The sequence below is a fragment of the Protopterus annectens genome, chromosome 6.part0 (genome assembly GCF_019279795.1).
Source record: "Protopterus annectens isolate FY-2018-M chromosome 6.part0, PAN1.0, whole genome shotgun sequence".
Classification (NCBI taxonomy): Eukaryota; Metazoa; Chordata; order Ceratodontiformes; family Protopteridae; genus Protopterus; species Protopterus annectens.
The window spans coordinates 827,656,478-827,728,566 of NC_056737.1; positions in this window are offsets into that span (position 1 = coordinate 827,656,478).

A 72,089-nucleotide genomic window follows, 5' to 3' on the forward strand; every position below is an offset into this window, starting at 1 on the left:
TCTTCCAATGTCAGATCCAACCTTTTGTATAAAATGTTGATTTCATTTAAGGAAATTTCTCGGTAAGTGTCATCAATTAAGAGGGCTGACATACAATTTAAATAATCACTTTTGTCCATCACTACAACTCCATTGCCTTTATCTGGCTTCATTATATGTATTTTTTTATCTTTGGAGATATCTGATAGTAACATTTTTTCTTCTACTGTCAAATTATCCCATGGGACCTCACAGGTACATTTGCAAACTTCCCTTATATCTAATTCACAAACTTTTTCAAAGAAACCAACCAAGTTATACATAGGGGGGTTAAAAATACTCAGTTTACTTAATTTTGTGTTGATTTCATTGTTGTTACAATTATTATCTCCAAACTATGTTCATAAATTCAACTTCCATGTAAAAAGTTTCAAGTCTATTAAAGTATCAGCAATCCTACCTCTACTATTTGGGACATAAGTAAAGCCCTTTGCTAACAGGTTTGCATAGGCGGTCTGAATATCCTTATTCGAATAATTCTCAATCTTAAAATCCTCTGTTGTGTTAACAATAATTTTTGGCAAGTATTCTGTTTCCTCAAAAGCATGTAACATGCCCCCCAAATCAACACATTCATTTACAACTTCAACAAATGTGTGACTGTGATCTCTGTGTGCTCTTAAGGGAAGTTATACTTTACTGTGTGTGTACTTGTCATCCTCCCATTGTGTACATCCCTCACTGTTGCCAGTGGTGAGGATTGAGGCTCCTTGATTACTGGGCCAGTGCAGAGGTGTCACAGTTGGCATAATCGTTATGGCTTTTACTTTACAGTCAGAAGGTGCAGCATTTAATTCTCACGTGGAGTAATTAGCTAAACATAAAATGGCCCCTAAAGGCAGTTAGCCTAGTATAAACCTATAATCTCTCCTCACCACCTCTTCCTATTTTCTTCTATGTCCATCTGCTCTACTTCTTTTCTTCTTAAGATCAAGTTACGCTATTTTAATGTTGGATAAATTGCTACCACTATCAAAGATCTTTATATTAGTACCAAGTTTCCTTAGGATTCAATGTACTAGACCATTACTCTATTTTGTTTCTATTCTTAATGTAGTGTTTAATTAGAACTCTTTGTACTAGACCATTATTATATGTTTCCTCTGTTTTTAATACAACTAACATTTTATTGATAACATACAGTTTGCAAATCCAAATAATGCATGGTGAAAAACATTGAAGTTGGCAATAATAATGAATCTTACCAGTGAATGGGAAGCTCTTCCAAGCAGGTATTTGTTTAAAGAATGAACAAGACAAACGAGGTACTCCAAAAGGCCAGCTTCTCAGTGAAATCTTAATCCTGATCAACATTCCTAATATTTGTGAAATAATTGGACTATTTGCACCACTTAGATATAACATGGTGCTTAAAATTATCAAGAAGAGTTGCCAATTCTAGGGACATTGTTTCATTCAACAACTCAGTAACTTCCATAGTCCAAGAAGAATGGGGTTGACCTCCATTGCCTAGTGGATGCATTTCTGACATTCTATATAAGCAAACACAGGATCTGATGTTGTCAATTTTCGTTCTATCCTCAACTGGTGGATTTGAATCTGATCCTTGGATCCTACTCGGTCATTACTAAAGCTCGTGGTAACCAAAAGGCTCTCAAGCTTCTCCCTTACCCATAATGCACCAACCCTATGCTACCTCAAATCTCATTTGACACTTTTCTTGAAAAGACATGGTCAGCCGAGCTCTCGAGCTTTTACAGATAAGTGATAGTTTTTTTTCACTTAAAAATACTCTAAATTTTTATTTTTTCTTATGTTACATTATATTTTCTATATTTTTCATCCCTTACCATCCTCTTTCCTTTCCTTTTTCTAGCTTTTACTTGTAATTGTATCTTTTATCTTTCTACACTTTTGTGTAGTCCTTTCTTATCATCGTTGGTAAATGTTTCCTGTCTTTGCTCTGCTGTTATAAAGCAGAAAAAGGCCCATTAGGGTTTAAGAAGTGTGTCAATCATGGGCACAAGCTACTGCTGTCAGATGCCCACACACTAGGTGTTTGTTGCCTAGGGCCACAACATCTGCTAGAGGATTGTTCAGTCTGCCATAATTTCAATCCTAGGACTCTAGTAGCCAGAAAGAATAAGCTTATTTTAAAAGTATGAAAACTGACGATATTCACAAACCAATAAACCAAAGGGAGGTTGAGCAGCCAAGTTCACTCGGTGAAACACTACTTTATTAAAATAAAAACACAGTGTTTAAGTACTTTCATCCCTTTCTTAGGGACTTCTTCAGAACAATATCACCACATTTTCCCAGCATTCAAATACAGCCAACAATAAAGACCAATTGATTCCTATTAATTACACTATTAATGCATTATCCTATAAAACATTCTAAAAGAACATATGCATTTATTATAAGCATTTTAAGTTAACAATATAATTATTTAAAAATGGTTAAATATCACAATATAAATACAATATAATGCCTTAATAAATAATTTTAACCCAAAATACGCTTCATCTTTAAAATACAATTCAAATTCACCATTTCATTTATACCTGGAAACCTAGTGGCATCCAGGGACAGTTGCAATTTTAATTCACAAACATCTAAAAATTCACTCAATGATCCCCCTTGTTGATCTATTCTTATTTGTTGTATTATTAAGAACTTGAATGAATGGCCTATATACTCTATGAGATGCCTACTTAATGCATTCCTGTTCTTTAAGTGCCTTATGTCCAATAAATGTTCATAAATCCTGTTCCTGAACCGTCTACAAGTTTTCCCTATGTAGAATGCTGGACATAGGGAACATTTTGCAATGTACACTACATTCTTACTTTGGCAATTATAATGACCTTTTACGGAATGAGCCTACCATTTAAATTAAAACTAGCCCCAGTGACAAGTATATAAGAACACTGGGAGCACATCCCACACTTAAAATTGCCAATGTTTTTAACCACACCATGGCTCCTCAACCTGCTCCCCGTTCCAGTATTTCTTTGAAACATCTATCTCTCCTGAAAATAAATTTGTGTTTTTACTAAAATACTTAGACATGTTTTTGTCCACTGACAGTAATTCCCAATTCTTTTCTATTAGTTGACATACCCTATGTGCATCCTTGTAAGTAGTGATGAAACTAGAATTTGTATAAGCATTATTGTCATTATCAGAATTATTTACTACCACTGTAACTGTTGTGTCTGAGGATCCTAAAATAGGTAAATAAAATCCATTTTTTTATTTATTTATAACCTCTTCCATAATGGCAGTTAACATTTCGATTGGATAACTTCTTTTCTCAGACATGTCTAATATAAAATTAACCTTATCCACAAACTGACTCTCCGGCTGACACAGACATCCTCCAAAAGGGTCTCAGTGAGACAGATACCTTGTGTCAAAACCATGGCTTCAAGCTAAATGCCAAAAAGTGCATAGTCATCCCATTTGGAAAAACAAAGTACCCACAAACTACCACATAGATGGTAGCCCCCTAAATACGGAAGATGTAATAAGGGATCTGGTGATCCAAGTAGATACTACATTGTCAAAGTGGTTATAAAATCCTTCTATGTGGCCCACTTAATCACAAAAGGGTTTGCATCCAGATCGAAAGTGGTCATTGGGCCTCTCTACACATCACTCATCAGACCCATCATAAAGTAAAATGCCACATTTGGGATGTACCTTACAAGACACCTGCAACAACTGGAAAGACCACTGAAGTACCTCACCAAGAGGATCACTGGCCTCAAGCAGATGCCCTATGCAGCTCGAATGAAGAAACTCCAGCTGTACTCGGTTGCATACCGCCTACTCAGAGGTGATCTCTGCCTGACATACAAGGCCATGTCCAACCCAGAATTGATGGACATGCTCCACCTAAGGAAAACCATATCCCTCGAGTTGCATGCTCCAGGGATCTAAACCTCACCACAACAATAAATAGGACGTGCTGTTGGGATAGATTCCTGTCCCAGAGACTTCCCATGCTTTGGAACAAGATTCCAATATACATTAGGCAGAGCTCCTCGCTAACCCTCTTCAAAAGAAACCTTGATGAGTGGATGGGAAACAGAAAGTTTACCCCAGGGATCACTTCAATGTCTCTGCTGGACAGAGGCAAAGGGAAGTAATCTAAGCGGTGTGAAAGCCAACACATTCTGGCGAGGCTTATAAATGCCTTCAGTCAGATAGCCAAGTACCTACCTATGAACCTATGAACCTAAATTCGTTATCCAGGGAAGTCATTTTTGCAGCACGAACTAACTGCCCTTTTACTGTAGATTTATTTTGAAAATCAGGGTGCTAACTATTATATTCCAAGTATGAATTTGAAAACGTAGGTTTTCCATATATTTTTGAAACCAAAATCCTCCTTTCTTTATCTATTTTCAGTTCAACATCTAAATATTTTTGTTTGACTATATTCATTAGTAAACTTAAAACAACTCATTTATGTATTCCAGAAATTGCACTAAGGTGTAACTTGTTCCAATCCAAATCAAGAACACATCGTCCAAAAATCTAGTGTAATTTTTAACATACTTCATATAAACAGATTTAAAAATGAAGCAATCATCCCAGTATGACATAACATAATTTGTGAATATGGGGGCGCAAGCTGCCCCCATTGCCACACCAGTGGTCTGACAAAAATATTGACCCTCATCATCATCATCATCCCTTTTTTCCCATTTACATGGGGTCGGGGTATCGTATTAACTGTCGCCAACTCTCTCGATTCAGTGCCACTCTCCTGCCTTCTTCAACACTCATGCCTGACTGTCGCAGGTCTTCTTTCACACAATCCATCCACCTCTTTGCTGGATGCCTCGCCTCTTACCTTCTTCCTGTCTTTCCCAAATCTCCCTCACCTGATTGTATTCTGCTTTTCTACACATGTGCCCATACCATTGTAATCTGTTTTCTTTGATCTTTTCTGCAATTGGAGCTACTTTGGCTTCTGCTCTTATGTCCTCATTTCTTCGCCTGTCCCGCAGTGTGCATCCTACCACCTTTCTCAGGCACTTCATTTCCATCACCTCTAGCTTCTTCAACTGTTCTGCCTTTACTTCCCAGGTTTCTGTACCATCCAGTAGTACTGGTCGCACCACTGTCTTGTACACCTTACTTTTCAGCTTCTTTGGCATTCTTTTGTCATATACTACACCTGATACTCTATGTTTCAGCACCATCTCCATTAAGGTCACAAAAACATTAATTTCATCTTGATCATATGTGCCTGTTGTTTGTAGTTGGGTTTCAAACCATATTAAACCTTCTTCCTGTGGTATTACCGAAAATATGTTGAAAATATCGATGATCACTAAAAACATATTGTCTGTATACTGAAAATTATTCAAGTTAGCCAGAAACTGCCAAGAGTCTTTGCATATGTATTTAAAATAGTGCAAACCTCTTTTTAAATTAAAATCCAAATATTTACCTATAAAACATGTTTTGCTTCTTTTTGCATCCACAATAAGTCTAAACTTTGGATTTTCTAACCCTTTATGAATTTTAGGCAATCCAAAGATGTTTGCTACTACTGGATGTTCATTTTTCATAAAATTATAGGCACCTACGTCTATTTGTCCCTGCAATAACATATCTTCCAATGTCAGATCCAACCTTTTGTATAAAATGTTGATTTCATTTAAGGAAATTTCTCGGTAAGTGTCATCAATTAAGAGGGCTGACATACAATTTAAATAATCACTTTTGTCCATCACTACAACTCCATTGCCTTTATCTGGCTTCATTATATGTATTTTTTTATCTTTGGAGATATCTGATAGTAACATTTTTCTTCTACTGTCAAATTATCCCATGGGACCTCACAGGTACATTTGCAAACTTCCTTATATCTAATTCACAAACTTTTTCAAAGAAACCAACCAAGTTATACATAGGGGGGTTAAAAATACTCAGTTTACTTAATTTTGTGTTGATTTCATTGTTGTTACAATTATTATCTCCAAACTATGTTCATAAATTCAACTTCCATGTAAAAAGTTTCAAGTCTATTAAAGTATCAGCAATCCTACCTCTACTATTTGGGACATAAGTAAAGCCCTTTGCTAACAGGTTTGCATAGGCGGTCTGAATATCCTTATTCAATAATTCTCAATCTTAAAATCCTCTGTTGTGTTAACAATAATTTTTGGCAAGTATTCCGTTTCCTCAAAAGCATGTAACATGCCCCCCAAATCAACACATTCATTTACAACTTCAACAAATGTGTGACTGTGATCTCTGTGTGCTCTTAAGGGAAGTTATACTTTACTGTGTGTGTACTTGTCATCCTCCCATTGTGTACATCCCTCACTGTTGCCAGTGGTGAGGATTGAGGCTCCTTGATTACTGGGCCAGTGCAGAGGTGTCACAGTTGGCATAATCAAGTTATGGCTTTTACTTTACAGTCAGAAGGTGCAGCATTTAATTCTCACGTGGAGTAATTAGCTAAACATAAAATGGCCCCTAAAGGCAGTTAGCCTAGTATAAACCTATAATCTCTCCTCACCACCTCTTCCTATTTTCTTCTATGTCCATCTGCTCTACTTCTTTTCTTCTTAAGATCAAGTTACGCTTATTTTAATGTTGGATAAATTGCTACCACTATCAAAGATCTTTATATTAGTACCAAGTTTCCTTAGGATTCAATGTACTAGACCATTACTCTATTTTGTTTCTATTCTTAATGTAGTGTTTAATTAGAACTCTTTTGTACTAGACCATTATTATATGTTTCCTCTGTTTTTAATACAACTAACATTTTATTGATAACATACAGTTTGCAAATCCAAATAATGCATGGTGAAAAAACATTGAAGTTGGCAATAATAATGAATCTTACCAGTGAATGGGAAGCTCTTACAAGCAGGTATTTGTTTAAAGAATGAAGAAGACAAATGAGGTACTCCAAAAAGGCCAGCTTCTCATTGAAATCTTAATCATGATCAACATTCCTAATATTTGTGAAGTAATTGGACTATCTGCACCACTTAGATATAACATGGTGCTTAAAATTAGCAAGAAGAGATGCCAGTTCTAGGGACATTGTTTCATTCAACAACTCAGTAACTTCCATAACCCAAGAAGACTGGGGTTGACCTCCATTGCCTAGTGAATGCTTTTCTGACATTCTGTATAAGCAAACACAGGATCTGATGTTGTAAATTTTTGTTCTATCCTCAACTGGTGGGTTTGGATCTGATCCTTGGATCCAACTCCGTTATTACTAAAGCTCGTGGTAACCAAAAAGCTCTCGAGCTTCTCCCTTACCCATAATGCACCAACCTTATGCTACCTCAGATCTCATTTGGCACATTGACATGGTCAGCCTAGCTCTAGAGCTTTTACAGATAAGTGATAGTTTTTTTCACTTAAAAATACTCTAAATTTAAATTTTTTCTTATGTTATATTATATTTTCTTATATTTTTCATCCCTTACCATCCTCTTTCCCTTTTCCTTTTTCTAGTTTTTACTTGTTGTAATTGTATCTTTTTATCTTTCTACACTTTTGTGTAGTCCTTTCTTATCATCATTGGTAAATATTTCCTGTCTTTGCTTTGCTGTTATAATGCAGAAAAAGGCCCATCTGGGTTTAAGAAGTGTGTCAAGCATGAGCACAAGCTACAGCTGTCAGATGCCCACACACTATGTGTTTGTTGCCTAGGGCCACAACATCTGCTAGAGGATTGTTCAGTCTGTCATAATTTCAATGCTAGGGCTCTAGTAGCGAGAAAGAATAAGCTTATTTTAAAACTATTGTTACCATTGTCATTTGGAGAATTGGTATCTGGGACTCAGTCTCCAAATGTAAAACTAAAGAAGTTAGGCCTTCGTCTGTGAATCCTTCCACCTCAGCTACCTCAGTTTTGGAGCCATCTAGGAAAAGGCCTAATCTGGATCTGAAAAGATCCCAAACATCTTCTCCCTCAGATCTGTTACGAAAATAGAAATTGATCTGACGATCTTGGATCTGATAAAAAAGCAATGAGATCCAACTACCTTGAGTCCTACATATCTTCCTAGGACTAGATATTCACCACCTGTTGATCCTGTACCTTCTAGGGTGCCCTCACCCTTTTTGGAATGACACCGGTCCAAGTCCCCCTCTCTTGTCTTGACTCATTTGTTTAGAAATGTAACAGAAGAAGACATGGAAAGAATGATGCCGAAGTTCATCTTGGTACAGATATAGATGGGTGTCTTGCTGGCTCCTACCCCCTTAGGTCAGGAGGCCTGCCCATCAATTACACCCCCAGTTCAACCTCCTCTTCTGATCCTTTCAGTTGCTTCACAGTCCCTGGATGCAAACCTTCCAGGTTTGTTCAGCTCGGATCTGAAGTTAACATTATCTTCAGATCCAAAACTTACTCTGAGTGCTCCGGCTCAGATTTCTTCGGATCTGGATGACTCTTGGAGCTGATGCTTCCCTGTCAGATCTGAGGTGTTGGAGATGAGTGTGAAGTTGTCAGAGCCATCTCTTCCCCTCGGAGCCTCAGCACTGGATATTTTGGCTGTGGCTTCCTCCTCCTGGAGATTGCTTCCAGAGTGCAGGAGGGCAGCAGTCCAGAAGCTTGCCTTCTTGGTGCCGGGGTCTTCACTCTCTTTGGGACACTTGGCCTTTGTGAAGAGGGTGTTATTTTCTCTGACAGGACTGATAGATCTAATGCCCTTGGTTCCTCAACCTTCCACCCTGATGTATCTATGCTTAGGACCTCATCATTCTTTACCACAGGGGCAGCTAGCCCGTAATCTCCAGGCTTCCCAGCAGGGTATTACAGTTTCTTCTGACACCTCCCTGGAGCACCTGATTGATGAAGTCCTTAGGAAGAAAAAGTGCAAGAGGAAGCACTTGGACTCTCCACAAGAGTGGAGGATATGGATTTTGATGAAGGTGAAGGATCCCCACGATCACCTCCAGTGGACGTCTCATTTGGAGACATCATTAAAATCCTAAAACAAAGACATGGTTAAACCCCCAGCAGCCCTTCATCTGAGGCATCTATATTCCTGGAGGCTCTTGGTGCTGGCCCATCTACCTCCTAAGTTGCTCTGCCTGCTGATGAGCTCATTGATTTGATTTCTAGGCAGGTGTGGAAGGAACCTGACATAGATGAACCCATATCTAGAAGACCGGACAAGATTCTGGCACCACCTTCAAGGAAGGATTTTTGGGCTAAAGGGGTGCCCGTTGATGCCATGGTCATGGCAGTGGCCACCAAAAAGGAACTTGCTAAACAGAGTTCCACTGTTCCTCCCCCTAACAGGGAGTCTAGGGTGATGGACAGGTTTCAGAAGTGTGCCTATGCTTCAGCGATCTTTGCCTATGGTTGCTGAATTATTTGGCACATTTTACTAGGATGCAGAGGGATTTGATCAGGGAACTTTCAGATTTCCTCTCAGTGTCCATTTCTGCAGAGGTCCTATCATTTGTGACTTTTCAGTTGACTACCCTACAATCTATTTCAAATTCATCCACGAGGCTTATTTTGCCTGCAGCTGAAGGCTCCTCAAGGGGAGTGGGTTCAGGCATCTCCATCATGAGACAGTCCTGTATGCGCTTATGTGATTTTGGGGAGCCCTTCAAGTCTTTGTTCATCAATGCTCCCTTTGATGGCACTTCTTTGGTGCCACAGTGAAAAAAACTTTAGGTGTGAGAAGGATGGAAAGAACTTCTCAGCAGTGGCATACATTTTTTGACCCCTCAAAGATCACTTTCAAGAAATCAACAAGGTGGTCAAAAGATATGGTTCAGGAAATCCCAAGGTCCTTTCCAGGACACACATAGAGGAAGTTCCCCCAAGCGGCAGAGGGGGAACTTTAATAGTGATGCTGCCCTTGTAGCAGAGGAGGCCTGCAAAACCAGGGGTCCAGAAATTCTTTCTCTGACAGACCCTACCAACGGTCCTGAAAGAAGGCCCAATTGTCCAGTTAGACCCAAGAGGTTGCCTCTGACATTGAAAATCTTATGGCAGTACATTTTGGGTCAACCTAGCTGAGTAATCGGACTAGGTTTCCAATTTTCAGTGACTAGGGGAGAAATAATACATTAAAAAAATCTTAGCCTCAAGACTAATTCAGGTATATCCAACCCTCATAAAACAGTAGGAGAGTCAGAATGTCCTATGAAATCCTCAGTTTGGTATCAGTCCAGAAAATTTTAGTATTAACTGCTTCATCATTTATATACTTCTACTGGTGTGGACCAGGAGCCCTTACCCATAGACCAGTAGAGGCAATACAACTAATTTAATAGATTGGACCCTCATGGGATGTTGAGGAAAATTCCACTCCTGTTCTTAATTAGTTCTGATGTCTTGGCTAGAAATATCTCTAAATGAATGGAAACCTTTTTTAGGCAATACCCTGAAGACAAATTTAGCACCACCATAACAACTGCAAGTAAATGCAACCTGAGGGTTATGCTACTCAACGCTAGAAGCCTAAATCTCAAAATGCACTTGCTCGAGTCACTCCTTAAACTAGAGAACATCGAGTTCAGTGTAATAACAGAGACTTGGTTCAAGGCTCCAGAGAGCACCCCAGCGCTACCAGGCTACATTGCATATTACACCTTTCAGCCCCTAAACCTGGACTGAAGCCCTAAAGGAGGTGTGGACCGTAGCCCCAAAGGTGGTGGTGTATCCATCTTCATAAAGGATATGCACACCTCCCAACATAATGCATCAGAGATATTACAGGTACAACTAACACTGGATAAAACTGCAATCCAGGTTGTAGACTGCTATAGATCCCCCACAATGTCCCAAGACTCCCACTCCACATACCTGAGCACTCTGGAAAGCATTAAGCTTCAACCCAATATCCTTATACTGGAAGACTTTAACTGCCCCTCCATTAGTTGGGAAAATTACTCCTGTTCCAACTCATTTGCCCAACACTTTCTGTAATTCATTAATTTCAGTGCCCTGGACCAACTCTTTCTCACCCCTACCAGAGGTAAAAACATTCTAGACCTGGTCATTACAAACATGGAGGACCGCTGCTCTACAGCAGTAATCAACTCCTCCCTGGTTAGAGCTGACCACAAGTTAATCACAGTTGATATCCAAATCCCACCCTCACTCCCCATCAAGGAAACCACAGTGAAAAACTTCTCCAAAGCCAATTTTGAGCTTCTAAAGACAAAAGTGTCAAACTTCATATCACCCATGCAAACGGGGAAAGGATGTATGGCCACTGAATCATACACTAAGGCTCTGTATGAGTATTTTCACAAGTGCATGGATCAGGCCATACCAAACAGAACCAAGATCCTGTCCTCCAAAAAAGGAAGCCAGTCTAGTGGTCCCCTGCCATTAACAAACTCTACAACAGAAGGAAAAAACTGTTGCAGAAAAGGGTAAAGTGCCAAGACTGGAAAAATTCCCTTGTAAGTCTCAGCAAAAAAACTGAGATCTCTCATCAAATCCTCCAAAGCTAGTTATAAAAACAAAATTGCAACAGATGCTAAAGATAACCACAAGGCATTCTTTAGTTATGTCAAGAATCCGCATAACAATACGCAGAGGTGCTCTGAGCTACTGCAACAGCACCACATATACTGAACCAACAGATATTGCCAATATCTTGGCCGACAAGTTTAGTGCAAACTTTACCCCCCCACCCCCTAAAGGGCCCATCTCAATAGCCAATGAATGTCAGATCCCTACTATTACAGCTGCACAGGTAGAAACTGCACTATTCAAAGCCAAAAATACAGCTTCCATGGGACCTGATAATATACTTGGCTGTGTTCTACACGAATTACAAAGGGAACTGGCACCACACCTGAGTGCCTTGTTCAACCACAGCCTCACTTCAGGCTTTGTTCCCACCGAATGGCGCACCACTACAGTCATTTCACTCCACAAAGGGGGAGCTACTACTGACCCAGGAAACTACCGCCCCATCAGCCTGATGAGCCTGATCTGTAAGGCCATGGAGCACATCATTATGGACCTCATAAAAAGGGATATAGGGAACCTTCACTTCCTGGACCCCTCACAGTTTGGGTTTGTGAAGGGCAGATCATATCTGCTCATCCTGATAGACTTCATTGAATCTGTCACCAGAGCGGTTGATGAAGGCAAGGTAATCCATACAGCCTACCTCGATCTGGCCAAGGCCTTCGACACCATCCCCCACTCAGGGATCATTGACAGACTCACTAAACTTGGAATCAACCCCTACATCAGAAGATGGGTTGCCAAATGGCTCATGGACAGAACCCACATGGTGAAAGTAGTGGACTCCAAATCCAAATACCGGGTAGTCACAAGTGGAGTCCCACAGGGATCTGTACTGAGTTCTCTCCTGTTTGGTATCTACTTCTCTGAAGTTCAGGCTAACACCAAAGGAGTCTGGTTGACCAAATTCGCAGATGACTGAAAACTGGGAGATATTATTGATTCTCAAGCTGACGTGGATATCCTGCAAAAAAGGTCTCATAGACACCAACAACAGATGCCAGAACCATGGTCTTAAGCTCAATGCTAAAAAGTGCATTGTCATCCCCCTTGGAAAAAATATAGTGCCCATGAACTGCCACATCAATGGTAGCCCTCTCAACTCCCAAGGTGTGATAAGAGATCCAGGGACAGAAGTAGATAGCAACCTCTCCATCGACAACCATGTTGCCACTGTAGTTAGAAAGTCCTTCTATGTGGCACACCTCATTACAAAAGGTTTCTCAGCCAGGAAGAAAGAAGTCATAATCCCTCTCTACTCATCCCTCATTAGACCCATTATAGAGTACAGTGCCCCATTTGGCATGTACCTCACCAGACACCTGCAACAACTGGAGAAGCCACAAAAATTCCTCACAAAGAGGATCCTAGGACTCAAACACATGCCCTATACAGATAGACTCAAAAAACTCCAGCTATAACTCCATCTCATATCGCCTACTTAGAGGCGATCTCTGCCCAGCATATGAAGCCATGTCTGACACAGTGTTGCTAGACATGCTTCATCTGAAAAAGTCTCAATCCCTCCACACTACATGCTACAAAGACCTCAACCTCATTAACACATTAAACAGAACCTGCTGGAGGGACAGGTTCCTAACCCAGAGACTTTCCATACTCTGGAATAAACTCCCCATTCATGTCAAGCAGAGCACTTCACTAGCCCTCTTCAAGAAAAATCTTGACGAGTGGATGAGTTACAGGAAATTCACCCCGGGGATCACTTCAATAGTATTGCTCGATAAGGGCACAAGGAACTAATGTCTGGCAACAGGATGACTGGGAATAGGCTTGTGTTGGCTCGAGGGCCATTAGTCTAGTACTCGCCTATGAACCTAGGAACCTATGAACTAGATTGGGGGGGGGGGGGTCTTCCAAGATTTAATCCATCTGTGGGGTGTTTCTCAAGTACACCTTTTTGCCTCCTGGCTGAACAATCAGCTGGCAAAATTCTGCTTCAAGACTCCCTGCAAGAAGGCCTGGAAGACAGATGACTTTTCTTTTCCTTGAACAGGAATGTTCCTGTATGTTTCCACCCTTTCCACTGATATCCAAGATATTTATGAAGATTCAGAAGGAATCTCCCAAGATCATTGTGATGGCTCCCTTCTTGCCCAGGCAACAGTGGTTCTCTCTTCTTTTGGAATTGGCCAGGGGCAATTACCACAAGGTTCCTCAATGACTGAATCTACTCACACAAGAATAGGGGTGTTTGATACATCCCAACCCCGGATGACTTCAACTGACTGCCTGAATGATAGGGCCTTAGTACATTTTAGGCACCTGTTTACTGAGGACATGCAACAGATCCTTATGGAGGCAAGAAAGCATGCTACTAGAAAATCATATATTAGTAAATAGAAAATGTTATCTATTTGGTGCCAACAGCATAACCAGCATCCATTCAGGGCTAGTATTTGCCTGGTTTTGCAATATTTGCATGAGTTACTTTCCTATGGTCTGTCTTACTCCTCTGTCAAGGTTCAGTTGTCAGCCATTTCAGCACATCTGCCCATGTATCTCTCTCTCTTTCAAGGCATTCCCATGTCAAAATTTTTTTTAAGGAGTTTTGTATAACAGACCTCCAAAACGGATGGCTTCTGCTTGGGATTTTAATTTTGTGTTATAGATGCTAACACTTGCTCCATTTACACCAGCTCTTCTGGATGACTTCAGGTTTTCAACATTGAAAAAATTTTACTATTTTGCTCTGACCTCTTCAAGAGAATATTTGAGTTGCAAGCTCTTATGGTCAGTCAACCCTATCTCATTTTTCACAGAGACAGGGCTTCCTTTAGAACTAGTTCTTGTATGCCTAAAGGGGTGTCTGAGTTTACTTTAAGCCAAACTATACATCTCTCTGTGTTCTTTCCTGAACTCCAAAATGAGAGAGAAAGGATACTTCATACCTTGGTGTCCACAGACAATTCAGGTACTATTTTGACAGAATAAAATCTTTTCAGAACTCCTGATTAGTTGTTCATTTCTTGTGAATGTAAAAAAAAAAAAAAAAAAAAAAAAAAAAAGGGACAACCTGTGTCAAAGCAGACTATTTCCAAACAGTTGTTTCAAGCTATTACCTTTTGTTGTCTCCACTACAACAAATTATTCCAGATCACAGAATTATATCTGGTTCAACCTGCACCCTGTGCTGGTACCGCAAACTATGTTTAGGAGAAGAGAAAAAAAAAGTCAGCTCCTCCTACTGGCACATCAAGCAGGTGGCCCGATACAAAACATGCCTCCTACTCCAACCAATCAGGTTCTGATTCTGCACTCTGCCCTGACCATCCTTCCTCTAATTTTGCCAAAAAAAAGGAAAATGAAAAAAATGCTATAATGTAGACCCTGCAAGAAGCCCTACAGCACTCAGGTGTTCATTAAAAATAAATAAATATTTTTCTTTTAAATTGCAGCAAACTGCTTGCTACAAATTTAAGGAGCATTTGCTACAGTTTATAGAATGTACGAAGCACTACAAAGGTCAGGTTTTAATCTGAAATAAATATATATATATTTTTTGTTTTAAACTGTAGCAAACTGTTTGCTACAAATGTAGACACGGAGCACTACAGCAGTCATGTTCCAGTTAAAAAAAAATTTTTTTACTTATAAACTGTAGTAAAGTGCTTGGTACAATGCAGCAAGCAGTTGCTATAATTTAGACTGCACAACAAGCACTACAGTGCTAAGGTTTGACTGCAAAAACAATACCGGCTGTTAAAAGCCAGTACATATTAAAGAGCAATTGGGATCAGCCAATCACGGCTCCCCAATACTTTGCACCCAGGACTGTTGCCCCATTTGCCTTACCTTAGCTATGCTACTGTCAGGCAGGGTTAAGGCACATTCTGCAAGGGCCTTGGCATCATCTATGACTTTTATGAAGGGGCTGGATTCTAGTAAGTGTTCTAGAAGCAGCAACTTGGTCCTCTGCACATACTTTTACAAAGCACTACAAGTTATATTCCATCTGAAGTTGTAAATCTTTATTCATTCTTTACAGTTAGGACCTCGGTTCCGACCTCAGAACCGATACAGCCATTTCCCAGCTCATGCAAGCCAAAAACTCTCAGCTAAGAACCTACCCACAATGCCCCTCTCTTAGATACTCCAGATCTCGTTTTCCACATTCCTAGTCAGACATGTTAGCCATCTCTCTCAAGCTAAGTAGTAATTTGTTGTTTTTATGACGGTTTTTCTTCTGAATTTCAAAATTTTTAGTCAAGTTAGTCTTTTATCACTGTTGCCTATAACCTAGGCATATTTCCTACCCTTTTTCTTGGTAATTTAATTTTTTACCTCTTTTGACTGTCCCTCTCTCCTGTCTTTGACAGGTCCCTTTTACTAGTGGAATTCCTTAACATAACTCCACTGGCATTTCTTCCTTAATTTTTTCTACAGGATAGTATTGTTTCATTTACCATGTCAGACAAAGTTAAGTTGGGTTTTAAACAGTGTGACAAGTGTGGATGTAACATGCCTAACTCAGATACAAATGTGTCTACTGTTTGGGCATGGATCATTTGAAAGCTGATTGTGACATTTGTGCTGGTTTTTCTAATCAGACACTAGCAGAACATAAGAATAAACTTATTTTAAAAGGTTTACTCAAGACAACTTTCTCGGAGGCTCTATCTGGGTCAGAGGTCTCACCCCCTCCTAAGACCAAAAAATATAAGGAAAAACGGAGTCACTCAGTTCCTGCATCTCTGTCAGTTATGGAACTGAGTCGGCTCCGTGCTTCACTGGCGCCCTCAATGCAGACCTTTTCAGCACCAGGATCTGTGTCCTCTCCTTCGGTGCTGACCATGGTATTAACTCCTATCTCAGTTCCAAACACAGCACCACTGACTTCAGTGCCGTCTTTGGCTCCTACATTGGCTCTGATGACTGTTCATGCCTTGGCTCCATCCCTGTCGACGGTGTTGATAGTTTCCTTGGCTCCATGGGCTCCAATGACTGTACATGCCTTGGCACCATCCCCGTTCATGGTGCCGACAGCTTCTTCAGCTCCATGGGCTCCGATGACTGCACATGCCTTGGCACCATCCCCAGCCACGGTGCCAACAGTTTCTTCAGCTCCATCGGCTCCAAAATTTGATTACCTGCCAAGGACAAGATATTCTCCTACTTATGACGCTTTCTTGGGACAGAGGTTTAGTCCCTTTCTAGAAAGACCTGATTCCACTTCTGCAGCCTCTTTTAGATCCACTAGGGTTTTTCTGAGCTAGACCTAGTGTGGGTTGTGGACCAGCTTCTGGTAGCTAGGAGATTGCCCATTCCAGCTAGATCTTCCATCCCTCCTAGCTTGTAATCTTCTATCTCATCTTCCCCTGCTTATTCTCCCACAACACCCGCTTCGGTACATACTGTCTCAGCTCCGACAGCAGTGCCTCCCCTGTTGGCATGAACCACCCTTGCAGCATCGGCTATGATGGAGCTGATGCTTTCTCAGAGCAGTGCTTGGACTGTCCGTACCTTGGTTCCTAATCCAGCACCTATTTTCTCTCTAGCACTGTCTATGTCCATGGTTCCGATGGCTCCCAGTTCTGTCATACCCCTCAACTGGAAGTGGGCTTGGGTGCACCTGCTGTACAGGTGATGGATAGGGCCCTTCACTCCAAAGGCTCACAACCATCCCCTAGGACACCAGTATCAGAAACCCCTGTGAAGGGAACCCCTTCTCCGGAGTCCTCCTCAGAAGATCCCACTGGATAGCCACCCCGGAAGAAATAGTGCATGAGGAAGCACCTTGACTCCCCAGAAGAATCTATCACAGAAGATACTAATTGTGATGAAGGGGAAGGGTTCCCCCATTCTCCCCCAGATGACGTTTCATTTGGGGATATTCTCAAAATCCTCAAACAGCGGGGGGAATGGAAGTCCTCTAACCCTTTTTCTGAGGAATCGATGTTTCTTCAGGCCTTCCGTGCCAAGCCATCTACTTCCTGGGTGACCCCACCAGCAGATGATCTTGTTAAACTAATTCTGCAGCATGCTTGGAAGGCTCTGGACAATGTAGAACCTGTCCCCCGGAGGCCTGACAAAATTTTATCTACACCTGAAGACCAGCCCCACTGGTACAAGCAGCTGATAGCTGATTCTTTGGTCATGGTGGCGGCCACCAAGAGGGAACTGGCAGAAGATAGTTCCACTGTCCATCATCCAAACAGGGAGTCCTGGACCATGGACAGACTAGGGAAGTGGACCTATGCTTCAGTGACCTTCACAATGTGGTCACTGAATTATCTGGTGCACTTTACTCGCCTCCAAAGAGACCTAATTTCTGAAATGTCTTCCTCTTTGGTGGGGGTACTGCCTGATGAGGTGCGTGACATTGTCACCTCACAGCTAACTACCATTGAATCCATCTCGAACTCCTCGATGCGTTTGATATCTCACACCACCAAAGGGGCAGCTCGAGCTGCTGCATCTGGTGTTGTCATGAGACGTAATGCTTGGATGCGGTTGTGTGATTTTGCAGACCCCTTTAAATCTTTCTTTGTTAACGCACCTGTCGATGAATCTGCACTTTTTGGACCCAAGATGCTTGCACGTAGTGAAAAAGATGGAAAGACCTTGTCTGCTGTGAGCATATGCTTTTCCAACCCCTAGAGGCCCTACTCCAAGATCCAGAAGGGGGGAAGATATGGTTCAAGAAATCCCAAGGATCCTTTAGTGTCATTCGTGGTGAGCAATCCCCCTGGGGCAGAGGGGGCTACTCATATGGAAGACACCCCTTTCGGGGTAGAGGGGGTCCGCGTAATGAGGGAGCCAGAGATTCTTTCTCCAGCTGACCTTACCAGCGCTCCTGAGCAGCTGCCTGATTGCTTTCCACTGGAAGCAGTCGGGGGTCATTTCTCTCTGCATCTGCCAGCCTGGCATTTTATTACTACTGATGTTTGGGTGCAGAGAATAATATCCAGAGGCTACCAAATACCTTTCGACCTAACTCCCAGACCCATCAAATGAATCCCCAATGTACCACCCAATCAGAGGGAATTAGCAGCCTTAGAAATAGAAAAACTGCTAAGAAAAAGAGTCATCCAACCAGTCCCACCAGAACAGACAGGATCCGGGTTTTACTCGAGGTCCTTTTTAGTGGCAAAAAAGACAGGGGACTAGAGACCAGTCCTGGATCTCAGCCTACTGAACAAATTTATCAAACCTCAAAAATTCCAGATGGTCATAGTACAGTCCATTCTTCCCTTCCTAGGAAGGGACAATTGGGTGTGTTCTATAGACCTACAGGATGCGTACTACCACATAAAGATGGATCACCGCTCCCAGAGGTTTCTCTGCTTCTGGCTGAGAGCCAATAACTACCAGTTCAGGGCACTGCCATTCGGTCTCTCAACAGCCCCCCCGAGTGTTCACCAAATGTATGGCAGTTGTGGTAGCTCATCTTCGACTACAAGGATTCCAGGTGTTTCCCTATCTAGATGACTGGCTCCTTACCACACTGACCAGGAATCTCCTAGTCTGCAGCCTCTCTTACACTCAAAATCTCGCTCTTCGCTTAGGGATTACAATCAACAAAGACAAATCTCAGATGTCTCCAATGAAGACGCTGTCAAGCTTCTCTCCCCCCTCACAGGCATTTGAAAATAAGACAACAAATTCAAGACCTTCTTCCTCACACTTTTGTACCAGCACATCTTGTACTGCAACTCTTGGGCTCCATGGCAGCTGCCATTACTTTGGTATCACTGGCGAGACTGCACATGAGAATCCTGCAGTGGCTCCTCTCCACACAATGGTCATTGTTAACCCACCCACTCAACCACATGATGATTATGAACCGTTGCAAGAAGGAAATACTATGCCGAATGGAACCACAAAAGAATAGTTGGTGTCAACCATTCTGTCTTTCCCAATCCAAGGCCATGGTGACCACGGACAGTTCACTATTAGGGTGGGGGGAGGCATTTCCAGGGAAAGACTGTCCAAGGCACCTGGACCCCCCCTTGAGGAACTTGCACATAAATGTCCTGGAACTGAGGGCAGTTCTCTTAGCATTGCAAGCATTCTATGCATCCCTGCCTTCGGGGACCATTGCAATTCAGTCAGACAACATGTTAGTCGTCTGGTATATCAACGAGCAAGGTGGAACCAGATCTTATCCCCTCTGTCGGGAAGCCATGAGGATTTGGCACTGGGCGATAGCTTCCAATCACTTTCTTATAGCAACGCACATTCCCAGGAGTTCCAACCTTATTGCGAATAATGAGCAGGAACATCCTGATGCCTCACGAATGGTCCCTCAATCCTGTAATAGCAGCTCGGATCTTCCAACATTGGGGCAAGCCTTGCTGTGACTTGTTTGCTTCCCCCCTGAACTACAAATGCAGGAGCTATTTTGCCTTGATCCCCCCTCAGGGGGAGCCATTGAGGGACGCGCTAACGCACGATTGGCCCCTGGGTCTTCTGTATGTCTTTCCCCCATTTCCCCTCATTCCAAAATTTCTCCAGAAAGCTCAGAGGTTGAAAAGCAAAGTGATCCTCATTGCTCCCTACTGGCCACGTCAAGTCTAGTTCCCGTTTCTATCTCTTCATCTGATTCACACTTTTAGTCTTTGCTGTGTAGATTCACTCCTCACTTAATCCCTTCTTTCCCACAATCATTATGGAGATTTCCAGTTAGTCCTACAATGTAGCAAAGTCATCCTGGGATTACCTTTATTTCTCTGTATATTGCAGATGTCATGTCTACAAACATTTAGGACAACATTTAGTAGCCATCTCCTTTCTAAATGGAATTGTCAATGCAGCTGTGATGTTGCTTCACTCTTATCTTTTTAATCACTGCAGTAATAGTATAGTTTATTGATAACTCCATGCACATTAATTCATAAAATACAATTTCCCCATACAGTTAGCAAATTTCCTCCTGGTTGTTAATAGTTCCAGCTTATTATAATTAGCCTGTTATTGTAGACACCATGTTCATTTGTTATATTTTGCTCATATTTCCACTCATAACCTATCTTTGACCCCTCTTCATACATTATCTCAATTAGTAATGTTTTTTTGGGCATCTCACTGTCCATTACATCATGTTCCTGCATTAGTCACTGCATTTTAGGGTTCTGCTTTCTTTGATTATTACTAATTCTGCATATTGTGACTACATTATAGTATGTATATATGAATAATGTCTTGTCATGCTTCTCATTCTTCATATGCTGCAGCTCATCTGCCCTGCAGTTGCATTACAGTCTATGTTATACCTTAGTACCCCCTATGAATTACAGTGCCTTGTCATACACTACTGGCTTTATGACAAAGTCATAATTACCTGCACCGAGTATGCTACATATTGCTTCTGTGGTTCTACCATATATAGCCTTTTGCTGCCTTATGATGTATTGTAGCTCAAATATCTGCATCTTTTACGTGGAATATTCCCCTGGATCTTCTTCTTCTTTCAGCTGCTCCCGTTAGGGGTCGCCACAGCAGATCAACTGTTTCCATTTCTTCCTGTCCTCTGTATCTTGCTCTGTCACACCAACAACCTGCATGTCCTCTCTCACCACATCTATAAACCTTATCTTAGGCCTTTCCTGTTACCTGGCAGCTTCATGCTTAGCAACTTTTTTCCCAATATACTCAGCATCCCTCCTCAGCACATGTCCAAACCAATGTAATCTTGCTCTCTGGCTTTGTCTCCAAACCTTCCAACCTGGGCTGACCCTCTAATATACTTATTCCTAATCCTGTCCATCCTCATCACACCCAGTGCAAATCTTAACATCTTCAGCTCTGCCACATCAAGCTCTGACTCCTGCCTTTTTGTCAATGCCACTGTCTCCAACCCATATAACATAGCTGGTCTCACTACCCTCTTGTAGACCTTCCCTTTCACTCCTACTGGTACTCGTCTGTCACAAATCACTCTTGACAATCTTCTCCACCCCCTCCATCCTACCTGTACTCTCTTCTTCACCTCTCTTCCACACTCATCATTACTGTTGATCCCAAGTACTTAAACTCATCCACCTTCCCCACCTCTATTCCCTGCATCCTCACCATTCCTCTGTCCTCCCTCTCATTCACACACATATATTCTGTCTTAGCCCTGCTGACCTTCATTCCTCTTCTCTCTAGAGCATGTCTCCATCTCTCCAGGGTCTCCTCCACCTGTTCCCTACTCTCACTAAAGATCACAATGTCATCTGCAAACATCATAGTCCACGGGGACTCCTGTCTGATCTCGTCTGTCAACCTGTCCATCACCATTGCAAATAAGAAATGACTCAAAGCTGATCCTTGATGTAATCCCACCTCCACCTTAAAAGCATCCGTCACTCCCACCGCAGACCTCACCACTGTTACACTACTCTCGTACATATCCTGTACCACTCTTACATACTTCTCTGACACTCCCAACTTCCTCATACAATACCACAACTCCTCTCTAGGCACCCTGTCATATGCTTTCTCTAAATCCACAAAGACACAGTGCAACTCCTTCTGATCTTCTCTGTACTTCTCCATTAGCACTCTCAGAGCAAACATCGCATCTGTAGTGCTCTTTCCTGGCATGAAACTATACTGCTGATCACTAATAATCACCTCCCTTCTTAACATAGCTTCGACTACTCTTTCCCATAACTTCATGCTGTGACTGATCAGTTTAATCCCCCTGTAGTTACTACATCTCTGCACATCACCCTTATTCTTAAAAATCGGTACCAAAACTCTTTTTCTCCATTTCTCAGGCATCCTCTCACTTTCCAAGATTTCATTAAACAATCTAGTTAAAAACTCCACTGCCATTTCACCTAAACACCTCCATGCTTCCACAGGTATGTCATCTGGACCAACAACCTTTCCGTTCTTCATCCTCTTCATAGCTATCCTTACTTCCTCCTTGCTAATCCACTGCACATCATGATACACTATCCCCACATCATTCAACCTTCTCTCCCTCTCATTCTCTTCATTCATCAACCCCTCAAAGTACTCTTTCTATCTGCTCAACTCACTCTCCTCACTTGTGAGTACATTTCCCTCATTATCCTTTATTACCCTTACCTGCTGCACATCTTTACTAGCTCGGTCCCTCTGTCTAGCCACTCGGTACAGGTCCTTTTCTCCTTCCTTAGTGTCCAACCTTTTATACAACTCTTCATATGCCTTATCCTTAGCCTTTGCCACCTCTCTCTTTGCCATGCACCTCATCTCCTTATACTCTTGTCTACCTTCTTCATCTCTTTGACAATCCCACTTATTCTTCGCCAACCTCTTTCTCTGTATACTCTCCTGTACTTCTTCATTCCACCACTAGGTCTCCTTGTCCTCCTTCCTCTTTCCAGATGTCACACCAAGCACCTTTCTAGCCATCTCTCTTACTAGCTCTGCTGTAGTTACCCAACTATTCGGTAACTCTTCACTGCCACCCAGTGTCTGTCTTAACTCTTCCCTGAACATCACTTCACAATTACCCTTTTTCAATTTCCACCATTTATTCCCCTGGATAATCTGTAAAAATGGGTTCTGCTCAGTCAAAATTTCCCAGAAAACAAAAATAAATAAATAAATAATGCATTTACTGTAACTACCAGATAAATAAGTGCATACCAGTTGAAACTACTGCATTTACGCAAACACTTGAATGAGAATATGAACTTCCCAGCAATATCTTAACCTGAAAGGATCCCCACACTATGGAAGATGCCCCCCATCCATGCAAAGCAGAGTTCATCCCTGACCCTATTCAAATGAAACCTTGACAATGGATGGAAAATTATAAATTTCCCCCAGTATGGCATCCACATCCATTATGGATAGGGGCTATCAATAAAAAAGTATTATCCTAACTAATACCCCCCCCCCACACACACACACAGACACATACAAATCCTTAGTTAACTCCCTATAGATGCCTATGATACTCAGGACCCAAATGGTTTGGGGTGTGTGGCTAGGCTTGTAAGGGCCCTAGTGGTCATTAGCCTAGTAACAACCCATTATGAACTGACAATGCATATATTGATGCATTCCAGAGTACAGAGTGCTTATAGGAAGTGAAGCCTTTTGTTAGGGCTCCTATGACACGGTTGTTGGTAACAATGTTTTTTAATTGTAACACCAAAAGTATAGTCTATATAGCAAGCTGACTTTCCTGTTTGGCCTATATGTTGTTAAGACAGGATATGCTCTTAAAGCTAGATTTTAGGAACACATGTATTCCATAAAGAAAAAGGATGATAGGAATTTGTGATTTAGGCATATGCAAGATTGTATCAATTTTAAGAAGTTTTTATTTTTTATAGTCTAAAACAATGAACATAAAGGTCACACAAAAACCAATTGGTTAAAAAACACAAAAAGAAAAATCTAGCAAAGTTAGACTTTCCACTGTGTAATACCTTAAACCTCTTGTATCAGAGGCAATATGGGATATATGCAAATTACCATTTAAGGATATCAGGTGTTCTACCTAAATGGCAATTCTGAATGCCCATGACTTTTTTTAACTTTTACTTTCAAGTTTATTTATGGACAATTTCAGGCCAGTAAGTTTGTCTTTATTGGCCTGAAATTGTCCATAAACAGACATAAAAGTAAAAGAAAAATTCATAGACATTCAGAATTGCCATTTAGCTAGAACACCTGATAACCTTAAAGGTAATTTGCATATATCCCATATTGCCTCTGATACAAGAGGTTTAAGGCATCACACAGTGAAAAGTCTATTTTTTATTGTCGACAAAGTACCTGTCCTTGAAAGGAGAGGGAACTAAGAAGACTAGATTGAAAAAAAGCGAACTATATTGGCAGTCATTATTGGACTCCACTTAGACCCCAGTTCTTAATAATTCTGTACCATTGCTAGTATATTGAAAATGAGAAGTGGAGAGAATATAGACTGCTATTATGTTAGTTTGAACGATCTACTTGAAAAAGATGATTTTCAAGTATTGTTAAGCATATTAATGTTTTAATATTTCTTAATGTTTTAATGATAAATTTTATTTAATTGCAGGTGAAAAATTTGTCTTAAATTTGAATGATTTATTGATTATGCATGTGCATACATATTTAGGTATTTATGAATTTATACATGTTTATATAAGTTATTTAAGTAACTTAAATTTTTACTGCATTATAATTGTTACATGACTTGGTTTGTAGTATAAAGGAAGTAGTTACTTCAGACATCAGGCATAAGTTCTGAAGAGGTTCTTGTACTATAGAGTATAAAAGTGCTAACTTTATTTTCGATAAAGCAGTCTTGGTGATGCTTGTTTTGTTGTGTCATTTGGAGTAGTGTCTGTTTTGTTCAACTAAATAATTTAGTGAAAACAAGAAGAAGAAAAAGACCTGAAACTTTTTTTTTTAAATTCTGATGATATTTATTCTGTGATGTTGTTTCATGACACATAGGTATAAAGGACTAGCTATCCCTGCGGGTGTGTAGTTAAACTTTTTTGACCTAAACTAGACACAAGTGGATATCAAAAGGAAGCTCCCAGGTGTTTCATTGTAAGAAAATATAAGTCCTGTAGTAGTGCAAATTCTTAGTCTAAAGACCAAATTACAGATCAGTATAGGCAAAACGTATTACACCTTGCTCTATAATACTATACAGAATAAAAAAAGAAGAACACAGAGGGAAAGGTAGCTTGAGTGCAGAGGCTAAGAGATAAGCAGTGTAGTCAGTGGAGTCTAGTTACTGAGAGGAATGTTATACAATGTGAAATAAGGCTCAGGAACGCACACCAGAAGAAAAGAGAAGATAGAAAATCCCCAGACAGAACTTCCCAAGTTAATGGGAGGGGGGACTCAAGAAGCCATTCTCTTGTTAGTTATAGACTTAACAGGCACACTTGAAATACTAACTTGACAAAAAATCAGTAAACAAAAAGCATCAGCTTAAAAGGAAAATAAAACTGAGTATAGGAAACAGGATACTTTCCACATGCACGTTCTGAAACTAATGGAAGTATAATGCTTAAAATAAAAAAGGAGTAGCCTAAAGCAAGAAGCTTGATTACATATTTCAAAAAGCCAGTGGTACTGTTCTGTCATTACTAGCACAATTAATAAACTGAGGGTCTGTCATTAATGTATGTGACCATCTAGAATGCCATTTAGAGGTCTGTTACAATGGCAAGGCTGACTCACTCCTTTCTCACCAGCTCAGTTACACAGTTTGGCTTCTTCACTTTGGGTATTATTTCTCACTTAGTATCCTTACAGGCAAAATGTATTGAGACAATTGTTCTCTTCACTGATATAATTAAATAAGCAGGGTAAACAGGAGCAAAACTGACAGCAGACATTGGTATAGACAGCAAATGCATAAACCAGGTATACCTTCACTCGGATTGCATTGTCAGACTTTTGTGCAGTATTAGGACATTCTTCCACACAGAACACACTAACACACACTTTTAATACTTACAGCTTATTCTTATGTCAGTAACAGTTTATCATTTTAGAGAGAGTTTTAGACTGTAGGTAGTAAAGACTTCCTTTATAGATATGTACCCTTTACAATCTCATCTGATTAGTCTCACAGGCTTTGGATGAAACAACACAGACTGCAGGGAACATATAGAATTGAGCCACTACCAATTCCTCCATATTCCCAGAAAATCTGAAATTTAGTCTGCCGTCAGGTGTGAGGACTAAAGGTTCCTAAAAAAATAAATCCCTAATAAATTGGGACTGCTAGTCTCAGGTAAAGTCCAACATGTATCATGTATTTGCGTTTCAGTAAGATATGCAAACTCTGTTGCCTAGAAAGCATATTACAATATATGTTTTGAATGTTTTGCTTCTTTTTTATATCTACACAATCACATTTTTATTGTAACATTCTTTTAATGAGATATTTTGCATGTGAACTCATGCAGGAATCTGTAGAGATTTAGAAAACTTTCTTTTATCAGATTAATAAATATCCTGATGGCACTGTTTCATATGTTCAGTAGGGAAACTGAATGTATCTAATTTGGCTATGTATAATTAGTCAGACATGAACAAGCATTCAGCCTGGTTGGTCAGGTGATGAAGTTCAAACAGGTTAGTGCTAGATATGGTCAGTATCACAATATGTACATTATGGGGAAGGTTTACGATGAAAATCGGGCATAGTTTGTGTACTGGGAAAGGAATCATAGAGGATATAATGCTGGTTTGTGTCATTTTCACCTACCTTCCAGGTATACAGACCCCAAAGGGATTTATATTTTGTTAGAATAGTGTGTGAGAATGGGAGTCCCCGACAAGAATATAGTGAGGGATGATTGTATTTTAGCCTGGTTTGTTGTATGAGGGGTATATGCACATAACTGCATGGAAACTCTGTCATTAATGCTTTCCTTTGCTGACAATATTTTATTTTGATCTTTATAGAGACAGCACTTATTTCTTCATGATCTCAAGATAGCATTTGTCATTATGTCTGGATTTTCCATGTTTCTCATCTTTTAAACACTGGATATCACTAAAACATATTTCAATCTCCACAATGAGTTTGAGGGGATATCCTTCTAGATACTACCAAACCCGAACTAGTTTTAACTGTAACACTGAGAATAAGACAACTGAACAGTGAGAATACAAGTAGTTGTTCCTCTTAACCACTTGTGCAAAAGATTGCTGAATCTATACTTTGAACTCAAATGTGAAACACATACAGGGGAAATGAAATCTTAGGTTATTTCTTTATGTTTGCTTGTTTGTTAATTAATTATATTGAACAAGATACTATTAATTTTGGGTGATTCAGTGGAGTATGAAATATTTAACAAATTAAATACAGTAGAATACAATATTATCCCTTAAGAATAACAAGAAGGAATATATAGACAGACCACTAGTTACATTAGACTGCAAAATAGCAATGTTCCTATGAGACAGATTAAGGCATAACAAGGTGAATTCATGCAGCAGGAGTTTTGTCCCTGACTGTGACACACTGGATCTGGATTTGAATAGTAGCCCTGGGTACTGCAGTAGCCAGCCTAGGAGATAGAATAAACAGGTCATTAGACAGCCTAGGAAATAGAATAAACAGACCATACAACCCCCACCCCATCTTTTGGGCTGCCTCACTATAAGTATTAGTCTTTGTGGCAATAAGGGCATTGCTACTGGGATTACATAAAGAAACATTCTTCTTTCTTTTACTGCTCCTTATCTGGTTAACAACTGGATATCACTAAAACATATTTCAATCTCCACAATCCTCTCAGCCTCTACTAATCCTTTCCTGCTACACAGCTAAGATAAACTCTTTCTTTTTTTGCACAGTAATTTATGATAAACTCATAGTTAAGATAATTTAAAATATTCAGTCTACTGCACGTTAAAGTTAATCTAATAATCTCCTTATCGACAGTTATCTAAATCACCAAGATTTTACTAACCAAGCCACAAACTCCCACACTTCCATTCTATATTTTTATGATAACTCTTCTCTTCCTCTGGCTGTATCTAATAGACCACATCCAGTCCCCTACTCACCAAAGTCTGTTAACCATAAGCTCAAGTCACCTATTGTTAATCCAACAACAAAACTATCTACATTCCTTATGAAGGGTTTATAGTTTCCAAGTGTAAGCTCAGATGTTATTACTACAACACTGCCTTGGTTCTCCCAAATTAGTCAAAAACTATGTGATCAATGTTTCCTGTCATTCACAAAATTTCTGGGAACTGGTGACATTCATCAAAATCCAAGACCTCCCCCCCCCCCCTTCAGCATTATCACATCACTTTACAACACTATAAAAGGATTTAAACTAGCTTTAATTAATGTCAACAGCATGTACTTATTTATGAATGTGTTATCTGGGGTAGAACATTGATCTAAACAGACCATTTTACAATTCAGCTTGAGTGTAGTTTTCCTCACAATACAATGTATGCGGTCAACAAGAGAAAGAAACATATAAAGATAACAGAGAAGAATATGCACTAGAGAATACATATCGTTGATAGCAGAATGAGAGCCCAAGTAGCATATTACAATATATAGTATACATATACATAGTATTAAATATATAAATGTAAATATTAATTTACATAATATTAAAAAACTAACAAGCTCAACTTGAAACCTGTTTGCAAACTGAAAGTCTTTTTTTTAATATAAAGAGTAATGTTTATTAATTCATCACCTCAGTACCTACTAAAAATGCTTTGTATGTTTTCTCCATTTGTCAGAGACTATTTAGACAAAACACAACACATATTTCAATAGTTAACATATCTGATAAAAATAAGTGTCCTTTATGATTTCTATGACTTGGTACTCTTGCCTTACTGTTGTTTCACTGTCCCATATTATGCATTAATATAAAGTGTCTTTTAATTTGACTTAACACAATTCTTAAGAATATGCAGCATATTTTGACCTAACCTGTAACCTAACTATGTACATTAATTCACAGACTGCTCCTGCTTTATCCCATTTTTTGGAACCCTTTCCTATGAACGTTTATTCATTTTGATTTTATTTCCTCCTTCACTGAAACTTTTCCTCAGTTATAAATTTTCTATAACCTTCACATCCCTAGGTTTCATTAGTTATATTTATCCTGTCTCCAGTACTTCATTTTGTCTGAGTAACTTATCCTTGCTCTTACCCATACCGCTTAGTTCCATTTCTTTAATTTTATTCATCATGCTTACCATGTCCTCGGTTATTAGTTGCTCTCCCTTTTTACACCTAATTATAGGCTTCTTGGCTACTATCAGGATCGATGTCAATAATGCTTTTGCAGGTACATAGCCTGATATCTTACCCCAACTTAACAGAAATATGGACACCTTTAACTGTAAATAACTTTCTAATATCCTGTTTACCATTCTATTTATATCCATCCTGTATTGAGCTTTGTGTACCCTCCAAAATATGTCATGTGATGTTGCCAATCTCGCCTTTATTTTAACTTGTGTGGTAAGATCCATTTCAGCCTTTTTCAAAAGCTCAAGGCCTTCAGCTAAGCTCATGGGCATTTTACCTTACCCAAAATGCAGTTTTCTGCGTCCCCCAGATCTTGTTTGCCACTCAGCAAACGATGTGGTCCTCTCAGGAAGCTCTGGGCTAAGTGCAGCTTTTTTTGTATATTTCTAGTTATTTTTTACTTAATCCTTGTTCTAAAGTCTAGTTTAAGAATTTCCTTACCCTTTCATGTTCATTTTAGTTAGAGAACTTTCTTCTGGCTGTGAGTGTTGTTCCCTCTTATAAGATCCCCCACATCCATTTAAGTTAGAGGACATTTGTTTGTTTGTCATTTGTTTATTGGTTTGTTGGGACAAATGTGGTCTCTCCTTTTCCCTTTTCCCAATGTCAGTTTAAATTAGAGGAGGTTCTTTATCTTCTACCTTTAAAAAAAGTACTCATTTCCCTCATTCTTTAACGTCCGTTTTTAATTAGAGGGCATTCGTTTGTGTGTACACGTGGTTCTTCTCTTTTTTCACTATAACTAGCTTCCTTAATTTTTGTTGCTAAAGATGTCTCAAAAACAAGAAGGGAAACCCTTGGGGTTCAAGGAAATGTGAACAGTGTTGCTCGTCTGGTCAGGATAAAACAGACGAACATTCGTGGGTTCTGTTCAAGCAGCTTTATTACACGCAAACGCATTAATAATGAGGCTTTGTAACTTAAACTTAAATAAACGTATAAACAGACTGACTACCACACTCATTCATTGTCAGAAAAATATGTATTAATGTGTGTATTAGTAATATGCTTGGTGCATTTAGAGCTTGAAAAGGGTTAACACATTTATTCTATTCCATACTGCATAAATCTGTACAAACTGCAGATGCTTTTCTGACCTTGCATTATTAGCTAAAATCTTGCTTGTGCCTAGGAAATTTACTGAGAAGCAAATGATTCCTGCTTATGTTAGGAAAATAATGAATAGAAAAATACTACTTGTACGAAGCTTAGATAAGAAGTTCCGTTTGTGCTGTGAGAAAATACACAGCTGTAGAAGCTATAGATAATTAGGACAAAGCCTGTTTGAAAATATGAACTGCAATAAGCATTTGCTTGTATCCGAATTAGAAGAGTACCTTGAAATATAACACTGTACAATGGAAGCTTGGAAACGAATTAGTGCCCACCAAGGCCAGGTTGTTTTTCTCAAAAGTTTCTCACAAATCTAGTCATGTCAGCAGAAAATCTGAGTAACATCTGCTGTAGAACAATACTGAAAGTTGTGTTTGATTACGTCAGCCATAGAAGGCCATGTCTTGTAAAATAGTATAAGAATAAGCATACTTCCTGTTAGTAGTCATCCTTGTATTTGCATGTTTTTGTCTCCTTGTGGCAAGTAAATAAATATAACTTAACTGAACCTTACGTGTATTGGTCTTTGAAGTTTTTTCCTTTGACATTCATGTTAACACTCTGGCTGTTCTCTCAAAATAGCACTTCTGCCTGCACATGCTCTGTATTTATATACACGTGCTCCATCTGGAAATGCTTCTTAAAGGTACTGTACATACACACACTCTGATCTACATCCTCCCTTTTTGAGAAATAGTTCTTATATGAAATGACAGTTTTTAATGACATGCAATTTACAGAAATGATCTTTTGACATGCGGTTATATAGAACTAGTTATTTGACATGCAATCATACAAAATTAGACACATGTAAAACAATTACATCCAAGTTGCTGTGCATTTTACAGTAAATCTGGAAATATGACCTGATTGTGTAACATAATATTCAGAATTGGCTTTAGCAACATGGACTGTCTTCAAGGAATATTCAACTTTGAAGACAACTGGGACATCATCAGGAATGGGAATGGATACTGCAACATGTTCTTCGGTATGAACATTGTCTGGGTTGCTCTGAGATCTTGAGTCTGTATTACAGGTTTGATGCTGCAATATCATGTCTGATACAGAAAGAAGATGTATGCAGTTTCTCCTGTACTCTATACCCTCAGATTCCACTAAGTAGGATCTTGGCTTGGTACATATACCTCTCACTTGACCAATTTGATCAAAGCCTTTCGCCAGTTGCATCCTGACTGTCTCTCTTTCTTGTAACGGACGGAGAAATCTGTTTGTTTTATCATAACTGCACTTCTGAGAGTGCTTCTTATAAAGTTGGACTTTGATCGCTCTGTTGCTTTTAGCATTAGACACCAACAAACTAGAACTGATGGGCAAAGTTGTTCTGGTTTGCCTCGATAAAAGTTTCTGAGCAGGCGAGCCAAGTTTGTTATCATGGGGTACATTTCTGAGCTTGAGTAAATTCAAGAAGATATCAGTATTGTCATGCTTTGACCTCACCAGTAATTGCTTTGCACTCTGTACTGCATGTTCAGCAAGGCCATTTGACTGAGGATATTCAGGACTGCTAGTAACATGGACAAAGTCCCACTCTTTAGCCAATCTCTGAAACAATTGACTGGTAAACTGAGAACCATTGTCAGAAATAACTTTGTGTGGACTATCATGGACTGAGAGATGATGTTTCATGTTAGTAATATATTAGGTTAGGTAGCAAATCGTTCTCAAACCAGTTTGATTAAGAGTCCACCAACACTAAGTAGTGTTGACTGTTCCACTCAAATATGTCAGTTGCTACTGTTGACCAAGGTAGTTCAGGAATTTGGCTTAGCTGAAGTGGCTCTTTTTGCAAATGTGGCTTAGTACTGTTGCACACTGAACACGAAAAAAGCACTTTATTAATGTCTTTTGCTAGAGAAGGACAAAACACTAGTCCTCTTGCCCTTCTTTTGGTAGAATCATAACCTGGGTGGCCATGATGTAAAATCTGAATGTATTCATGTTGCAAGGAGGTAGGAACAACAACTTTTGGATCTCTGAAAATACCATCTTCCATCAGCATCGCATCTCTGTACTGAAAGTAAGCCTGTACTTCTGGCGGTACACAGGATTGCTTTGATTGCCATCCTTCATTGATGAAGTGGTTGAGCTTTTGCAAAATTGGATCAGTCTTTGTATGATCTCTTAGCTCATCATGTCTTGTGGTAGAAAAATTATGTACTTCAATGACATCAAAGTCAAAATTCCCTGCATCAAGCTGTTTTGTGGTATTTCTGAACAATCTGGATAAGGTATCAGCCAGACAAAGAAGTTTACCTTTTGTACAGACCATTCTGAAATTGTACTTTTGCAACTTAAGCATCATTGTTTGTAGTCTTGCTGGAGTGGAATGCATAGGCTTCTTTAAAATAGTAACTAGAGATTGATGGTCAGTTTCTATCTGGATTGCTCGACCATAAATATAATCATAGGACTTCAAACATGCAAACACAATTGCCAAATGTTCCTTCTCAATTTGATTACATAGCATCTCAGTTTGGGTAAGAGTTCTAGATGCATAGACAAAAGGTGTGCCCTCTTGAAGAATAACTGCACCAAGACCGAATTTTGAAGCATTGCAGGAAAGAATTACTGGTTTGTGGACATCATATTATCTTAATGTAGTCGGGTTAGGAATTTGCTATATGAGGTTATCAAATGCTCTTTGGTCTTGTTCTAACCATGACCATGCAAGATTTTTATGTGTCAGCTCTCTTAAAGGTGCTGATAACTCACTAAAGTCAGAGATAAATTGCCTAAATAGTTTACCATGCCAAAAAAATGATGTAGAGCTTGGACATTGTCTGGAGCTGGCATCTCAAGAATGGATGCTTGCTTAGAAGGATCTGGTCGTAAGCCTGTACTGATAAATAAATGACCTACATAAGTAACTTCTGGTAGTCTGAATTTGCACTTCAGAGGATTGAGCATTAAATTCACTTCACGGGATCTGTCCAGAATTTTCCTGAGGTTTCTGTCATGCTCTGCTTCACCATTATCTCCAACCAGTAAATCACCAATTATTATTGCACACAGGTAACCGGAAAAAAATTTGCTCCATTGCACACTGAAAGACTTCACTGGCATAATTTTTTCAAAAAGGCATCCTGAGGAATCTGTATCTACCAAATGGGGTACTGAATATAGTCAGCAGTGAAAATTTGCAATCAAGCATCACTTGCCAAAACAAACTCCTTGCATCTAAGACAGAAAAAACTGTGGCATTTGTCATGAGGATTGCAATCTCTTTGATTGTACGCATAACATGATGAGGTCTTTTTAATGCCTTGGGTCAATGAATATTCTGATTTCATCTGAATTTTTCTTATGAGCAGCTACCATAAAATATACCCACTCAGTTGATTCTGTGAGTGGACAAATCACACCTTGCTGCATCATTTTGTCTAACTGGACCTTGACTTCATCCCGCATAGCTATTGGAAGTCTTCTTGCTGGTCTGAGCACTGGGCTGACGTCTGGGTCTACTTTCATGGAGTACAGAACTGGAAGTTTGCCTAGCTTGTTGTCGAAAACATCAGCATACTCTGAGAAAATACTATCATTGAAGCTGGAACTGGACATGTGCTTACATGATGTACTTCTTTGGTAAAAAGAAAGCGACTTCATTCTCAAACTGTCTCTGAGACCTAATAATGTCTGCATGGGTCTTTGGACTACATAAAATTGCAAGCTGTAACTGTTCCCAGTCGAATAGCATGAAAGTACTTCTGAGCCTTCGGTTTGAATATCTTCATCTCCATAAGCAACAAGTGTTGCACAGTTGACCAAATTAAGTTGCTCACCATTTTTCACTTTAGCAATTGTTTCTGCTGACATTACATTACACTTTGAACCAGTGTCTACTTTGACCTCAGTGGGTCTACCAGCTATCTATATGATCAACTTGCTTTTTGAGTGACCTTTCTTAATAACTCAATGAGGCTTGCTTGATTTACAAAACTTTTGAAAATGGCTCCATTTTGTATATCTGTTGTATGGCTGACCAAACACTAAACACTTTTATCTTTTAGACTCATGACTGGCACCACAATTATGACAGTTAACAATAAGACTTGACTTGGGTTTTGCTGGCTCACTCCTATACTGTACTGAGCATGCTCCTTTCACTAAGCAAGTCTTGGAACTTGCTAGAAAGCTCTGGGTTTTCCTTGCCACACCACAGGGGTTGCTGCTGTCATGTGCTTAGGTCTGTTTCTGCTTGCCATGTGTTGCATGCTGCCTACATTTGCTCTCGAGGCTGCTGAAACCATGCTCTTATCACTTGTAAGCATACTGCTTTCTGGGAGCTCATGGATATGACAAATCTCTATGTCTTTGCTTAATGTTAAATCACTGTCATGAATCAAAATCTTTCTCACTGCAGCACTGTTAATACCACACACAAGCCTGTACTTTATTAATTTATCTTTCAAGTCACCAAATCTGTAAGTTTTAGCTTTGTTTCTCAAGTAGTGATATAAGCTGCAAAAGTTTCACCTGGTTTTTGGTCTCTTGTATAAAATAACTGCCTCTCTAAGGTAACATTTGTCTGGGGATTGCACATTTTTCTAAATTTGCATTTTAAGCACTCAGGGTCTTCCTTTGATTCAGCCGACACCACAAAATAATGGTTTGCCCCTTCTCTTGCATATACTTCTGGTGTATACATAAATGAACGCTGTCTTTCAATAGCTTCTGACCCAGCTAAGTTAATCAAAATGAACGCCCATGTACATGCATCTTTGTCAGGAAAAAGCTGCTTGTATGAAAATATTGTATTCCTGCTTGAATACTCTCCAATTTTCTACTACATTATGATCAAACACAAGTGGATTTGGTCTGTAAAATGCCTCTGTCATATCAACACACAGTAGTGAAGGTGCATGAAATTATGTATGAACATACACACACATAAATATGTATATATGCCAGAACTTTATTCCAGTATTTGTATTATGCCCAGTAGCACAACAAACTCTTTGAAATAACTGTACTTTATGAAACCACTCCTTATCAGTGAAAGAAATACTGTGAAATGACTGTATTTTGTGAATAAACTGTACACAATGGAAAAAGCTCAGAGTAAGAAACACTTTGAGATGGATATACTTTGCAAATAAACTGTATACAGCACAGGACCATTTCAAAATGGCTGTACTTTTGTGAAATAACTCTGCACAGTGTAAGAAACACTCTGAAATGATGGATTTTTGTGAATGAATGCACACAGCACAAGAAACTTTTCAAAATAGCTGTACTTTGACTGCACTTTGCAATATAACTGTACTTTGCACACAGCAAATTCTTTGAAATAGTTACACCGGAACACACCCTGCAAACACTTTGCACACTCTGAGATACTTCGAAACAAAACACAGTGTTTTACTAAAAAACATCCAGTTGCCTTGCTCTTTAAGCTTATTTTGCCCTTTTATGATACTCGTTATGCCTTTTTAATCTCTTATCATGCTCATTATATTTTTCCTGTGCCCGTTAAACATGCTTGTTATGCAAACCAAAGATAATTCTGAGCCCCACCTGAATAGTTTTGCTAATTTTGTCAAATGTAATGGTTTTGAAAAATTTTTAATTAATAATGTGGTTTGTGTCTTTTTTTTGCTTAGTAATATGTTTTTATACTACTCGTTTGATTAATAATGCATTTCATTTTCTTTCCGAATAAATCATTTATGTAGTTTTCTTTACCTTTAGCTTGTTTCTGGCCCTATTTCATTTGTCTGTGCTCCATTTCATTCAACCTGCTTAGTCTGCCTTCACCTTCAAATATGCACCTCATGGCTAGTAGAGGTAGTGCTTCTAATCCTGGTTCTGACACCATGTTGCTCATCTGGACAGGATAAAACAGATAAACATCTGTGGGTTCTGTTCAAGTAGCTTTATTACTCACAAACACATCAGAAATGAGGCTTTGTAACCTAAATAAACTTATAAACAGACTGACTACCACTCTCATACATGTTAACACTCTGGCTGTTCTTCAAAATGGCACTACTGCCTACACGTGTTGTGTATTTATAGGCATGTATTCCATCTGGAAATGCTTCTTAAAGGTACATAGACATACTCTGATCTACAAACAGTGTGGGCAAAGGATGCCTCTGAGTGACACACATACGCTCTTATGGAGAGCAAATCTTCTTGAAAGGACATCTTAAAACTCCTTTTTCTGAGGCTATTTCTCCAGTGTCCTTTAAATTGGATAAGTCTGACAAAGCACAAAACAACCTTCCTCAGCTCTAAAGTCTTCTTCAAAGTTGAAACAAAACATTTCTAAACCATCTGCTCCTACAGATTTTTAGGAACAGCCAGTATCTATTGGATCAGAGAGGTCTTCATAGCAGCTTGAACCTTCTGCTCTGACCTCCTAGGCTCCTACTGAGTTTCGATATCAGAGCCATTCTCCTTCATAGGTGTCTATACCTTCTTGGCTCCCATCACCTTTTTTGACAAAATCCAGATCCCTTACCTTATCTACGTGATCTACCAGGAGTTTGTCTGATGATGATGTGGACAGGGTAGTGCAGAGGCTTCTGAAGACACTGGCTTTGGCCAAGTTATTACTGGATCCAAGCCCAAAGACATCACATCTGACGAAGTTCTGCATCTACTCTTACTCTGATCCCTCCCCTGGTTTCGGAGGTGGAAGATTCAGATGTCCATCTGGTGTCTGTCTCAGAACCTAGACTTTTGGGTTCCTTGGATCTGATGCCTGCTCTGAGTGTTTCTGCTCAGTTGGAGTGGGAGGCCTCTAGCAGCCAACACTCCCCAGTTGAACCCTGAGAGCTGGTTCAGATCTCACCAGATCTGACCCTGCCTCTCAGAGCTTTAGCATGGGTGAGTTCAGATCTTACCTCTGCCTCAGAGCATCTGTCTTCTGCACCAGAGATGCCCTTGGCTCCAACTCCCCCTTTGTTGGATCTGGGGTTTTCTTTGAATCAGGGGCAGAGTGCCTTTGAGGTTATGAGGAGGGTAATGACTACATCCCAGTCTCAGACACAGTCTATCCAGGATCTTCCTTCCATTTCTGAACCAGTGACTTCACCTTCTCGTGTACCCCTTCCACAGGACTGCAGAGACCCCAGGACTCAGTATTTCCAGCAAGGGGCCCCCCTTCTAAAACTTTCCCAGATTACCCACTGAGGAAGTCCCTCGAAAGAGGACTTGCAAGAGGAAGCATCTGGACTTCCCAGAAGAGTCAGTCACATCTGACACTGACCTCAATAATGCAGAACGGTCCCCACAGTCACTTTCAGATGATGACTCCTTTAGGGACATCTTGGAAATGTTAAAATAGAGAGGTGACTGGCAGTCCCCAACCCTTTTAGCTGAGGAGACTGTATACCTGAAGGAATTCGGGTCTCACCCTTTCACCTCTTGGGTGACACCTCCTTCTGATAAGCTCATTGATTTAATCTCTTGGAAGGCTTGGGAGACCCCACACTCCATAGAAACAACTCCTAGGAGGCCAAATAAATATATCACTGCCCCTTCAGACAAGCCTTTCCTTGCTAGAGTGTAGCAGTTAATGCCATAGTCTTGGCAGTGGCCACTAAACAGGACCTTTCTGAGACCAGTTCTACTATCCATCCCACAAATAAGGATTTTAGGACCATGGATAGGTATGGGAAGCTTTCATCAGCAACCTTTGCCTTATAGTCGCTGAACTACTTAACTCATTTTACTAGGTTGCAGATGGATCTGATGAAAGAGCTATCAGATTCCTTCTTTTTTACTTTCTTCAAATCTTTTGGGTTTCTATTACCATGATGGGAATGGACCCCATTCCTAAGTCAAAGTACGATTAAAGTTCATGAAATTAGTATAATTTCAGTCTTTGATGTCAGCCAGAAGTGTTGTTCGCCGCACCTGCAATGAGCCCAGTAATGATTCCTTCTGCAATTCTTATGGAGATATATGTATTGGTAGCATACCTAAATATGATTGTAGATTCTTTTTTTAGAGGACCTCTTGCTCCTACTACTTGGAACTATCTGGTTATCTTTCTTCCACATTGCTCTCATTTCTGCCTACAAATCCTGATATTTTATGACTTTGAGTCTCTCTGTATGCAACACACTCTAGTCACTGGGTGTGACAATTTCAATGATGAATGCTACTTTTGTCTTCTTTTCTTGGACCACTATATCCAGTTTTCTAGCATCTGTCTTTTGAATTGTCGGTAATGGATGATCCCATGTGATGTAGTCTTCATCATTTTCTATGATGCTTTGTGGCTCATATTTCCAGTATTTTTCAGCCACTTTAGTACCATACTGTTTGCACAATCCCCAGTGCAACAGTCTTGCCACATCATTATGCCTTTCAGTATACAGTCCTTTTGCTATTAGTATGTTGCAACCAGCAATGAGGTGTGCAACTGTTTCTAATTTTGTTTTACAAAACCTACATTTGTCTGTTTCTCCCACATGTTCAATGGACTTTGTAAACCATTGTATATGTAGCCCACTATCTTGGACTGCCAATATTAGCCTTTCATCTCCTGGCTTGAATTCGCCTCTCCTAAACCATTCCTGTGTTTGTTCCTGATCAACATGAGGTTCTTCCAGTAGTTTTCTATACTTGCAACTATATTTATGCATTTTACACATTTCTTGCTGTCTCATCTGGTCCTTCACCCTATATTCTTTCATTTTTTGGCACATTCAGTTGCTGCCTGATTTTTATCTACTTCTGGTTTGATTTCCATTCCTGCTTGATGCCGATATGTTTCTGCTAGATTAAGCAAGAGCTGTAGCTGATGTGGTGACAGATAAGGTAACAGATCAACTCACCACCCTAAACTCAGTCATAAATGCTATACACACTGAGCTGAGCGTGGGAGGCGCACTGCCCACAACTCTGATCTGTGATATATAACAATAAGTATCCTGTTTTTTTTTTTTGCTTATTTTTACTAGTTATTGCTTATTCTAGCCATTTAAAGCACTGTTTATTGTCTGCTGCATACTTTTTATTATATTTTATTGCTATAAACTAATCTGCACAGTTGTACTAAAATTGTCTGCCTTACAGCGCTTGATAAGATTTTTACTGTCACACTGTTTGTAAAGCTTTTTTTAGCTAGTTTCAGTGTGTGAAAGGTATTAACTGGTAATTTTCTCCATTTGTTGAGCATCTGTTCATTTGTTCTGATTTCCTGCCAAGAAGTGTATCATATAACTGATTTGTTTGCAGTTAAAAGCATTCTCTAGAATCTCCTTGCTCCTTTATCTGTTTACATCTTTCATTTAGTGGCTCACACCTGTTTTTCTGCTTTGATAAACATTTCTGTAGTGTTTTCTGCCTAAAACAGTTTCCCACCCACCCTCACTATTGGTATCTTGTTCTTTTACTTGGTGGCTTTGCAGTTGCCCACCCCTACTGTAAATTTGATCTGGGACACTCCTCCCAGTCTAGTGTCATTAGCTCATTCTACCTAATACAGAGATAACATTTGAGAAGGCCAACCCACTTAGTTTCTTAACCTTGAATTATCTTCTGTCCCTCCTTTCTCCCTTTCCACTTTACAAAAAAAAAAACACTTTGCTAGAATCTACCATTGCTAGAATTGCCTTGTGTTCTGACTGAGTATGCTTCTCAAACAATCTGGAAATACAGAGCTGATAAGTATATTTTGGCACTTTTTAACTGTTTAGAGTTCTGCACTGTCTTAATTTTTGCTTGACTGAATTATTTATATATTTGCTGGCATTGTTTTCTGATACTCTAAGTGCCTCCATCTTGATTTTTTCCTAATTTACTGCCTTCTGCACTTTTTAGTCATTTTTTTAATTTAATTGCATTTATTTAAATTGTATTTGCTTTAATATTGCTGCACACTCAAGTGTGCTAGCTTGCACTGCATTTGAATTGTTTTTACTGCTCTTTTAGCTGCTTTTGTATAACAAAAAAATTATAAGCTTGTTTCATGCCTTTCCTGTAACTAGTCTAGTCCAGATACATATTTGCTGTATCCAAGACTGTTTGTAAGCTTCTGAACATCCCCAAGCCTTACTGTGTTGGAGGGAAGCCTTCTAGCTTATCAGTGGGAGTGGTAAGCACTAGGTAGCCTGTCTACCACAAGACGAGTGGTATCTGTCCCAGAAACTGTAGTTTATTGGCTGTTTGGGCAGTTTTTCCATCCCTTTCAACTTTCTGTTTTAAAAGCCCGCGTTTGCACTTGTTTCCCACCTTTCATGTAACTAGTCTAATCCAGATACAGATTTGCTGTATTCAGGACTGTTTGTAAGCTTCTGAGCCCCCCCAAGCATTTCTGTGTGGGAGGGAAGCCTTCTAGCTTATCAGTGGGAGTGGTAAGCACTAGGTAGCCTATCTATCACAAGGGGGAGTGGTTACTGGCCCAGAAATTGTACTTTATTGGCTGTTTGGGCACTTTTTCTGTCCCCTTCAACTTTCTGGTTTAAAAGTCCACATTTGTGCGGGTTTGCACTTGTTTAAGCTCTGCACTTTGGCACCGAGTTGAGGCAAACTATTACTAGTGACAGAAAGTTTGCTGTTCAGTTTTTCCCTTGGATCTTGCTAGTTCTTTCTCTCTTGCACTTCAAATAGCCTAATCACTTTGCACTTCAACAGGTTTATGTAGCAATTGTTGTAATACACCTAAGTGCCATCAGCACTAGTCATTCTTCATGGAAATAGCTCCAGTACTTAGTAGTTATGACCACTCCTCCTGGCATGATTAAAGGGCAGTTCCCTGTGCTTTCTCCTATTAACATGGTGCACTTGGGCATTCTGAGGCAGTGCAGCAACTGCGTCATGTACACAGACAACCCTCTCCTCTTACCTCAAAAACACTCAGACTCCTGAGAGATTCACTTATATCACCAAATTGAAAGATATGCACTCACCAGCCAAGATTGGACTAGCTGGTCAAAAGGAGAAGGTTAACACCTGCACCACACCACATGGAGCACACAGCCCTACAGAACACCCACTATGACAACTCTCACATAAAAACACAAACCACACACCCACCTTCGCGGAGGGTCTCCAGCAGAGACCTCCAAGACAGAAACACACTCGACCATCACAACACAGCACAAACCACAGGACACACAGCTCAACTCCACAGTTTGCCCCTCAACCTAAACCCATAAGGCTAAACACCTTCCCCAATACACTAATCATAGGTGACTCAATAATGAGGCACACAGATGTCCCACTTACTAGGTTGAATAAGGAGAAGGTAACAGTCAGCTGTCTATTAGGTGCCAGAATCCAACACATAACACTCGCATTCGGGTCACTCTACAACAAGTACAAGTACGACTCTGTCATTGTCCACGTGTATGTGAATGACCTGAGATGCACCTCCCTGGACTACATGAAAAGAGACAGGGTTTAGCTCTTGGATTATGTGGCCCTGGAAGGTATGACACTAGCCCTGAGCAGTATCCTACCATCACCCAGAATGATACCGCAGCACAACCAAAAAAATATTGACTTCAACAACTGGCTAAGTTTCTGGTGTCATTCTAAGGGGATCCAGTATCTGTCTGCTTGGGATGACATGACTGATGGACCTTGATGCTTTGCCAGAGATGGCCTGCATCTGTCACCCCTGGGTTTCTGGGTACTGGCTAAGGTTCCTGCCACCCCTATAGTGACTTTTTTAGGCAGTGTTCCAAAGACCAAATTACCACCATAACAGCTATAAATAAATGCAATCTGAGAGTCATGCTGCTCAATGCTAGAAGTCTAAATCTCAAGATGCACTTGCTTGAAGCACTCCTCAAAATGGAGAACATCGACATTTGTGCTGTAATGGAGACCTGGTTTAAAGCAGCAGAAAGCACCCCTGCGCTACCAGGCTATAACTCATTCCACACCTTTCGGCCCTGAAACATGGACTCCAGCTCCAAAGGTAGTGGTGTCTCCATATTCATAAAGGATATGCACACCTCCAGACTAGTAGCCCAGCATAACGCATCTGAGATACTTCAGGTGCAACTAACATTGGTTAAGACGGTGATCCAGGTCATAGCCTGCTATAGATCCCCAACCATGTCTCTAGACTCTCACTCCACATTCCTAAGCACCCTGGAATCTATTAAGGTCCAACCCAACACTCTCTTACTAGGGGACTTCAACTACCCATCCATCAACTGGGATAACTACTCACATACCAATACACTGGCACAACATTTCCTGGAATTCATCAGTGCCAATGCCCTGGATTAGCTTATTCTGACCTCTACTAGAGGCTGGTTATTACTAACATGGTCAACCATTGCTCTACACCAATAGTCAAACCCTCCCTGGTCAGATCCGGCCATAAACTAATCACCATGGAAATCCACATCTCACCCACACCCCCTGCAAAGGTAACCACCTTGAAAAACTTCTCCAAAGCTGACTTTGGACTCCTAAAAACAGAGGTGGCTAACTTCACGGCATCCATGCCAATGAAAAATAGCTGCATGACTGCCAAATCATACACCAATGCACTGTACAAACATGAACACAAATGCATGGAACTAGCCATACCCAACAGAACCAAGATGGTCTTCCAAAAAAGGAAGCCAATCTGGTGGCCCCCTGCCATTAATAAACTCTATAACAGAAGGAAGAAACTATTGCAGAAAAAGGTGAAGTCCCAAGACTGGAAAGACTCCCTTATTAGCCTCAACAAAAAGTTGAGATCCCTCATCAAATCCTCTAAAGCCAGCTATGAAGGCAGAATTGTGCCAGACACTAAAAACAATCACAAAGCCTTTTATAGCTATATCAAGAACCTCCACAGCAATACCCAGATTTGCTCTGAGATACTGCACAATGGTACCTCCTATACTCAGCCAACAGATGTTGCAACATACTGGCTGACAGATTCAGTGCCAACTTTACCCCCCCCCCCCAATGGACCAATCAATACTGGAAGAATGCCAGGTACCCAGGATTACTGCAGCACAGATTAAAACTGCATTGTCCAGGGCCAAGAATACAGCTTTCATGAGACCTGATAATATCCCTGGCTGTGTTCTACATGAACTACAAAGCAAACTGGCACCACAGGGTTTGTCCCTACCGAATGGTGCACTGCTACAGTCATCCCTCTCCATAAAGGGGACGCAACTACAGACCCTGGGAATTGACTACAGACCCTGGGAATTATCGTCCCATTAGCTTGATGAGTCTGATATGTAAAGCACATCATCATGGACCTGATTAACAAAGATATAGGAAATCTCCAAACACTAGACCCCATGCAATTTCGCTTTGTGAAAGGGAGATCATGACTGCTCAACCTGATTGACTTCTTTGAGTCAGTCACCAGGGGTGTGGATGAAGGTAAGGCAGTGCATACAGCCTACCTCGATCTGGCCAAGGCCTCTGATACCATTCCTCACTCTGGAATTATTGATAAACTCACCAAACTAGGCATCTGTTAGAAATGCTACATCTAAAGAAATCCCAGTCCTTCCACACCACACGCTCCAGAGACCTCAACCTCATTACCACAATCAACAGAACATGCTGGGGGGACAGGTTCCTCACCCAGAGACTGCCCATGCTCTGGAATAGGCTTCCCATACATGTCAAGCAGAGCACCTTGCTAACCTTCTTCAAGAGAAACCATGATGAGTGGATGGGTAATAGAAAGTTTACCCTGGGGATAACTCCAGTAGCTCTACTTGATAGAGGCACTGGGAACTAATGTCGGGTGGCAAAATGCCAGGCCACTTCTATGGGCTAGGCTTGTAAAGGCTCCAGGGCCATTAGCCTAGTACACACCTATGAATCTATGGACCTGTGAACATGAGACTCATCTCATATGTAGCAGATGGAATGAGTAGGACAGCAGTTTCAGGCATCTCTCTTAGGAGGCAGGCCTGGATGCGCCTTTGCGATTTCATGGAGTCCTTCAAGTCTTCCTTCATTAATGCCCCTTTTGATGGCTTCTCTATTTTTTGGGCCCAAAGTAAACAGATGCTCACCTGGTGTGAACAGGAAGGCAAGACCTTATCTGCCATTGAAGTATGTTTTTCCACACCCACCAGACACTTTTCCAAAGGTCAAAGAGGTAGTGGAAAGATGTGGTTCAAAAAGTAACAAAAGTCTTTTCAAGATACACAGGGTGAAAGTTCCCCTAGAGACAGAGGGGGAACAATAATGGAAGATGCTGCCCTCGTGGCAGAGGAGGCCTGCAGAATCAGGGCTCCAGGAGTGCCTGATTGTCTGCCTCTGGAGGCAGTCAGGGGATGATTGAGTCTGCCCCTTCCTACCTGGCTAAGATTAACAAACAACAAATGGGTGCAGAACATAATATCCAGGGGTTATGTCATTCACTTTTCCTTCCCCATTCCCAAGAACAAAACAGTCCCAGACATGCCACCCAGTCAAAAGGAACAAGCAACCTTAGAAATTCAAAAGTTGCTAGTTGGAGTCATCCAAGAAGTCCCCACAGACCAGAGAGGATTAAGAACTTACTCAAAATTATTTTTAGTTCCAAAGAAAACAGGGAACTGGAGACCCTTCCTGGATCTCAGCAATCTAAACAAATTGGAGAAAAAGAGCAAGTTCCAGATGGTGACACTGCAGTCAATACTTCATTTTTTGTAAAAAGATGATTGGATGTGACCTATATACCTTTAGGATGTGTACTACCATATATGGATGGAAAGGCAGTCCAGAAGGCATTTGCACTTCTGGCTAGGAGCCAGTCGATTCCAATTTTGAGTTCTGCCCTTTGGTCTCATTACAGCCCCCAGAGTGTTCACCAAATTCATGGCGGTAGTCGCAGCTCACCTGAGATGTCAAGGATTCCGGGTATTTCCATATTTGGATGACTGGCTCATATCTGCCCCGACCAGGCTTCTTCTGCTACAGGCCAAGAACTACACTCTTCAACTCTGTTGTTCTTTAGCGATTGCTATAAATTACAAAAAAATCTGCTCTAGAGCCATGTCAAAACATGGTCTTTATAGATGCAGAAATAGACACAAAAAATATGATAGCAAAACTTCCACAAGACAGAGTGGATGGTCTTCAGTATTATGTAAGGATGCTGATCAGAAAGAAATGAGCTTCTGCCAAACTTGTTCTTCAAGTTCTGGGAAAAATGGCCACCTCAATTGTCCTTATTCCTTTAGCTCATCTCCACATGAGAATACTTCAATGGTTACTTTCAATACAGTGGCCCATTTTAGAACTACCAATGGCCCACAAAATTTTGATAACCAATTCATGCAAAAAGGATCTCTAATGGTGGATTCACTCTCCTCTGGTGTCTCAAGGCCCTCATTTTATTCCTCCTCATACCCAAAGCCACGGTGACTACAGACCCTTCCCAGATAGGGTAGGGGGACATTATCTGGGGAAGACAGTTCAAGGCATCTGGCATAAACATGAGGCTCATTTGCACATAAATCTTCTGGAGATGCAGGCTGTGCTTTTACAGTTGCAAGCATGTCAAGACTCTCTCCCTCTGGGAACGATTGCAATCCAATTTGACAACGTCTGTGGTCTGGTACATAAACAAGCAAGGGGAAACCAGATCTTACCTCCTTTGTCAGGAAGCCCTAAGGGTCTGGCAATAGTCTACATCTTCCAGCAGACAAACTGAGCAGAGCCATACTATGGCCACATGACCGGTCATTCAATCAAAAAGTTGTGGAAGAGATATTCTGGAAATGGGGCCAGTGTTGCTTTGCCCACCAATGACAAATATGCCCTGATCCCCCCTCCAGGGGAGTCCCCAAGGGATGCACTTGTTCACGATTGGCCCCCTGGGACTTCTTTATGCCTTTCCACCAATTCATCTGATTCCTAAACTATTTCAGAAAGCAAGCTAGTTGAAGATAATAATAATCATAATTGCTTCCTATTGGCCTCAACAAATTTGGTTCCCCTTTCTCTGGCCTCATATTCAGGACAAACAATGGATTCTAGACCCCTTTCCAGATCTTCTGACTCACCCATCAGGATTGGTTCATCCCAATCTAAACAACCTCAAACTGACAGCTTGGCTGCTCCAGTTCCTCTGATAGCCAGGTTTCCTTCCCTTTCTTGTCCTGTAAGACACATTTTCATTTTGTCACATGGTTGGGAGGGTAGCCTAAGAGTTAAGGTGTTTGCCTTACAAACACAAGGTGCAGGGTTTGAGTCTCACAAGGGATAATTGGCTAGGCTTAAAATGGCTCGCAAGGGCAGTTAGCTTAGTACTAATCTATGAAGCTATGAACCTATAAGTCATCTACACGAAAATTGTACAAGGAAAAATGGAAGTAGTTTGTTATATGGGCTAATTCTAATCAGATTGATCCCTTTACTGTCCCATTCATTTTATATTGGCCTTTTTGGAAAAACTTTTTAATGAAGGTGCTGCCACAGCTACTATTAGAGTTCAATTAGCAGCAATTTCAAACTTTGATATAGGAGTAAATGGCTATGGAATCAAGTCAAACAGGCTTTGTAAAGTCTTCGTGAAAGGAACTACACTTTTAAGGCCTCCATACAAAGATCCATCTCCACCTTGGGATCTAAATTTTGTATTGTCACATTTTACCAATCCTCCATTTGAACCATCTGCTAGTTGTGACAAAGTATCTTTCTTAGGAAGATGTTATTTCTGGTAGCTATCACATCAACAAGGAGAGTTTCAGAATTACAAGCCTTATCTGTCAGACTACCATACTTGATTTATCATAAAGATACAATTTTGTTACGCATTAACCCCTCCTTTCTGGCCAAAGTTGTATCGGAAAGTAACCTCAATCAATCTGTTGAGTTACCGGTGTTCTTCTCACATTTTCAGAATAAAGGGGAATACTCAATACACCTATTGGACATTCGTTGACAATTGTGTTTTTACCTACATAGAACTGCAGAGTTCAGAAAATCAGATCAGCTATTTGTTTCCTATTCTAGAACTAAGAAAGGCCTACCAGTATCTAAGGTTACCCTATCCAAATGCATTTCCTTTATTTACAATTCTAAGAACAAAACTCTTCCTGCACCTGTTAAAGGTCATTCCTCTGGGGCAATGACTACTTCCTCAGCTTTCCAAGCTAGGCTATCATTGGACAATATCTGTGCTGCAGCCACATGGGCAAGCCCTCATACCTTTATTGCTGATTACAAAGTAGATTTGGCCTCCAGGAGTACAGCATCCTTTGGTTCTATGGTCCTGAGGAATATTCTCCTATGACTTCCCATACTCTGGAATAAACTACCTATCTACATCAAACTAAGCTCCTCATTAGCACTCTTCAAGAAAAATCTTGATGATTGGATGAGAAATAGGAAATTCACCCCGGGGATCACCTCTGTGGCTCTGCTTGACAGTGGCACAGGAAAATAATTTTCTTGGGTGGCAAAAGCCAGGGTACCTTTTTGGCTGGGCTTGTATAAGCCCCAGGGCCGATAGCCTAGTACCTACCTATGAACCTGTGAACCTATGACCCACTGAAGAATCAGGTAGCTTGGGATGCGGTCCCACAAGTGAGAATAAAGTCGAGATTGGCAACATCACATAAAAGAGTTATGTGCTTACCATAAAGTTCCATGTGAGTTTTTCATCTCTGGCTTTATTCTCACAACCCACCCACCTATCCCTTTCTATGCTCCTGGGAGACTTGGTAGTAGAAATTGGATACCTTTGGACTCTATAGCCTCAGACACCATTTGTTCTTTTTTACATTATACATAGTTTTACTTTTAATTCCACTAATGTTTATTTATCGTGGACAAACAAGATCTGAGAGATGTAGAGAACTGCACTATGAGTAAGGTAGAATGCTCACTAGCTTTGCTGAAGGCTTTGAGCTTTTGAAAAAGGCCGAGACATATCCGATGGATCGGATCCGACCCCACAAGTGAGAATAAAGGTGGAGATGGACAGCATACATGGAACGTTATGGTAAGTACATTTTTATTTTTATTTTACATTTGTTGACCGGGCTAGTCTAACTGGATACATGTCCATTTTCAGTAGAGGCCCAGGGAGAAAAGCTCCAAGACACATACAAATTACAATATAGAAGGAAATAACATTAAAGGTACATACAAGATACAATATAGAAAGTAATAGTAGTTAGAACAAATACATTTTAGTTATAACAAAAAAAAAAAGTTTTTTTTTCTTTCAAAAAAATAGCAAAAAGTTAAACATTGTTAGAGAAATACTAACTACCATACTCCAACTGTGAATAGCAAGAACAGTAAACAGCAAGGATAATATTTATGAGAGGATGTTATATACATATATTTATGAAATTCATTAGCAGTTTCATGGTAAAAAGAAACTATAAGGGTAAGACTATGATGATGTACGGTAGTTATTGGTGAGAAGTAAGAAAGTCAGTCAGGATTAGTGCAGGAACATAACCAGTGTGTATTTTTTTCCATTTTTCTGTTTCTGACACCTCTCACCTCAAACACCCTCCATACATAGCTAAGAACATGCTCTCTAATCTCACCAAAGTATAAAAATACTTATGCAGACATTACCATGTAAAAATCTGGAGCTTCCTTGACTTTGTTGCATATCTTAGGGAATGTAAATTTCCTTCCAGTCCTCCTCTGTGAAATGTTCTCCTAACTTCTCATTCCAGTCTCTTTACAATTTCATACTCAGGCTAGATTTGATTTTTGTCAGTGTTTTATAGGCCCTACTTAATAGCCTCTTCTGCTAGTAAGTTTGCTCTTGCTTCCAGCATTAACTCCACTATACCCAGAGGGTCTCGTCCCCTCTCCAGATTCCAATTTTCTCTCTAAATTGTGCAAGCTAACTGGGCCCTATCCCATAGTTGAAACTCCTGTTTAGCCTCACCCTAGGATAATACCTGAATTCCCTTTAGTCCCATTCATCCATCCATCCTCAACCCCTTTTCCCATTTTTGCACATGGGGTCAGGGTGTCACTTCAACAGTGGAAGTCATCTAGAATCAAGATTTACACTGCTGGGTGGCTAGCCCTGCCATGGTAATTCATCTACTTGCACACACACCCTCACACCTAGGGCCAATTTAGAGTGTCCAATCCACCTGCTGCATGTTTTTGGAATCTAAGGGAAAACCTGAGCACCCGGAGAAAACCCACGCAAACACAGGAAGAACATGCAGACTCCACACAGAAGGCACCCCAGCTGAGAATTGAACCAGGGAACCTCTTGCTGTGAGGCAATAATGCTAACTGCTGCACCACTGCTCTATACTTTGCTATCAAAATCCATGAATAGCATCTTCTACTTCCTAATCATCTTTATAATCTTGTATTTCATTTCCTCCACATTTTAACCAAAACCCCAAATACTTCATCCTGTCATGATCTCCTATAAAGAGGTATATTGTATATCCTCCAGTGGGTTTGCCATATACAAGATGACATTGTCTGCAAACAAGGCAATTTTCTTTTGCCTCCCCACTACCTCTACCCTGTATTGTCAAAGTCTCTTCTTTCCTTGGCCATTGGCTCTAGATATAAGGCAAACAACAATGGGGAAAGCAGCAATTCCTGTCTCATGTCTTTTGTCAACTATATCTCTTCTGAAAATCCCCCTCCACATTTCCCTTCTCCCCTAGCTCCTTATATATATTAAATATTAAAGCTACCCAATTGTCCAGGAAGTAAAGTCTTTTAATCCCTTTTCATAAATTTTACTTCACTCCACATCGAAAGCTTTTTCCTGCATCTAGTCCCACTAGTGATAGAACCTCCTTTTTAATCAAAGCATCTTTCTGCATCATTAGTGTCCTGTTTAGATTATCAACATTTGCCTGCCCATGACAAACCCACATTGGTCTATATTAACAATTGTCAGTCTATTACCTAGTATTGTCATGAACACTTTAAAGTCATAGTTAAGTATTGCAATGGTCTACATGAGCCTAGCTCTAATGGATCCTTTTCCTGTTTTAGTATTACTGCTACCACCACTTCCTTCCATTACGTAGGCACCCCTTCCCCTGTCTAAAATCATATTTTATAACATCCACAGATTTTAACTATCTCTGCTTCTCTCAGTTTCCAAATTTCTGTTGGTATTCCATCACTTCCTGATGTCTTTCCCTAATCTCCTTTTCTCCAGTTCTATGCATTAAACCTCACCTCTCAGCCTGCTCCACTTTTGTGAGTGCTAGTCAATTAAGTACTGATCCATCTTCCGCCCTCTTCTCTCTGATTTGTTATTTCTTAAGTAAAGCTTTTCACAGTATTTTGATAACACCTCCAATATTTCCTCATGTTCTGTTTCTATTCTATTATTTACTGGATTTCTAATATTTACTGTCTTTCTTTCCAACTTTTACTGCCTCAATCTATGTACCAAAAATGTAATTGCTTTTGTTTTTATCAAAAATGTCTTAGAATTTCATTCTCCTTTCCTGAATATTCAGTAAATATTCTAATATTTTATTCTAAGTTATTTTAAGTTGTTCAGTCAATTCTGGTGTTTCACTCTCTCTCGCTCTTGAGTAATTGTGAGGTGGAGTTCAGGGAAGAGTTAAGACAGGCACTGGGTGGCAGTGAAGAGTTACCAAATAGCTGGGTAACTACAGCAGAGCTAGTAAGGGAGATGGCTAGAAAGGTGCTTGGTGTGACATCTGAAAAGAAGAAGGAGGACAAGGAGACCTGGTGGTGGAATGAAGAAGTACAGGAGAGTATACAGAGAAAGAGGTTGGCAAAGAAGAAGTGGGATTGTCAGAGAGATGAAAAAAGTAGACAAGAATATAAGGAGATGAGGTGCATGGCAAAGAAAGAGGTGGCAAAGGCTAAGGATAAGGCGTGTGAAGAGTTGTATGAAAGGTTGGACACTAAGGAGGGAGAAAAGGACCTGTACTGATTGGCTGAACAGAGGGACCGAGCTAGTAAAGATGTGCAGCAGGTAAGGGTGATAAAGGATAATGAGGGAAATGTACTCACAAGTGAAGAGAGTGTGTTGAGCAGATGGAAATAGTGCTTTGAGGGGCTGATGAATGAAGAAAATGAGAGGGAGAGAAGGTTGGATGATGTGCGGATAGTGAATCACGAAGTGCAGTGGGATTAGCAAGAAGGAAGTAAGGATAGTTATGAAGAGGATGAAGAATGGAAAGGCTGTTGGTCCAGATGACATACCTGTGGAAGCATGGAGGTGTTTAGGTGAAATGGCAGTGGAGTTTTTAACTAGATTGTTTAATGAAATCTTGGAAAGTGAGAGGATTCCTGAGGAATGGATAAAAAGTGTTCTGGTACCGATTTTTAAGAATAAGGGTGATGTAGAGATGTAGTAACTACAGAGGGATTAAACTGATCAGTTATGGCATGAAGTTATAGGAAAGAGTAGTGGAAGCTAGGTTAAGAAGGGAGGTGATGATTAGTGATCAGCAGTATGGTTTCATGCCAGGAAAGAGCACTACAGATGCAATGTTTGCTCTGAGAGTGTTGATGGAGAAGTACAGAGAAGGTCAGAAGGAGTTGCGTTGTGTCTTTGTGGACTTAGAGAATGCATATGACAGGGTGCCTAGAGAGGACTTGTGGTATTGTATGAGGAAGTCGGGAGTGTCAGAGAAGTATGTAAGAGTGGTACAGGATATGTAAGAGGGTAGTGTGACAGCGGTGAGGTCTGCAGTGGGAGTGACGGATGCGTTTAAGGTGAAGGTGGGATTACTTCAAGGATCAGCTCTGAGCCCTTTCTTATTTGCAATGGTGATGGACAGGTTGACAGATGAGATCAGACAGGAGTCCCCGTGGACTATGATGTTTGCAGATGACATTGTGATCTGTAGTGATAGTAGGGAACAGGTGGAGGAGACCCTGGAGTGGTGGTGCTTTGCTCTAGAGAGAAGAGGAATGAAGGTCAGCAGGACTAAGACAGAATATGTGTGTCTGAATGAGAGGGAAGATAGAGGAATGATAAGGATGCAGTGAGTAGAGGTGGCGAAGGTGGATGAGTTTAAATACTTGGGATCAATAATTCAGAGTAATGATGAGTGTAGAAGAGAGGTGAAGAAGAGAGTATAGGCAGGATGGAGTGGTTGGAAAAGAGTGTCAGGAGTGATTTGTGACAGATGAGTACCAGTAAGAGTGAAAGGGAAGGTCTACAAGAGGGTAGTGAGACCAGCTATGTTATATGGGTTGGAGACAGTGGCATTGACAAAAAGGCAGGAGTCAGAGCTTGATGTGGCAGAGTTGAAGATTTTAAGATTTGCACTGGGTGTGATGAGGATGGGCAGGATTAGGAATAAGTATACTAGAGGGTCAGCCCAGGTTGGAAGATTTGGAGACAAAGCCAGAGAGGCAAGATTACGTTGGTTTGGACATGTGCTGAGGAGGGATGCAGAGTATATTGGAATAAAAATGCTAAGGATGAAGCTGCCAGGTAGCAGGAAAAGAGGAAGGCCTAAACATTTCTGCCCATTCTAACAGTCATTGTGACCCTACCTCTAGGCTTTGAGTGACCCAGTCCTTGAACATTTTTATTCCCATAAGGTGGGTGGGAAAAAGCCATTGTTTTTCCCTGTACTTTCTTTCCTGTCTTTATATCTGCATTTGTAGTAGGACATGATCTGAAATCAATAGCAGATGCAAGTCAGCTTGCTTCATCATATTATTATGTTCCTTAGTTATATACAATTTAACAATCTTCACCTAGATATCATATTTTTGAGCAATATGTATATTCTGTACCTCCCTGTTTCAAAATATATTACATCTACTAATCTAAATGCCCGTATACATATTCCTTGAGATATTTACCTTCATTCAAGATATACTCTTCCTCCGTCCTCTTGTAAGATCATCCCTGCTCTCTGTACTATTCCAGTCTCCTGCTACCATTAAAAGCTGCTGATAGAAAGCTATTATTTCACCATAAGCCTGTTTTATGTCAGTTTTCTTACTTTTTTGCTGGCAGGTATACCACTGTCAACTAGGTGGTAAAGTGGTGCACCAGTTAATGTTGTTGCCTCACACCAAGAGACTTTCCAGTTCGATTCTCTGCTAGGGTGCCTTCTGTGTGGAGTCTGCATGTCCTCCTGTATTCACGTGGTTTTCCTCTGGGTACTTCGGTTTTCTCCGACATTTCAAAGACATGTATCTGAAGCATTTCTCCCCGGGCCTCCATTGATAATAGGTGCTCTCCTAGGCGGACTTTCCTGGTTAATAAATCTAAAATAAAATAAATAAATATGATTCTGATCCTCCTGTGTTATTCTTGCATTATTACATACTTCCCTGCCATATATTTCTTCCCCTCTTCTGTCTGTGCACTTCATAAGGAATAATACCTCCTCTTTTTTTTCTCCCTTCATCCTTGCAAAGAAACTCTCTCTTCCTCCTTTTTTAATTGTCATCTCATACTCCTTCTTATTTAAATACATTTCTTTTACCATTGCTATTTGGGCATTGGTCTTTCTGATATACTATATTACTCTGTCATTCTTTGTTCTATCCACCATATTGTTAACATTCCCTGTTAAAATATTCATCTACTAATTGATTTGTTCATTACCCCCCTTAGATCTCCTTAACTTCTTCCTTTCCTTGCTACCTTTGCCCACTTTCCTCTAATCACTTTTTGTCTTCCATTTCCTATTATTTTATTACTGACTTGTCTATCAGTCCTCCTCACTGAATATTTCTTATGAATCCACCTATCACTTATCTTAGCATTTTTCACACTCAGGCTTCTCATTATATTTTGTTTAAACAAACATCACAATTTCCCTTTTTAAACATCTTTAGGGAAAAAAAACTATGTACATTTATATTCTTCCTTCCCCTCTCACAAACTGAAAGTCTTGACGTCATAGTTATAACCAAAACCTGGCTAAGGACCTCTTCTAACCACCCACTTTTATTCAAAGTAATCATTTACCCTTTAGGCCAGCACAGGTGGGGAGTTCTTTTCCTCTTTAATAATAGCATGAATTTCACTATTAAAACCCATAATTGTGCCCCTCCACCAAATAAAGACCACACAAATCAAACAATGGCGTGTCTTCTAAGAAGAAACCATGTAACTTTCCACATCATCTTTGCTTTCTTACCCTCACCATCTAGCATAGGGCTTCTTGAAAAAACTAGTAAAATATGCTGTTTCTTCTGGCAGCAAAACTATTAATTATGGAGGGGCTTCAGTATTAATGCTGATTATCCCATAAACACCTTTGCAAAATATTGCGACTAATCCAAAATGTAAACAAAACAAGACCAAATATTGATGAAGAACAGTAATCAACAATTGACTGGTTTCTCACAAATATTCCACATCAGAGCACTGAGATGACAGTATTGACCAAAGATCTTGGTGATCACTGCCTGATTCTCTGTATCTGGTTCTTTAAATGTATAAATGATCCCTCAGTATAAGTTATCCCTCTTCCTCCCAAAAAATATAGAGGGCTTTATTCTAACTTGCTCAGATTCTATAGACTGGTCTCTACAGTGGGAAAAGCCCTGAGCAGACTGTTTTCTTTTTTTGCATGCTAAATTACTTTAATTTTCATACTCTTCTCTAAGAAGCAAAGATGCTTAAGAGCACATCAAAACCCATGGTTTACTCCTCATTTTAAGGATAAAATACAGAAAAGACATAAAGACTGGCTATCCTGGAAAACCTATGGCAATAATGACCTTCATCGAGCAAATCTGCAACAAAGAAAACAAAAATAAGTTCAATAGCAACCAGTGCTAAAGTAAGTTGTCTAAGAGAGAGAGAGAGAGAGATATCTTTATATCCTGCTCATTAATTACTAATTCAGTTCTTGTATCACATAGCTCAATACCTAATGACATCAAACACTTTATTACTATAAATAATTTAATCCATAATCCAAATGTAGCTAACACTTAATCACCATTAACACAACCTCTTAGGAGCATCCATTCATCAGTTTTTCAATCAAGCCTTTTACCAATACCAAGTTTCAGATAAATTTTACCCAAATCAAGCATTAAAATGATTTAAAATCTCAATAAAAGTACAGGTCCCTAATTATCATTGCTGCAAACTGTATTTCTTAGGATGGTCACTCCCAAAAATCATAGTCTCCGCACTATTTAATCTGTCCTTTATGTCAGCTGTATTCCCAAAATACTTCATGTATTATTTCATAATCCCTGTACCAAAGGCAAAAAGCCCACAGTCCCTTCCAGACTACTACTGAATTTATGCCTAATTACTAAAACTATGAAATATTCCTTTACAAACAACTAACATGTTACATTGTGACGCCCCTGCACTGGCCCAGTAATCAAAGGGCCTCAATCCTCACCACTGGCAACAGTGGGAAATGTATACACTGGGACAATGACAAGTACACACACAATAAAGTGCAATTTCCCTTAAGAGCACACAGAAACGACTGTCAGTCTGGGTCTGGTTTCTCCCGATCCCCAGTAAGATTCCCCACTGGCAAAGCTGTGGGGTTGGGATCTCAGCTGAGTGGTCAAACCAAAACCTCCAGCACCCTCTCTGTCCAACCAGTACTTCGTGTCCCTGCCCAAGTAGCTGACACACACACACATACGCACACACACACACACACACACACACACACACACACACACACACACACACACACACACACACACACCTGGGGAAGGCTGGAACAGGTTTACTAGCTATGCCCCCTTCTGCCCAGTGTATAAAGTAGTTCTGACTGCAGCCAGCCACTCTTTATCAGCTACTTTAAGGCCCTTAGCAAAGGGTGGCCAATCCTACTGTGTAATGTTACTATTAATCCAAATGATAGTTTGACCAATACTAAGGCTATTAGGAGTGGCCTGTACAGTGTCACCAAATAGATATGCAAGTATGCTAAGACCAGCCTCAATTGAAAGGTTTAAATATATTTAATAATCTATATAAATAAAAATGTAAATGTTCGTTTGTTCAAAATCTTAAATCTCCAAAAGTTCTTCACCGATTGCTTTGAAATTTTCACACAATGTTGCATTCGAACACGTGCGTGTTTTTATATACCTACTATTATATAGATGTCACACGTTGCATTCGAATACGTGTGTGTTTTTATATACCTACTATGGATTCTATATATTTGTATAGAAATATGCAATTTTATATGTTTTTGTTATAACTTTCTTACTTCTTTTTCAGTGCAATCGATCTGCTTTAGTTCATCCAAATAATGCCTCGCAGAAGATCAAACTTAGGTTGTCGTACTCGCGGAGCGGAAGCAGTGCGATGAGTAATTGCAAATCAAACTGAGGAAGAACGGCCATCAGCGAACAAGCGAAACAGACAAACAATGGCCCAAATACTGCCGAGGAAGCAGCAGAGTGGCCTGCAGTCAGACTTGAGGATGCATGGTTGCGAGCACGGCGATCACGTTCTGCAGCTTCAGATCTGCTTCATTCTCCTCAATCGACACCAGCGGGCAAAATAAATGCTTGCCTGAAATACTCTACTTTGTGGCGACACATAAAGACATTAAAATTAATTACAAATATGCGTGTCCAACTGCAAAACGATCGATCAGCTGAGATATTCTCACATTAATTGCTGGAAATTGGGAATGGAAAGGTGCCAGTTGATCTGGCCTCAGGACGAATTTCATTGCCTCATAACTTCTGCAATTTAGTGACGTCAAAAGAAGAATTGGTTGAAAAGGTATTTCCCAATATTCAAACCAATTATAAGAATCACGATTGGCTGACTGAACGAACTATTCTTGCGGCCAAGAACAAAGACGTCTATGAACTTAACAATATTATTCAGTCTAACATTCAAAGCGAGGCAGTCACATACAAGTCCATCGACACTGTTGTGGAAGCAGATGAAGCAGTTAATTATCCAACAGAATTTTTGAATTCACTCGATCTGCCAGGGATGCCACCACACGTACTGCAATTGAAAATCGGCGTGCCAATTATCATGTTGCGAAATATCAACCAGCCAAAGCTTTGCAACGGCACGCGGCTTGCAGTAAAAAAATTAATGAGCAACGTCATAGAAGCAACAATCTTGACAGGACCTTTCAAAGGTGAAGATGTCCTCATTCCTCGCATTCCTATGATTCCAACAGATATGCCATTTCAATTTAAGAGATTGCAATTCCCAATTCGATTGGCGTTTGCAATCACCACCAACAAAGCTCAGGGCCAATCTTTCGAATTGTGCGGTTTAGATCTACACATTGATTGCTTCTCACATGGACAATTATATGTTGCGTGTTCTAGAGTCGGCAAACCAGACAATCTCTATATCTGCACAGACAATGGAACAACAAAAAATACTGTATACCCACAAGCATTGTGAAATTAAACATATTAGAAACATATGCTTTCTCTTTTCTTTCTTTTCCATTTAACCAGACTGAGCCACAGCAATGCGTGGCCGGGTACAGCTAGTAAATAATAAAGGAACAAGACAGTACTCAGTAAGTAATCAGTTACACCAGAGGTCAAAATCGCAGGAAATATTTAAAACAACATTGCAGGACAGTATCAGATAAAGAAAATATCTAAGCTATACTTTACTATATTCATATCTGAATCTAAAAGAGTTACTATGCCCTAGAAACTTACTTACAGAACAACATGCAGGCAGAAGTGGTGAGACTGGATGTTTCCAGGACAAAGACAAACTACAAAATGCCCTATTTCTCTCTCTCAGAGAGTTATATCAGGAAACAGAAGGAGTCACCACGTATAAAACAATACCTCCGTTTGTAGCAAACAAGAATAAAATTTATTGTAAAATAAGATAAAATAAGCGCTTTCGCATAGACAAGCTATGCTTCTTCAGATCAGGTTACAATTATAAGTAGAGACTTTTTCTTTTTATATACACAAATGAAACATTTTGGCGGGTCTTTCAAATACTTCAATTAAACAATAATGAATCAATTAAAGAGTTAAAGAAATTTCCAGAGTTTCCAACATTTAAAGTGCTCATGGCTTTCTTAATACATAAAAAGTATTCATATGGCATAATATCAAACTGTCTTTTGCAAAAGATATGTATAACTGCTGATGCAGAAAACGTATAACATTCTCAAGTAGAAATTGTGAGCGATACAATGTATCTTTCCCGTCTCAAAATGAATAACAGTTCTCCTTGTTTACGGGAAATGACTGCCAATAAAATTTGCAGTAAAACATAATGATGTTCATAGTAACTAATATATAAAGTGCATATATCATAACCAAGCATTATATAAGGTTGTTTAAACCTAGTGGTAGTAATCATGAAGTCTCCTGTTATGGCTCATCTTTCCTCTCAGATCTCAGGGTAACATGTTCGTAAGAAACGAATATACGCTAAATGTATAAAATGAAGCCCTTCAATATATGACATTTCAAGCAAACACTGTGAGTAATAAAATGATGAAATATGGTAAAATATACCATTCCCGTCTCAAAGTTCTCCTTATGTACGGGAAATGATGGCCAGCTAGATTTCATTTATTATACCGTAAAAATTTTTTTTTTGTTATCTAATTTATGGAGTGCTTATATCATAGTCGTGCACTATATAAATTTGTTTAAACATAGTCACAACGATCAAGAGACCTCCTATCATTGCTCCTAATGACATCAAACACTTTATTACTATAAATAATTTAATCCATAATCCAAATGTAGCTAACACTTAATCATCATTAACACAACCTCTTAGCAGCATCCATTCATCAGTTTTTCAATCAAGCCTTTTACCAATACCAAGTTTCAGAGAAATTTTACCCAAATCAAGCATTAAAATGATTTAAAATCTCAATAAATGTTCAGGTCCCTAATTATCATTGCTGCAAACTGTATTTCTTAGGATGGTCACTCCCAAAAATCATAGGCTCCGCACTATTTAATCTGTCCTTTATGTCAGCTGTATTCCCAAAATACTTCATGTATTATTTCATAATCCCTGTACCAGAGGCAAAAAGCCCTCAGTCCCTTCCAGACTACTACTGAATTTATGCCTAATTACTAAAACTAAGAAATATTCCTTTACAAACAACTAACATGTTACATGGTGATGCCCCTGCACTGGCCAGTAATCAAAGGGCCTCAATCCTCACCACTGGCAACAGTGGGAAATGTATACACTGGGACAATGACAAGTACACACACAATAAAGTGCAATTTCCCTTAAGAGCACACAGAAACGACTGTCAGTCTGGGTCTGGTTTCTCCCTCTTTCTCCAGATCCCCAATAAGATTACCCACTGGCAAAGCTGTGGGGTTGGGATCTCAGCTGAGTGGTCAAACCAAAACCTCCAGCACCCTCCCTGTCCAACCAGTGCTTCGTTTCCCTGCCCAAGTAGCTGACACACACACACACACACACACACACACACACACACACACACACACACACACACACACACACACACACGCACACACACACCTGGGGAAGGCTGGCACAGGTTTACTAGCTATGCCCCCTTCTGCCCAGTGTATAAAGTAGTTCTGACTGCAGCCAGCCACTCTTTATCAGCTACTTTAAGGCCCTTAGCAAAGGGTGGCCAATCCTACTGTGTAATGTTACTATTAATCCAAATGATAGTTTGACCAATACTAAGGCTATTAGGAGTGGCCTGTACAGTGTCACCAAATAGATATGCAAGTATGCTAAGACCAGCCACAGTTGAAAGGTTTAAATATATTTAATAATCTATATAAATAAAAATGTAAATTTTCATTTGTTCAAAATCTTAAATCTCCAAATGTTCTTCACCGATTGCTTTGAAATTTTCACACAATGTTGCATTCGAATACGTGCGTGTTTTTATATACCTACTATTATATAGATGTCACATGTTGCATTCGAATACGCACGTGTTTTTATATACCTACTATGGATTCTATATATTTGTATACATATATGCAATTTTATATGTTGTTGTTATAACTTTCTTACTTCTTTTTCAGTGCAATCGATCTGCTTTAGTTCATCCAAATAATGCCTTGCAGAAGATCAAACTTAGGTCGTCGTACTCGTGGAGCGGAAGCAGTGCGACGAGTAATTGCAAATCAAACTGAGGAAGAATGGGCATCAGCGAATGAGCAAAACAGACAAGGAATGGCTCAAATACGTGCCAAGGAAGCAGCAGAGTGACCTGCAGCCATACTTGAGGATGCACGGTTGCGAGCATGGCGATTGCGTTCTGCAGCTTCAGATCTGCTTCGTTCTCCTCCATCGACACCAGCAGGCAAAATAAATGCTTGCCTGAAATACTCTACTTTGTGGCGACACGTAAAGACGTTAAAATTAATTACAAATATGCGTGTCCAACTGCAAAACGATCGATCAGCTGAGATATTCTCACATTAATTGCTGGAAATTGGGAATGGAAAGGTGCCAGTTGATCTGACCTCAGGACGAATTTCATTGCCTCATAACTTCTGCAATTTAGTGACGTCAAAAGAAGAATTGGTTGAAAAAGTATTTCCCAATATTCAAACCAATTATAAGAATCACGACTGGCTGACTGAACGAGCTATTCTTGCGGCCAAGAACAAAGACGTCTACGAACTTAACAATATTATTCAGTATAACATTCAAAGTGAGGCAGTCACATACAAGTCCGTCGACACTATTGTGGAAGCTGATGAAGCAGTTAATTATCCAACAGAATTTTTGAATTCACTCGATCTGCCAGGGATCCACCACACGTACTGCAATTGAAAATCTGCGTGCCAATTATCATGTTGCAAAATATCAAACAACCAAAGCTTTGCAATGGCACGCGGCTTGCAGTAAAAAAATTAATGAGCAATGTCACAGAAGCAACAATCTTGACAGGACCTTTCAAAGGTGAAGATGTCCTCATTCCTCGCATTCCTATGATTCCAACGGATATGCCATTTCAATTTAAGAGATTGCAATTCCCAATTCGATAGGCGTTTGCAATCACCACCAACAAAGCTCAGGGCCAATCTTTAGAATTGTGCGATTTAGATCTACACACGGATTGCTTCTCACATGGACAATTATATGTTGCGTGTTCTAGAGTCGGCAAACCAGACAATCTCTATATCTGCACAGACAATGGAACAACAAAAAATACTGTATACCCACAAGCATTGTGAAATTAAACTTATTAGAAATGTGTGCTTTCTTTTTTCTTTCTTTTCCATTTAACCAGACTGAGCCACAGCAATGCGTGGCCGGGTACAGCTAGTAAATAATAAAGGAACAAGACAGTACTCAGTAAGTAATCAGTTACACCAGAGGTCAAAATCACAGTAAATATTTAAAACAACATTGCAGGACAGTATCAGATAAAGAAAATATCTAAGCTATACTTTACTATATTCATATCTGAATCTAAAAGAGTTACTATGCCCTAGAAACCTACTTACAGAACAACACGCAGGCAGAAGTGGTAAGACTGGATGTTTCCAGGTCAAAGACAAACTACAAAATGCCCTGTTTCTCTCTCTCAGAGAGTTCTTAAATTAATATGAAATATTTCTGCTGGGATACTTGCAGGATGACATCACTTTTTGTCACTTGACGTCAGTTCCCAGGCTAAATCCCCACTGCAACTGGTAGCATTTAACATCTCTCTGTGAAAATACATAGTCTTCGGATGTTTGCAACTGCTAGAAGACATAAAACAATAAAACACTTATAAAACAACACAGAGAGTCCTCTAATGTAGACATCCTGTCTCCTCTTGAATGAAACTGAAAGATAGCATCTCTTGTTTATGGCCCATCAATAACGTACTTCAATCTCAACTCTTCTTAAATTTTGTAACGCTAATCTGCTGTTAAAATGCATACATCTAAACAATTACAGTAGTGTATAAAATATCTCTTCAGCACGCGTCTATGCAGTAGGGCTTGCAGTTCTGGTATAGTGTTAACACTAGCAATTGCATCCTACTGATATTCACAAATGACATATAACTATTTACATAATTCCAGATAGCTGGGCTAGCAGTATCTCCTTCTGTTACATTTCTATAGAAATCATATTAATATTCACAAATGACATATAATTATTTGCAAAATTCCAGGTAGCTGGGCTGACAGTATTTCCCTTAGTCACACTTCTTCCACCTTGAAAACTCAAGCTAGTTTTTCAAGTGACCCTTGAAAAACATTACTTGGGAGGGTTGGGCCTATCTGGGAATAACTTACCCCATTCCCTGTCTTGACAGCCCATCTGCATTGGCATTGCTAACCCCACTGTAGTGCTGTACTGTCATATCATATGCCTCCAACCCTAAGCTCCACCTTAGTAACCTGGCATTTTGCTGGCTGGCTCAATGTAGCCATGTTAAAGGGATTGTGGTCTGTAACTACAGTGTATTTCCTTCCATACAGATAAGGCTGACGTTTCTCCACTGCCCACACTATAGCTAGACATTCTTTTTCTAAAGCTGCATAGCATCCCTCCCTGGGTTGGAGCCTATGACTGAAATATACCACTGGGTGCTCTTCTCCATCTGAGGAGACCTGGCTGAGTACAGCCCCCACCCTGTGGTTTGAAGCATCCATCTGCACAAGAAATTTTTTGCTGTAATCTAGACTGGCTAACATAGGGGTCCTCCCAAAGCTCCTTTAAGCTTCTGGAATGACTGCTCACATGCTGGGGTCCATACTACCTTATCTGGCTTGTTTTTCCTTGTCAGGTCTGTGAGGAGAGCAGCTCTGGTACTACAATTATTGACAAACTTTCTGTAGTACCCTGCTGTCCCTAAGAATGCCCTCACCTGCTTTTTGGAACAGGGGCAGGCCATGTCTGAATAGCTTCCACTTTGGCAGGTTCTGCACCTGATCTTACCACTCCCCACTCTATGTCCCAGGTAGGAGATTTCTGACATACCCATCTGACATTTGCTGGGCTTAATGGTCAACCCTGCCCTCTGTAGTCTGCCCAGCACCTCCTTGACATGCTGAAGGTGATCTTTCCAGGAATGGCTGTACATGGCAATATCATCCAGGTGAGCAAGGGTTAAATCTCCTGCTCCTGTTAGGATATGATCTACCAGCCTCTGGATGTTGCTGGGGCATTTTTCATCCCAAAGGGCATTTTCCTGAACTCATACAAGCCGAAAGGAGTCACAAAGACAGACCTCTCTCTAGTGCTGGGAGTCAAGGGCACCTATTAGTAATCCTTGGCAAGATCAATAGTGGTAAAATACCTAGCCTCACCCAGCTGCTCTAGGGTTCATCTTTCCAAGACATTGGGTAAGCATCTGACTCTGTGTGACTATTTAATTTCCTGTAATCCACAGAGAACCTTTTGCTACCATCCTTCTTTGGTATCAGCACCACTGGGGAGGCCCAGGGACTGCTGGACTCCTGGATTACCCCTAGTTCCAACATTTCCTGTATCTCCTCCCTCAGAGACTGTTGGACTTCTCATGCACCCTATAATGGGCCTGCATAATAGGCCTTTGGGGTTCTCTGTCCACATGGTGCTGCACCAAATGGGTGCACCCTGGTTTCCCAGTGAACATGTCCTGAAAACACCTGTAACACTGCTCAGATTTATTGAACCTGGGTAGCGGATAGCTGCCTGAACATTGCTACCCTTTCCACTGAGGTGTCAGTCCGAGCCTCACTGAGGAGATCAGTCACCAGATCTCCCACAGACTCCTCCTACAATCCACTGCAAATACTCAGCCCAAGGGCCTCCTTATCATGGTAAGGTTTTCTCATGTTAACATGGTACAATTTGTGCCCCTGTCTCCTGCCTAGCAGCTCTACCATGTAGTTAACATCACTGACCTTCCTTGCCACCTGCAGCTTGTTGTGTCTGACAGGAATGAGAACCATTAGCTGCTGCCCCACAGCATACTCTCTAGCTCTAGCATTCCTGTCATACCAGACCTTTTTCTGCTGTTGGGCTACTGCCAGGTTCTCCTGGGCCAAGCCCATGAGCATTGTCCTGAAGTTTAGGACATATGCCACAGCAGACTCTTGTGGGATCCACTCTCACCCTCCCACTCACCTCTAATCAAATCTAGAGGTCCCCCTCACCCTATACCCATACAGAAATTCAAAGGGTGAAAAATGTGTGGATTCCTGGGGCACCTCTCTGTAAGCAAACAATAGACAGGGCAAATATTTGTCCCACTCCCTCTTGAACTGGTCTGCAAATGTCCGTAGCATGGCCTTGAGTGTAGTGTTTAACCTCTCAACAAGACCATTAGTCTGGAGATGGTAGGGGTGGTCTTTAGGTGCTTTACCCCACAGTGCTTCCACAGACAAGCCAACAGGTCTGACATCAAATTGGCACCTCTGTCAGTCAGTATTTCTTTTGGGAAACCTATCCTGCTGAAAATCTCTAAGAAAGCATTTGTCACCTTTTCTGCCTCAATGGAGGACAGAGCCACTGCCTCAGGGTATCTGGTAGCATAATCTACTACCACTAGGCTATACCTTTTCCCTGTGGAACTTGGGATACTTATCGGCCCCACAATATCCATAGCTATGCTCTGAAATGGCTACTCAATCACAGGGAAAGGCATCAAAGGAGCTTTCATCTTGTCTCCTGCCTTGCCTACCTTTTGGCACTGCTCACAGGTCCTGCAGTACCCTGTTACATCTCTGTATATCCCAGGCCATTAAAAATTTTGCATAATATCTCTGTTTGTATGCTTTATGCCCATATGACCTCAAAGAGAATGTCTTGGGCTATGGCTAGAAGTGTCAGATGGTAGGCTCTGAGCACTACCAACTGCTGCATTCTCTCACCCTCTAGCCCTCCCTCAGGGGTCCACTCTCTATACAGTAATCCTTTGTCCCAGTATACAGATTCTCCCTTCCCTTGAGGGTCAGGTGCCTCACTAGCTACCTCCCTCAGGCCTTGTAATGTAGGGTCTGAGAGCTGAGCCTGTCTGACCTCTCTCTTGGTAACCCTTCCCAGCTCCCATTCCACAGGAAGTCTGGTATTCTTGACAGCGGTGCCTCACTGTCAGTCTGGGTGCTACTACTCACCTCTGTCGTTGCAGTCACTCTGTCCAAGGGAACAATAGTATCCACAAGCAGCTGTGGCTCACCTTCAGTCTCACTACTACAGGATAGCTCCCTCCCTGAAGTAACCACATCACCAGTTCTGACTGGGTCTCCCCCGGCTACCAGATGCACATGCTTGTCACCAAGCCTGACTGCATTTAACTGCATGCACACAAAGTACTGCATTATAAAAATCATTCACTATCAGGACATCTGCCGGGATATCTTCAAACACACCTACTTGCTGGCTTCCTTTTCCACCCTCCCAGTCAAGGTGACCCCTAGCTAGAGATACTTGGAATGGGATCCCTCCTAAAGCTCTAACTGGAGTAGACTGCTCAAGCAAGTTGTGCTCCTCTTTAACCATTGCACTCTTCATAATGGTTAGGTAAGAGGCTGTGTCTCTCTTAGCAGTGGCTTGTTGCCCATTTACTAAGATAGGATATAACCTCTTGTGGTAGTTTGGTACCCTTGTTGTCTCAAGACAGCTTACTGCTGGCATTCTGTCATTCCAACTTACTGGCTGTCCCATCTTTTGTTCCCCACATTGTGTCCATGGACCTCTATATGCTACATGGCCCCACTGGTTGCATTTAAAACCTTTAACCCTTGGTCCTGGATGTGTACCTGGACTAGTGGCTTCCTCTGCTACTGGCAGACTCTGTTGAGGCAGTCTGGGTTGCCCACCATGGTTCCCTTAGACCCATGAGCAGCACTGGGCATCCATTTCCTGTGTAGTGATGCCCTGCTTGCTAGGTATTGGTCTCCCTTCTTCCCCAACTCTTCTGCAGTATTGCATTGTCTATCTGCTAACCAGATTCTTATGTCCTCAGGCAAAGTGCTAAGGGCTATTTCCCTCACCAAAAGGTCTGCCAGACCTTTAAAAGTGGTAACCTGACATTCACTCACCCACCTATAAAAATAAATGCTTCATTCAGCAATATATTCACACACACATTCATCTGCCTTGCATCTAGGCTCACAAAACTTTTTCCTATAAGCTTCAGGTGTTAACTTAAACATTCTAAAAGACAGTTTTTTACAGTATTATAATTTAAGCAATCAGTATTAGACAATTTAGAAATAGTAGTTATAGCCTTACCATGGAGTAAGGGGGTCAGGAACTGTACCCAGAGCCCTTGGGCAACACTATACTGTTTACAAACCCTTTCAAACATATGAATGAAACTATCAAAATTATCCCCCTCTGTAAATTGTGGAAGAAATTTACTGATCTTTGCTGCTTTTGGGATTCAGTTACTCCTTTCCCCATTACTTCCATGACCCTGGTGAAGAGTCAGAATCTCCTTTTCATGTTGCCTCTGCCTCTCATTCTCCTCAGCTTCCAGATATCGCAGTTTCTCATTTTTTCTCAGCCTCCAGACATCTCAGTCTCTCTGCTGCTTCTATTTCCAAATGTTTGGCCGCCAGTTTAAGTCTGTTTAACTCCAGGTGGATTTTTAAGTCCTCTGTGGAAAGGTTGAACTATCCATTTTCTGAGAATTGTACATCTACAAGGCCAGCCTGGTTGTCCTCCTGATTGTTGGTCTGCAATGCAGCTGTGCCCAAGGCTGCAGTCATTTCTGCTTTAGTCAGGTTGGCATACACCAGTCCTTTAACCTGGCACATTTCAGCCAATTGGCAATTTGTCAGCTTGCCATACTCTTTTGCTGACATGCTTGCCTGTTCTCCCTGACTAACTAAGCTAACAAAAAAAAAAAAAAAACAATTGTGATATGAAACTATTAATGTTCACGGTGTGGCTGATTAAGAGTATAAACACTTTCAGTGACCACTGTTTACAGGCTGCAGGAATTCAATAGCCAAACAACTGCAAGCCAATCAATATGTGATGCGGATATCCCACCACTGCCCACCAATTAATATGTGACACCCCTGAACTGGCCCAGTACTCAAGGAGCCTCAATTCTCACCACTGGCAACAGCTGCTTAATGTCCCTGCCCAAGTACAGACACACACACACACACACACACACACACACACACACACACACACACACACACACACGCAATTTGAGGTTTGATTTATATACGACTCACAGACACAGACACACACACTTTGAGGTTTGATTTATATACAAACACACACACACACACACACACACACACACACACACACACACACACACACACACACACACACACACACACACACACACACACACACACACACACACACACACACACACACACCTGGGGAAGGTTGGCACAGGTTTACTAGCTATGCCCTCTTCTGCCCAGACTATGAGGTAGTTCTGACTGCCACCAGATACTCTTTATCAACTACTTTAAGGCACTTAGCAAAGGGTGGCCAATCCTACTGTGTAATGTTACTATTAATCCATATGGTAGTTTGATCAAGGCCAAGGCTATTAGGAGTGGCCTTGTACAGTGTCAGCAAATAGATATGCAAGTACTTAAGAGCTTAAATATCTTTAAACAGACCAGCCACAATTGAAATATTTAAATATATTTAATAATAAATAATAAAGGAACAAGACAATACTCAGTAAGTAATCAGTTACATCAAAGTTCAAAATCACAGGAAATATTTAAAACAACATTGCAGGTCAATCTCAGATAAATAAAGAAAACATCTAAGCTATACTTTACTATATTCCTGTCCGAATCTGAAAGAGTTACTATGCCCTAAAAACTTACTTACAGAGCAACACACACGCAGAAGAGGTGAGAGTGGATGTTTCCAGGTCAAAGACAAAATACAAAATGCCGTTTCTCTCTCTCAGAAAGTTCTTAAATTAATATCAAATATTACTGCTGGGATACTTGCAGCATGACATCACTTTTTGTCACCAGACTTCAGTTCTCAGGCTAAATCCCCACCACAGCTGGTTGCATTTAACATCTCTCTGTGAAAATAAATAGCCTTCAGATGTTTACAACTGCTAGAAAACATAAAAAAATAAAACACTTACAAAACAACACAGAGTCCCCCAGTGTAGACATCCCGTCTCCTGTTGTTTATGGCCCATCAATAAAGTACTTCAATCTCAACTCTTAAGTTTTGCAAGCTAGTCTCCTGTTAAAATATATACATTTAAACTATTATAATAGTGTATAAAAATATATCTTCAGTGCACATGTCTATCAGTAGGACTTACAGTTCTAATATAGTGGTAACACAAGCAATTGCATCCTGCGGATATTCACAAATGACATTTAACTATTTACAAAATTCCAGATAGCTGGGCTGGCAGTATCTCCTGTAAAATTTTTATATAAATCATATTAATATTCACAAATTACATAGAATTATTTACAAAATTCCAGCTAGCTGGGCTGGCAGCATTTCCCTTTGTCACATACATGAATACCAATGGACTTTTGTGTGATATTCAGCATGCTTTTAAAGTAGGATCCAGCACATGCCACCATATATAATAGCATGGACAATTGATTATTTGCTTGAGGATTATCTATAGACATGGTAACTAGGGCATTTGAAATGGTTGATCATTCACTTTTTCTAACAAAACTTACCAAATTCATCCCTGGTTCACAAGTCATAGTATATATGCAGGACAATGTCCATAATAGGAACTTTCAAGTGAGAGTAGAAAAACGCATTCTCTGAGGCTGGAACCTTCAATACTGGTGTTCCACAAGGCAGCATTATTGGACTTGTTCTGTTTTCACTCTTCCTCAGTTATGCTATACGAGATCTTTCAGCCTTCAATGTCTTTGAACTAAAAATAAACTACAAAATGTTTTCTATTAATGCCAAGAAAATCAATATTGATGTTTTTGTTACACTGAAAGACTCCAAGATAACTTTTCCAAAACAGTCAAAGAAAAACACAACACTATGATCACCCAAGTTAGAGAACATAAATATTTTGGACAGCTTATGGGTTCAGTCCTATTGTTTAAATCTCTTAAAGGAAAAACAATAGGTTTCTGAGGTACTGAACTATATTAATCTATAGATTTTCTAACCTAGTTATTTAAAGAAAGAAAAGCCTTGGTCATAAATGTTTTACTGCTTCAACTTGAGTTTACTCTGCCTGTAGTTTCCCTGCATTCACCTGGTGTTACCTTCCTGTTGCAAACCACTGAAAATAAGATCTGCAACAGAATTTCCCTTAACTCGTTGCTGTCACATTCTTCAACAAATGCTACCTATAACAGTAAGGACAACTCAACTATAAGCCACCTTCCTGGATACTCCAATTAATAAATCTGTCTTTCTAGCTACCATTTTCAATAAAAATTATATCATGCAACCTTAGATCTAATAATGATGACTCTCTCACTCTGAAAAGGCCTGCTGGAGCCATCTTGAAGGAACTATGTAATCACAACTAGTGTTACATGGCTTATGAATCAAGGTCAAAGATTACCCCTTCTCTGAACACAATTGTATATGCCTTAGAGACATTTGATAATTGCAAAGTATTTGCTGACATATATTAGCTTAGGATTTAAGTTGTTAATATTTTTTTGCTAACATGTATTAGCTTAGGACTGCAGTTGTTATTAATTGTAAGTCCCAAACTTAAATACTTACAGTTAGTTTTTAATGGTGCCTGCTATGAAATGGATGTGTTCCCCTTTTATTTTCACTTATACTGCTATAATTTGCACAAATTAAGTTTTATTCTCAACGATTTTAGCAATGTATTTTGTGTGCTTTTGTTTCATTACTTGTCCTGTATTAAGTGTTATATTCTCATTTATTGTGAGTCACGGCTGAAAAGGGCCTTTGTGCCAGCTTACTTACCTGGTTAACAAATGTAAAATAAATAAAACTGGTCTGCGTTTTGAGTGTCACCTAGAGAATGAGCAGCGGAGTGTTGAGGCACAGCAAAGTGCCCACCACTGTAGCTGGTGGTGAGAATACAGCTTGGTGGGAACACTCACTCATGTTTCAGCCAGCATTGCGTGAGTACCTTCTGTCCAACAGAAAGAGAAGTAAGAATGAAAAAAAAGTCCTGGCCTCTGTTTTTATCTATGATAGCCACAACTTCTCTCTCACACATCTTGGGGAGCAGGAGCTCAGGTCTAAAACAATGATAAGGTTCAACACGAGATAAAAGATAAATATCTGAAACATCAATAATTAAAATATACAGACAAGCATTATCAAATCATATTTAACTTGATTAAGATTTTATTTAAGAAGTAAGAATCAAATTAAAAACAAATTGTGGGGAAGGACAGATCTTTAGATAATATATTAAGAATTCATCAGAACCCCATTAATATTGGAGGTACTGTAGCCTTAAAATAATGGAGTTTTTGCCCACCATCTAGCTGTAGTGGTCAAAGAAGTAGAGATCAGGATATGAAGATATTATATAACTTGTTACTGTGCACTATGGTAAATTTGCAAACTTTCTTGTGCCCTTTTCCTATTGTATATCTATCTTATTAATTCCATATTTTTATTTTTTAAGTGTAATAAACAACTTATTAATGTTATATAATGATATAATGAAATAAGCAAAATAACATTATTATTTACAATATTTACATAGGTCTGAAAAAAATATAGAAAGAACCAATCTGATCCAATTTGAAATTAATTCCATATTTTTGAATATAGCTATGTACAATTTATTTTAGCCTTTTGGGGGACTGTTTAAGTTTTGTATTTTTGTAAATCTTTCTGTTCTTGAAAGCCCAGCAGTGGCTGAAATGGGTGTATTTTGGACCAGTCCACTACCATCAACAAACAATTAAAAATAAGGTGTAAGTAGACATTTTGAGGCAGACGATATGCTGGGCAGATAACTTGAGAAAGGGAATGAGAACAGACTGTGTATTCTAACAGAAACAATGAAAATGTCTATAAGAGGTTCATACTAGACCTACAGTACATTAATGTGGCAAGCAAAACCATTCTTGTGCAATTTTCTGCCTTTGCTACTTTACTTTTAAAAATCAATGTGGTTGTACTGCTAACATTCATAAGGAAGCAAAATACTTGGCTTGTTTATTGGCGTAACACACAGAAGTCTTATAGATCTGCTGGCAAGCTGGCCAGAAGCATACATTTTAAGTACTAAATGTTATCTTTGCAAGTGTTTCCAAATAAGGATCATTTGAACAAAATAAGAACTGAACAGTTTATTAGTCTGGATGGAGTTTACTGGAGGCATGTCACAGGTCACGGAGGCTCTTGAGAGAATGTTTTCTGTTTTTGTAGATGGCTGAAACTGTTTGCCTAGGAAGTAAAAGACATTATGACTACAATGTTTGGTAATTCTATGGTATTAATAAAGCCATATTTAATGTCAGGGTATATGCAAAAAAAATTATATTACCTCCCTTGGGAAAGCTCTTCTTAATGAAGATGAATGATGGTAGAGAAAAAAAGTAACCTGAAACTGGAAGAAGAAAGAAACATTGCTAGTAAAAGTATTAAGAAATATTGTGCTGGAACTGGTCAAAGGGAAAGATGGCTTGTCGATTAAAACAAAACAATACAAAAATATGATAATAAAAGGATGGCATAGCTGAACAACATTGATACAAGTGAATTGTGATTTGATTCAGAGCACACATACAACTACTTTGCAAGAATATGTAACTAAGGATAGTAATCATTTCTGAAATGGCACTTTGGATATTATTGATATTATCTCTAGTTTATTGAGAAAGGCTGGGTCTAATCTTTGCTGACAAAGGTGCTATTTATTTTTTTTTTTTCTTATTATTTTCTTAGAGTTATCTTTATGGGATTTCATCTGCTCTATAAACAGTAGATTATTGGATTGAGTGTTATGATAGCACTATAAAATCAGTTAGGAACTCAACTAGTTTTTGTCAGCATAAATTCAACAATGTCCTACATTAAATAGACTGGACACCCCTTTACAA